This window comes from Lepus europaeus, chromosome 18 (assembly GCF_033115175.1).
Source record: "Lepus europaeus isolate LE1 chromosome 18, mLepTim1.pri, whole genome shotgun sequence".
NCBI lineage: Eukaryota > Metazoa > Chordata > Mammalia > Lagomorpha > Leporidae > Lepus > Lepus europaeus.
Genome location: NC_084844.1, coordinates 69,286,131 through 69,358,219, shown reverse-complemented (window position 1 = coordinate 69,358,219; position 72,089 = coordinate 69,286,131). Strand labels below are relative to the sequence as shown.

The 72,089-nt window shown below is 41.5% G+C and overlaps 1 long non-coding RNA gene and 1 pseudogene across 1 annotated transcript; one reads left to right on the top strand and one right to left on the bottom strand.

Moving 5' to 3' along the window:
- Positions 1–32,942: 32,942 nt before the first annotated feature.
- On the top strand, positions 32,943–61,782 carry LOC133747080 (uncharacterized). Its single transcript, XR_009864273.1, has 3 exons — positions 32,943–33,054; positions 33,350–33,484; positions 61,686–61,782. It is a non-coding gene; the product is annotated as an uncharacterized LOC133747080 (long non-coding RNA).
- An 8,509-nt stretch (positions 61,783–70,291) lies between these two features.
- On the bottom strand, positions 70,292–71,535 carry LOC133746962 (protein-L-isoaspartate O-methyltransferase domain-containing protein 1-like; annotated as a pseudogene).
- Positions 71,536–72,089: the final 554 nt, after the last annotated feature.

Below are 72,089 nucleotides of genomic sequence, written 5' to 3'. Positions count from 1 at the left end.
AAACTAAAAAATACCATTCTATCTTCACAATACAACATTTCCCTTTATATTGTGTCTGTTATTTATTATAATTAAACTACAAATGAAACTATAAGCTAGAATTCACCAGGGAAATTTACACATATATGAAGACATTTTTCTGCCTCTGAAATCCATACTCTCCCTCTATTTTGACTTGGTGATTGTTTATTATATTTACCCTTTCTAATAGTATTTCCAACATATATTTTACATATATTATCATATTAACATTCCTCAGTCACATGCGAAATCATTAATTGATTTATTTATTTAACTATCTTTTACATTCATGCTTTTGCTTGCTGTGATTGGCTGTGACAGGTTCAGAGAGGGGAATCTCTCTATTATTTAAGATGTCAAATTCTAGCTTTATATTATCCTTTAGGACTAAAAGTAGGATTTGGAGAACTACAGCATTTATAAAGTAGGACGGGCAGGGCACAGTGAAAATACCACAACTGTATAGGTGCTTCACCACTGTGATGCTGCCCTTCCAGAATTCCACAGGCACATAAAGCCTTTCATAGTGTTTGTGACACTTGAACGACTATTTACACTGATTCTGAGTGCTAGAAAATAAAGATGTCAAGTATTTCAGTTATCATCTCATTTCTGGAATTCATAAACAAATTGTAACAATGTTCCCATTTACCACCTTCTGAAGTGCTTCCTGTATACAAGGCACCATTCTACACATAAAGCCAGCCTGGGATCTGAGGAAACAAATGACACAGCCCGGGAAGGGAGGTGGAATATGGATACAAATAAGAACACAAACTACCCAAATTCTCCATGTTTACTATAGAAAAATGATAGAGTTTAATACTGAAATGAGTTTCAAGGTACACAGTGATTCTCACATATATCTTATAGAGCTGTTAGACAAGCAGCAGAACTAATGCACCCTAAGGACAATGAACTCAAAGTATTTCTTCCAAAATACACATGGTCCTCTACAATGGTAAAATGTACTAATATTGAATCCGCACTTTCTTTTCCTAAAAGAAAAAAGTCAAGATCTTACACAACTTGGTTCAGTATAGAAATTCTCAAAGAATACTGAAAATACTTTATACTTTGTTCTTCCTGGGTTTTCTGTTAATAAACATTTACTATTTATTATGTTATCATAAATACATCACATGACCAGCACTGCAGCTCACTAGGCTAATCTTCCACCTGTGGTGCTGGCACACCAGGTTCTAGTCCCAGTCAGGTTGCTGAATTCTGTCCAGGTTGCTCCTCTTCCAGTTCAGCTCTCTACTGTGGCCCAGAATGGCAGTGGAGGATGGCCCAAGTGCTTGGGCCCTGCAACCGCATGGGAGACCAGGAGGAAGCACCTGGCTCCTGGCTTCAGATCAGCGCAGCGTGCAGCTGCAACACACTGCTCATAGTGGCCACTTGTGGGGTGAACCAATGGAGAGAAAAGACCTTTCTCTCTGTCTCTATCTCTCACTGTGTAACTCTGCCTGTCCATAAATAAATAAATAAATGCATTATAAATGTTATAATAAACATAAAGAAAAATACAAGTTGTGAAGTGAATGGCAACAAAAAAAATAAATGAAATACATATTTCTTTACTACTGAATCCTTTCAAATAACTACTGTTTGAGCTGTAACTGCCCTGTTTGCTAAGAGCCCTAAAAGGGCATTAACAATCAGCACTTAATTCAATCACATTTACATTTTAACCTTTCGAAGGTACTCTGAGAGAAGTCTTTAGTACTGTAAAAGATACATGGAAAAACAAAGAACAGATTATAATGAAGGTTAATACTACATGTACATTTGTTGTAATCAGTGTACTATAGGATAGGCGAGCAACAGATATCTGATGTAAGCTCATTTACAAGCATTTGGGATATTACAGTTTCTGTTACTCATTATTTCTGCAGATAATCACATATCACAGTAATATTTATATATTACCACATTTTAAAAGCACAAGTCTTAATTCCTTGCTATTCTAAGATTAGAATCCTCTAAGTTATTGGATCTTATACATTATCCTGTAATATTCTATATCTCTGTATCTACTACTTACCTACAAGAATTCAAAGTCTCTTCAGAGTCCAAAGCAGATCTTGGTTCTTCTTCCATTTTTATTGGAATCTCCTGGAAAAAATTTAATAAACACACTAAAATAATGAAGAATGCAAAGCAAAATTTCAGTTAAGAAACAGATGTGTAGCAGTCTATGCAGTATATATATATACCCTTGCCCCTTCCCTAAATTATCTTCTGTACTTCTTTTAGGAAAAATACTCATCTTGAAGCCACACTATAAACCAACAGCACCCCTAATTTGCATGATAATGCTATCAATGTAATTACTAAGAATAAATGAAATATAATACAGGTTTTTTTCCTTACAAATTTATACATTTCAACTTCGTCTGTAGAATAAAAATACTTTTACTAAGGAAACTTAAAATGCTAATCAATGCCAATATAATATATATAATATATATTAAGTATAAATATAAGTTCTCAAAATATATATTTCAAAGTTTAGTTATGGAACAATAGTTTCCTATGATTAAACAGATCATTCGTTCTTCACAAAATTACAAAACTGACAGAAAATCCTAAAATGCATAAACCATTTAGTTACACGCTAGCATTTTCATAAAAGGGAGTTTTCTGTTGGTGACCAAGTCTCCATGCTAACAACCGGGACAGCCCAAGACAAACTCAGGAGAGAACAGGCCTGGAAGGTTTTCCAGCTCCCATGTCTCCACCTGCTAGACACTGAGGACGCAGAGATGAACAGAAAGCAGGTGTGGCAGGCAGTGGCCAGAAACAGATTGTAGGGCGGCAGGGGCGGGCCGGGGCCGCGTCCACAAGCCAAGGGCAGCTGAGGGGCCGGCGGACCGAGCGCGGAGCACCGCGTGGCCCCGGCCGCGCCCTCACCTCCTGTCTGTCACCGGGTAGCGCGTCCTGAGCCCCGAGGCCGGATCCTGCGCCGGCGTGGTGCCCTTCAGGTACAGGATCCCCTAGTCCTCGGGCACCAGGACTCCAGGCTGCTGACGACACAGCTGAGCGGGGCAGCGGGTCGGGGTCAGGGCGGCCGCGCCCGGCCCGGGCCTCCCCCGCGGGCCTCGGGGATCCTGGGGTCCCCGCTCGGGCGAGGCGCGGGGCTCGGAGGAGGGGGCGCGGGCGCTGGGGAGGGGCGGGGGGCTCTGAGGAGGGGGCCGCGGGGCTCTGAGGAGGAGGCGCGGGGCTCTGAGGAGGGGACGCGGGCTCTGAGGAGGGGCAGGGACTCTGGGGAGGGGTTGGGGGCTCTGAGGAGGGGCGGGGCGCTGGGGAGGGGTTGGGGGCCCTGAGGAGGGGCGCGGGCGCTGGGGAGGGGCGGGGGCTCTGGGGAGGGGCGGGGGGCTCTGAGGAGGAGGCGCGGGGCTCTGAGGAGGGGACGCGGGCTCTGAGGAGGGGACGCGGGCTCTGAGGAGGGGCAGGGACTCTGGGGAGGGGTTGGGGGCTCTGAGGAGGGGCGGGGCGCTGGGGAGGGGTTGGGGGCCCTGAGGAGGGGCGGGGGCGCTGGGGAGGGGCGGGGCTGTGGGGAGGGGCGGGGTCTCTTGGGGGGGATCTGGGGAGGGGCGGGGGGCTCTGGGGAGGGGTTGTGGAGCTCTGAGGAGGGGCGGGGGCGCTGGGGAGGGGGCGCGGGCGCTGGGGAGGGGTTGTGGAGCTCTGGGGAGGGGCGGGGGGCTTGTGGGGAGGGGCGGGGGCGCTGGGGAGGGGGCCGTGGGCTGTGGGGAGAGGCGGGGGCTCTGGGGAGGGGCCGGGGGATCTGGGGTGGGGGCTGTGTTGCAGCCCCTCGGGCCCCCGCAGGACGGGTCTGGCGATGGCTAAGGTGATGGTGTTCACGGCATTGGGCATTGGTGGTGATGATGATGATGGTGTTGGTGATGGACGTGTGTGGTGGTGGCGGCTGCGGAGCCCCGGGGCCCAAGGAAGGCCCAGAATGGGCCAGCAGGGGGCGAACCTGGGCGAGGGGTTCCCCCCCCCCCCGCCTGCCCTGCTCCGCCCTGCCTCCTGCCAGGCCCCGCCCCTCCTGCCCAGCCTGCCCGGCCTGGCCCCTCCCCGCCCGCTCACAGGAGGAAGTTCTCCATGACCTCCATGACTTAGTGGTAGTCTGGGCAGCTGCTGTCCAGGTGGAAGCTGGCGGCATAGACGATGATGGTGTTGAGGCCCTTGCTGTGGTAGCCTGTGAGGGCGGCCGTCACTGGGCTCTGAGCCACGCAGGGGCACGGAGGGTCTTCTGGGCCCAGCAGGGGGTCCAGCGTCCGGGGTGACCACGGGTACCTGGGGGGAGCCTCACCTCCATGTGTGACCACGGATACCCGGGGGGGGGTCTGACCTCCGTGGGTGACCACAAGTACCTGGGGGGGGGGGGTCTGACCTCGGTGGGTGACCACGGGTACCCAGGAGTCTCACCTCCGTGGATGAGTACTGCTTCCCCGGGGTGGCTTCACCTCCATGGGTGAGCATGTGGTAACTGGGGGGTCTCACCTCCACCATGGGTGACCACGGGTACCCCAGAGGGTGTGAACTCCGTGGGTGACCACAGGTACTGGGGGGGTGTGTCTGACCTCTGTGGGTGACCACAGGTACCCGGGGGGGTTCTGACTTCCGTGGGTGACCACGGGTACCTGGGGTGGTCTCATCTCCGTGGGTGACCATGGGTATGGGGGGAGGGTCTGACCTCCATGGGTGACCTGGGGGGGTACCTGGGGGGGTCCGACCTCTGTGGGTGACCACAGGTACGGGGGGGGTCTGACCTCCATGGGTGACCACGTGGTAACTGGGGGGCCTCCCCTCCGTAGGTGACCACCTTCATGTACGGCCGGATCATGTGCAGGTCAATGCGGTGTTCCTGCTCCCCATAATGACCATGGGCCACAGGCGCCCGTTGGCCACACCGCCGTCCTCTGCCGTGCCGTCCCCAAACAGATCCGCTCTGTCCCCAGGCATGTTCTTGGCGGTGGCCACCGGGGTGTCATCTGCAAGCAGCACCCCTGGGGCTGGACATGTCGGCCTCTCACGGCCGCCTTCATTCTCCCGACCTGGCTGCCTGTCCCCTTACAGGACCTGGCTCAAGTGTCACGTCCTCCAGAAAGCCTTCCGTGATTGCACCTCCCATACACTTGACTCCTAACACTGCCGGGTCTCTTCCCCTTTAAATGAAGCAAACAGCCTGAGGCCTAGGGGTCATTGTGGGCTGCTCTATGTCCCCCACCCCTTGGCAGAGCCACGTTGCTGACAGCAGCAGGGGAACTGGGGTCCACAGCTGTGCCATGGAAGACACAGTGCTGGGGGCAGAAGTCAGACCCAGCTCCCTTCCGGGTGGATCCCCAGGCCCTCAGTGCTGGGGCGGGAGCGCCATCGGGGTCTCTCGGTGCTGGGCCGGGAGTGCCCAAGTCACCCCTGCAGCCGGAGTCCGGAGCAGAGCTGGGGATGGAACCCAGGATCTGATGGGGGGAGTGGGCGTCCTCCCAGCCTGCCCTGGGGTCCTGAACACAGCGCTCCCCTCTCGGGCTCGGCCGCTGAGCTCTGACCTGAGACGCTGGGCGCCTCGTCCAGAGGGGACCTCATGGCCCGTGTTTGGTGCGGGGATTGAGACAAGGGCATCCCGGGTCAGACTGTGTTCCGGTCCCAGCTCCCTGTGCATGGGGACCTTGGGAGCAGCGGTGAGGGCTCAAGTGCAGGGGCCCCTGCAGTTCCAGCATCCCATATGGGCACCGATTTGAGTCCTGGCTGCTCCACGTTTGATCTAGCTCCCTGCTAACATGCCTAGGAAAGCAGCACAAGATGGCCCAAGTACCCGAGCTCCTGAAACCACGTGGGAGACTGGGAAGAAGATCCTGGCTCCTGGCTTTGGATCAGCCCAGCTCAGACCATGTAGCCCCTTGGGGAGTGAACCAGAAGGTGGAAACTCTCTCTGTCTCTCCCTCTCTCTCTGTCTCTTCCTCTTTCTGTAACTCTGCCTTACAAATAAATAAATACATCTTTAAAAAAATAAAAAGAAACAAGTCACTGTGTACTTAAATCCCCTGTGGGATCTGTCCTTAATGTGTTGTCAAATGTGCAGTGATGCTATAACTAGTACTGAAACAGTATTTTTACACTTTGTGTTTCTGCATGGGTACAAACTGATGAGATCTTTATTAATTATATACTGAATCGATCTTCTGTATATAAAGATAATTGGAAATGAAAAAAAAAAACCTGGTGTTAAATTGGAAATGACATAGAAAATTAATTAATTTTTAAAAAAAATATTATGTAGGATCTCTGTCTTTAATGTGCTGTACACTCTTATTTAATGCTATAACTAGTACTCCAACAGTATTTTTTTTTCACCTTGTGTTGCTATATGGGGGCAAACTGTTGAAATCATTACCTAATATATACTAAACTGATCTTCTGTATATAAAGAGAATTGAAAATGAATCATGATGTGATTGGAAAGGGAGAGGGAGCGGGAAAGGGGAGGGTTGTGGGTGGGAGGGAAGTTTTGGGAGGGGGAAGCCATTGTAACCCATAAGCTGTACTTTGGAAATTTATATTCATTAAATAAAAGTTTAATAAAAAAATAAAAAAATAAAAAGAAACAAACTGGATGTAGAGCTGGTTGGCTCTAAACACAAAGAAAAGGAAAGGGAAGGCCTAGTTCTATTGCTTGCTCAGTTTATGATGTGTTTGTATTCAAATATTCCACCATTCCCAATAATATACAAGTGGCATATAGAAGACCTTTCTCTTTCTCTCCCTCTCATGGCCTGTGACTCTACCTCTCAACCAAATAAATAAAAATCTTAAAAAAAAAAAAGATCAGGCACTCATGCCGAGGTTGTCACTGAAGGCACAAGCCTCCTGCACAGCTGGGTAGCAAATATCTTTTCAAAGAAGATGTTGTCCTGGATGACAGAAAACTGGATCTAGGGTTTGTGGGTGTCCAGGTCAAAGCCTTTGGAGAGCCCCTGCAGAGATCTAGGGTAGCAGCACGGGACCAGCTCCGCACTGGGTCATGGCATGCCAGCCCCCACCCCCAGAAGCCTCCTGGTCTTCTACAGGGTCCCACTTCATGTTTCATATGAGTTAGCAGATGTTGGCAGTGCGGGGTGCAAATGAGGCTCTTTGGCTAGAGCCCAGCAGTTCTCCTATCTGGGTTGCTCAGGTGCTCAGAAAGGCATGTGGTCACCACATGGATCTCATTCTCATCTGGGAATGAGAGGGCCCTCCCCCAGCCTGTGCTCCTCTCTGGACCCCTCCCTTGCACAGCCCCATTTTCTGAGGAATAGGAGACTCAGGATCTTTTCTACCTCTGTCCTTCACTCATGGTCACGGCCCTGATAGCACTCCGGTCTGATTAGTACAATGACTCACTTTCTTGCCATCCTTCCTCTTTCCACACTGAAAACCCTTCTAAGAAGAGAACCTATCTTGTTCTTTTGGGATCCCTGACCCCTAAAAAGAGGTTCAACATACAGCAGGGGCTTAGCAAGTATCTGCCAAGGAGCAGAGCTGAGGATGGGGTGCACTGATGTGGACACCTGTGGAGCTCCCCAGTGAGGGCAGCCAGCACGGAGCTCTTCCTGCAGCCCACCTGCTCAAAATGCTCACCAGGACACCCTGCAAGGAAGCCACACAGGGGTCTGCCTCTTGCAAAGCAAGGGAGAGAAGGGGCAGCAGCCCTCACTCTGGAGGCTCAAGACTGCCAGTTCTCCCACTGAGGCTTCTCTCCAGGCCCCAGTTACACTGGAGGGAAAGAATTCTCCACTTAGAGGATGATTGCTGCCCCCATGACTGATGCTTTGTTGAATCGAGAGGATCCTGGCTCATTGACTCCTGTCCTTCCTCCAGGAAGTCCACCAACACAGCAGCAGGGACCCTGAGAATACCTGTGGTATCTGGCAGATCTAGCAGTCCAAGTGCCAGGTCCCACCACCCATGGTCTTCATAAGGAGCCCTCCTCAGCTGTGCCCCATCCTGCCAGTGTACCTGGAAGGCATGGGCCAGGTAGGGTGGATGTAGCCTATGGAGAAGGTGGGAAGTATCCAGGAGCTGCTGGACTTTACTGCAGGTCCCATGGGTCACTGGGGTGCTAAGCAGTCACAGAAAAGTAGGATAGCAAACACTCTCTATCTTCAGCCTCCTCGGGTTCTTGACACTCAGACAGGAGGGACTCCTGAGCAAGAGTGCTCAAGGACCCTGGGGACAGTCAGCTGTCGGATGAGAAGGCACAGATGGGCCAGGGTCCGTGGGATAAGTGTGGTCAGAAGAGTGCTTGCTGACAATGCCATTGCAGGGTCAGCACTAGAGCTGGGACTGGGAGGAGGACAGCCAGAACCAAGGTGAAGGGCTTCTGGGAGTGGTCAGGAGGGGAACGAGCCAGTTGCCTGTTCCCTGCCAGCACTTTTAGCCCTACAGGCCCTGGGCTTGCTCCGAGGGACAAAGCAAATGAAGGAGGTCTAGCACGGGGGGATGGAGAGCAAGAAGGAAGCTGTGATTCAGAGGCAACAACCTGGCCTTCTGGGGACAAGAGCGAAGAAAAGAAAGGGAGGCACATGCTGACTGACTTAGATAACATACCCCTCACCTACAATAACCCACATACCAACTGGGAATCAACTCCTCTTCTTGCCTGTACATCTTATCTCCAGGGTGTTTTCTAACAGGGAGTCTTTCACATTGACCTAATCCATTTTCTAGACTACCTATACTGTTTCTTTGTCTTTAATTTTCATATATTTGAGAGGCAGAGAAACAAAGATAAAGAAAGAGCCTGTGGCACAATGGGTTAAAGCCCTGGCTTGAAGCACCGACATCACATATGGTGCCAGTTCTAGTCCCCACTGCTCCTCTTCTGATCCAGCTCTCTGTTATGGCCTGGAAAAGCAGCAGAAGATGGCCCAAGTCCTTGGGCCCCTGCACTCATGTGGGAGACCCAAAAGAAGCTCCCAACTCCTGGCTTCAGATTGGCTCAGCTCTGGCCATTGCGGCCATCTGGAGAGTGAACCAGCAGATGGAAGACCTCTCTCTCTGTCTCTACCTCTCTCTGTAAATCTCTCTTTCAAATAAATGAATTAAATATTAAAAAAATAAGAAAGTGGCAAAAAGGTCCTATGTACTTATTCACTCCCTAACAGACTACAACAGCCAAGGCTGGGCCAGGCTGAAGCCAGGAGCCCACAACCCAATAAGGGTTCCTATGTGGGTGGTATCAGTATTTGAGCCATGACCTGCTACCTCCCAGGAAGCTGGAATCTGAACTGGAGGTGGGACTTGAACTCAGGCTGTCTGATAAGGGATGCTTGCATCACAGGTAGCATTGTTAACTGTTGCATCACAACCCTTCTCCCAATTTTATACAAAAATCCACCTCGGATTCATTAAATTCACCTCCAGTACTATAGGATTAATCAATATTTGAATTATTTACAGGTCCTATATACTAGCCTACATCTTTTAAAGCTTCAACCTATTCTACTCTCTATCTCCACTGATTGTAGAAGGTGGTGGGGATCACTTCTGTGATTTCTTTAGGTAAAGAAAAACCTGTTTATCTTTTTGGCATATGGAAATTAATTTTAATAAACAGAAGGTTATCTGTCCACCTTAAGAATCAAATATAAGAAAGTGTACCTGCAACAGTGACGAGCACAATGCCTTGAAGGTTCATATAAAAAGGCGATTAGGAATAGGCTATTGGTGCAGCAGTTAAGAGACCCACATCCTAATTCAGTGTGCCTGCTCCAAGTCCCATTTCCATGGTTGTTGCTAATGCACACTCTGAGAAGGCAGCAGAAGACAGAGTTACAGGGAAATGGTGGCAGCAAAGATAATTACCTCAGTTCTTTGTCTCATATGGAAGAAGACTTTCCAAGCAGATAAACAGATTTAAAAAGCAAGATTTATTAGAGTCAAAGACCTCCAGCCAGATGCCATGGAGGGGGGCTTCCAAGACAGGAAAAAACCCTACGGGGATGTGGTAGTAGAGTTTTTAAGTAAAATTTTGGGGAAGAAACTGCCAATCAATAAGTTGGGGACAAACCAAAGACCTGATTTACAACTCTTTGTCCTATTTGGCCTGTTCATGATAAAACAAAAGAGCCATCACAAGGGTGGGAAACCTAATTTGCTTTACAGTAAACTGGGAGCTCAGAGGATGGAGTCACCACACCTTTGGTGTTCTCATGTTGAGACTGGAAGCTCCCAAGGAGTGGGCAGGCAGGCACTTCTGACCTTGCTAAGGATAACTTTTGGGGGGAACATTTCCTACCCTCAATTTCCAGACTGCATATTAACCCATGACTCCTCTCAAAATAGCTCAGAAATCTGGGTCCCTGCCACCCACATGTTAGACTCTGATTGAGTCCTAGCCCCCTGCCCAGCCCTGCTTGTTGTGATCATTTGCAGTGTGGGGGAGATAGTGAATGAGTGAATGGAATATCTTTCTGTCTCTGTCATTCAAATAAAATATAAATAATTAGGTAAAACCTTTTTTTGACAGGCAGAGTTAGAGAGAGAGAGAGAGAGAAAGGTCTCCCTTCCATTAGTTCACCCCCCAAATGGCTGCTACGGCCAGCGCATTGCACCAATCTGAAGCCAGGAGCCAGGTACTTCCTCCCAGTCTCCCATGCGGGTGCAGGGCCCAAGCACTTGGGCCATCCTCCACTGCCTTCCTGGGCCACAGCAGATAGCTGGACTGGAAGAGGAGCAACCGGGACAGAACCCGGCGCCCCAGCTGGGACTAGAACCTGGTGTGCCAGCCCCACAGGTGGAGGATTAGCCAAGTGAGCCATGGTGCCAGCCAATTAGATACAATTTTAAAACTAAATAAAAAGAAGACTGAATCTGTTATGCCTTTTTTTTTGGCAGTGTTCAGTTACTGAGAAAGTTTAGTTGTAAACAAAATGCTATGAGCATTCTTAAAATTCCACCTGATGGCAGTTATATGGACTGGTTTAAGTTGAAATCAAAAACAACCTTTAAGAATTTTATTTCGGGGGACCAGCATTGTGTCACAGAGGGTAAAGCTGCTGCCTGCAATGTCAGCATCCCATATGGGTGCCGGTTAGTGTCCTTTTGCTCCATTTTTGATCTAGCTCCCTGCTAATGGCCTGGGAAAGCAGCAGAAAATGGCCCAGGTACTTGGGCCTCTGCTACCCATGTGGGAGGCCAGTGAAGCTCCTGGCTCCTGACTTCATTAAGGCCATCTGGGGAGAGAGTCAGTGGATGAAAGATTCTCTCTTCTCTCTCTCTCTTTCTCTCCCTACATTATCCCCTCTTCTCTCTCTTTCTTTCCCTCCTTCACTCCCTTCTTCCCTCTTCTTTCTCACTATAACTCTGACATTCACTTAAATAGACTTTGTGGGTTGCCTAGTGAGTTGTTGTTTCAATTTTAGCCATTTTACACAAACACAACATCTTACACAGAAATAGCCAAAGTGTGTTTCATTGCATGTACACAAGCAGAATACAGTGAATGTATGTGTGGGAATCTGAGGGCCAGAGGAAAAGCGGATGCTTTAGAGAGGTCACTTCAGATAGAAGGATAAGAGGGCAATGATTTTGCCTAATATTCCTCTTCCTCCCTCGCTGTCTTCCACCACAATCCATGGCCCAACTCAGTGCTCAGGCACACCAGGAAGACCCTACTTTCCACCGATCATCTGATGTATGAGCAAGAGAATATGATAGCCTCATTTTCATAACACCCATGAGTCATTTTCTCTAATTGTTGTCTTTTCAAGAAGCAGAGACAGAGATAGAAAAGTAAATAGAGTTCCCAACTGCTGGTTTATTCGCCAAATGGTCAGAACTAACCCCTGCTGAAGCTGTAAGCCTGGAACTCAATCCAGGTATCCTATGTAGGTGTCAGGAACTGAACTATTAACGCCATCACCATTGCTTCTTAGGTTCTTCACTAGCAAGACGCAAGAGTCAGAAATCAGAGCTGGTAACTGAATTCAGGTACCGTGATATGGGACATGGGGGTCTCAGCTGGCATCTTAACCACTAGGTTAAATGCCCACTCCCCTGTGTTCTTATTTTTTAAGGATTTATTTGTTTATTTGAAGGCAGAGAGAGAGAGGTCTTCCATCCACTAGTTCACTCCCCAAGTAGCCACAACATCCGGAGCTATGTTGATCTGAAGCCAGGATCCAGGAGCTTCTTCCAGGTCTCACATGTGGGTGCAAGGGTCCAAGGACTTGGGCCATCCTCCACTGCTTTTCCAAGCCATAGCAGAGAGCTGGATCAGAAGTGGAGCAGCTGGGACTCAAACTGGAACCCATATGGTATGCCAGCACTGCAGGTGTTGGCTTCATCCACAATGCCAAAGCACTGGCCCCTGTGTTCTTATTTTTGATATGTTTGCAAAGGGAGTCACACTATTAATAGCAAATTTTCTGATGGTCACAGCTAACCAACTAGTATATATTTTCTTAGAATATGGAGAAGAAAAGATCATTTGAAATAATTCCTCTATCCAATAATATTTGATCTCTTAGTTTCACCCAGTTTCCTAGGTGAATGTTCACACCTTGATGAGCCCAAAGATACAAGTGTGATTCCTTCTTTCCACTTTGAGGAATCATTCTTAAGTGGAGGATCAGGTAGGAAGAAGAGTTGAATACGGAGAGGAGAACTCATTGATCACTGCACACTTCATAGTTCTCAACTGGAGGGATGGACAACTATTCCAAAATATTGTGACCAAAGGAAGACTGTAGAACTCTGAAAACTGGTTTCACACTCGTTGTACCCAGATGTGATATGAATTAAGCATGAATGCAGTATTGCTCACTTTTTTTCATTACCACAATGAGATAGATACCTATGACAAGTTACTTGTGGGGGAATGATGTTTATTTTCCCTTATGGTTTTGTAGGTATAGAAGATGAGCTGGGGCCGGGGCTGTGGTGCAGTGGGTTAATGCCCTGGCCTGAAGCACCAGCATCCCATATGGGCACCAGTTTGAGACCTGGCTGCTCCACTTCCAATGCAGCTCTCTGCTATGACCTGGGAAAGCAGTGGAGGATGGCCCAAGTCCTTGGGCCCCTGCACCCATACTGGAGACCCGGAAGAAGCTCCTTGTTCCTGGGATCTGCACAGCTCCAGCCATTGCAGCCACCTGGGGAGTGAACCAGTGGATGGAAGACTTCTCTCTCTCCCTTTCTCTCTCTCTTTCTCTCTGCCTCTCCTCTCTCTGTGTAACTCTTTCAAATAAGTAAATTAATCTTTAAAAAAAGAAAAAGATCAGTCAACCCCAGTGACTTGGCATTTGGTGGTGGCATTCTTCCTGGCAGAGTCCTGAGGTGGTGCAGAGCATCCCATGGCAAGAGGAGTACTGTTTCTGTGTCTCTCCTTAAGAGACCACCAGGATTCAATCATGGGGACTCCACACTGGTAATCTAATCCAAGATAATTGCTTCCACAAGGCCCCACCTCTAAACATCACAATCAGATTATGTTTCCACCCATTTACTACCATTAACATAAGACTTGGGGAACCAAACCTTTAAAGATATGCCTTTGGGCCCCCATCCTAACTAATATCCAAACCATAGTGAATGAGGTGGGCAGGTTCAGTTAAGTGCCTAGCAGCAAGTTTGAAGGAAAGGAAGCAAATGTGGTAATTTCTGAGGGTTAACAAAGAATTATCTCAGCAAAATAGCTTTCCAGGTCCTGACGTTCAGTTCCTCTTTGGCCAATCTTTCTGTGCACACTTTCCCCATGGTTATCAGCAAGGTGATCTGCTGAAGAGCAAGTGGGCAAGCACACCTAGAGCTGGGTTTGGACGAGGTCACTGCCACACAAAAGTGTCCATCCTGCCCCTCTCTTTTTCCTGCAACTTAATCAGTTGAAAAGCTACTTGGAGGAACAGCGCTGTGGCATAGCGGGGAAAGCCACCACCTGCAGTGCCAGCATCCCATACAGATGCCGGTTTGAGCCCTGACTGCTGCACTTCTGATCCAGCTCTCTGCTGTGGCCTGGGAAAGCAGTACAAGATGCCCAAGCACTTAGGCCCCTGCACCCACATGTGAGACCTGGAAGAAGCTCCTGGCTCCTGGCTTTGGATTGGCACAGCTCCAGCCATTGCAATCAATTGGAAAGTGAACCAGTGGATGGAAGACCGCTCTATCTGCCTTTCCTTCTCTCTCTCTGTAACTCTGACCTTCGTATAAATAAATAAATCTTAAAAAAAAGAAAGCTTACTTGGAGTGGTACGAGTCTGAAGGGTGGGAAGGGAACAAGCGGTATGCCCATCCATGCCACTTGCCATCTGTTTCTCTTTCCAAAAATCACACGTAATACAAGTGGAATTAAATAATAAGAAGTCTCTTTCATCTGGCTTCCCTTATTTGACATGTTTTTGAGGTTCATTCATGTAACCTATATTAGTAGTTAGTCAATATGTTTAAAAAAGATAATTTTGTTGAGATACAATTCACATAACAAAACATTCACCCACTTACAGCATATAATTCAATGATTTTGGCATATTCTCAGGTATATTCACAATGAATTTTAGAACATTTCATCATCTCACAAAGAAACCCTGTGCCCTTTATCAATCCCTTATTCTTGCAAAGTGTCCCCATTCAATTCTAATCTATGATATGTCTCTATAGATTTTTTTCTTTGTATGCTTTGAGCTCTTTAATTTTTTTAAAGTTATTTTTTAAGTAATACAAATTTCATAAGTACAACTTCAGGAATATAGTTATTCTTCCACCTCCTCCTCCTCCATCTATAGGTTTTCCTATTCTGGACTCTTATATGAATTGAATACTATAATATGGACTTTTGTGACCATTTTAATCACTTGTGTGTCTATAACTCTATGGCAGTGAGTACATTCACATTGTTGCAATTCCATCTTCACTACCATCTCCAGTATGTTTTCATCTTCCCAAGCCCAAACTCTGTACACATTAGGTGGCATTCTACTTTAGGGAAAGAGAAAACTGTATGAAAAGAATTCATGGAGATCGAATATCTGGGTATTGATTTTGATTTAATTATCCTTGCTGGGACTCCCTGGAAAAGTGTACTTACATCCCAGTGTGCTGTCATGGATGACTCTCCAACACCGTCTCTAATCTCCTATACCCTCTCTCCTTCTCACTCACTTTTGATGACATTGCTTCTCAATAAGCAGAATAAATAAGGGCGCCCACCACCACACCTACCCATTAATAGCAGCAATGGGTACTCTGCCTGCCCTTCCCCTATTAAATATGAACTGTCTGTCCTCTCATGGCCCATTCCTTGACACGGATCTAGATCTTTTTTACACTCAACTACTCAAGGACACTGGACTTACCAGCCATTTACGCATTTAACTGAAATTTATGCCTCTCTCTTAAATCATCAGCAGCATATACATCAGGCTATATTATTTGGTAAATCAAAAACAAAACCTGAACACCATTTCCCTTCAGCTACTGCCCCAATTCTGTTTCTTTGTACAGAAAAAATTACCAAAGAATTACCTGCAGTTTCTGTCTCCACTTTCTCTTCTCTCAGTCCCTCTGAACACACTCTACTAAGGCTTTTGATCACATACTCTGCTGAACTGCTCTTTTCAAGGTCACTAATAACCTTCAAGAAGTTAAACTAAACAAATGAAATCAAATGGTAATTCTTTAGACCTTAGTTCACCTACCATTCGTAGTTATTTATTACTGTACACCATTTTCCCCAAATTTAATAGCTTAAAAGCAAGAAACATGCCATCTTCTCTGGGCGAGAAGTCCAGAAATGTTACATACATAGTTCTGTACCTGGTTTCCACAGAAGCTGCATCGAGCTGTTGGCTGGGCTGCAGTCATCTGAAGGTATGGCTGAGGCTGGCAGGTTCACGTCCAGTACACTCACTCACGTGCCTAGAAATGCAGTGCTGATTGTTAGCAGTAGGCCTCAGTTGTGCACCATGTGGATTTCTCTATGAGGGCTGTCTGAGCGCTCCCAAAGTTGCGATGCTGGCTTATTCTCCAGAGCTTATTTAAAAGAGAGCAAGGGAGAAATTTAAATATCTTTTAGGATCTGGCCTCATAAGTCCCACTCTATCATTTCTGGAACATCTGCTGGATTACATAGGTGAGTCCTAGTCAGTATATATATATACGGACTATATATATATATATATATATATATATATAGAGAGAGAGAGAGAGAGAGAGAGAGAGAGAGAGAGAGAGAATATGCCATCCACTGATTCAGTCCTTAAATGGCCTCCACCTTGGGCTTGGCAAGGCCAGAGCCAAGAGCCTGGGACTCCATCCAGGTCTATCGTGTGAGTGGCAGGTGCCCAATTACTTGGGTCATCCTCTGATATTTTTCTAGATGTATTTGCAAGGAGCTGAATCAGAAATGGAGCAGCCAGGACTGGAACTGGGACTCATGGAATGCTGGCCTTGTGGGTGGTGGCTTAACATGCTGTGCCACAACATATTAATGATATAGTGATATAATTGTAGTTTTTGACATTCAGTGAAAGGAAAGGCCATCACAAAAAACATCTTAAAAATATTAAGAAAATTAATTAGCCAATAGGCACTTTCAAGAAATTAAAACAGAATCATCTTTATAGAGTCCATCGAACTTACAAAGATGCTAAGAGAGCTTTATGAAATTCTTAGGGGTGAAAATTTGACTACAGACACTAAAATCCACTATATTCTGAAAAAGTTTCCCAAAACACAAATATAACATAGAATTTAAAAACTACATAAACTAAACAAACTGAGAAATTTTTGAAGAACTTGAAAAGGACTTTACAAGAAAAATTTCAGGTGCAGACTTATGGAATATTCCAAACTTTTAAGGAAGGAAAAAATATTTGTTTCCCACACTTTCCCCAAGTGAAAATAAGTAGAATATTTTTAAATTTCTTTTGGAAAACCACTATTACACAGATGATGCAACTCAGAATACGATATAAATTAAAGTGAAATTAAAGAGCTTCTTGTTCATAAAGATATGCAATTTTTTAAAGATTTCTTTTATTTATTTGAAAGACAGAGTTACAGAGAGAGGTAGAGAGAGAGAGAGGTCTTCCATCCACTGGTTCACTCCCCAGATGACCTCAATGGCTGGAGCTGCGCTGTTCTGAATCCAGGAGCCAGACTCTTCTTCCAGATCTCCCATGTGAGTGCAGGGGCCCAAGGACTTGGGCCATCTTCTACTGCTTTCCCAGGCCATAGCAGAGAGCTGGATTGGAAGCAGAGCAGCTGGGACTAGAACCACTGGGACTAGAAGCGGTGCCATATGGGATGCCAACACTTCAGGCCAGGGCTTTAACCTGATGCACCACAATGCTGGCCCTGATATGCAAATATTCTAAGCAAATATTATATAAATTTGGGCCCCTTGCTGTGGCATAGTGGGTAAAGTCATTGCCTGCAGTGCCAGCATCTCATATGGGTACAGGTTCACATCCCGGCTGCTTCAATTCCAATCCATCTCTCTGCTATGGTCTGGAAAAGCAGTGGGGGATGACCCTAATCCTTGGGCCCCTGCACCCATGTGGGAGACCTGGAAGACGATCCAGGCTCCTGGCTTTGGATCAGCCCAGCTCCAGCCATTGCAGCCATTTGGGGAGTAAACCAGCAGATGAAGGCCTGTCTCTCTCTCTCTGCCTCTGCCTCTCTGTAACTCTGCCTATCAAATAAATAAATATTTTAAAATATTATATAAACCACATATGAAAAACTAATAGATCAATGACAAGCAAGATACACTAAAAAGTGCAAGAGTATTTAACATTCTCAAAAAACCATGTAAATCATCCAGGTAGGTGAAGAATACAAGGGATTACATGATCATTTAGATTAAATGTTTAAAAAGAATTTAATAAAATTCTGCATCCAGCCATAAAAATCAACTGTTAGCAAAATAGTTAAAAATAATGATTTGCTTAATCAGATCAAGATTATCTAAAATTAGCATACAATAAATTACTTAAGGAGCACTGATTTTTCCTTGGACGCCCACCCAGACAAGGCTGCCTCCTCTCATAACATTGTACTGGATCTATAGTCAGGGAAACAAAGACATGTAAGATAAAATAATCACATTTTTTGCAATACAATTGTTAATATATGTGGATGACATTACATACAAAGATAATCCAATCTAATCCCCAAACAAATGCAACTGACAATTAGCTATAGCAACACTTCTGGGCAGTAGATCCACATATAAAGCCAATTGGATTACTAAGTACCAGCAAGAAACAAAGTGGACAAAAGACAGACGAGGAAACACATATTTACAAGAGAAATGAATCAAAAAAGGATTCAATTATCTAATACCTTTACGCACTCTTCAAATCAATTTATCAAACGTAAATGACCATACAGAACAATGACCCAGGAACGTGAAGAAAGACAAGGGCCCAGGAGTCAACAGTAGGCAAACCGTGACTCACCTGCAGCAGGTCATTGCAGGCTCCAGCTCACGGATCCCTGTGGGAACAGAGGTACAGCGGGCTTGGCTGCAGCGGAAGACAGAAAGGGGGAGGAGGCGGCTTCAGACCAGAGCCCAGGCTTCTCCCCTCACAGCCCCCACACTGCCACCCCAAGTCACCACCCTCCTCTGATTGGCTACACCTTTGTGACCTCGAACGCTCCCCTCCAGCTTTGCAAACAATCCAATCAGGTGTGCCCGCGCAGTATTACGTAAACACGCAGGCTCTTCACGTCACAGTGGTAGTCAGGCTCTGCCGCCCGGAGGCCCAGGGTGGTCCAGCCTCTGCCCGCCTGTGAAAAGGAAGCCGGATGGCTCAGAAGCTTGGTGTCCCCAGAAGGGGAGGTGGAGTTGGTGGACCTGCTGGAACTGGCTGCAGGGGGCCCTGCATTCCCCGCGGTTGGCTCTGGAATCTGTGGCCATGGCCTTGGGCAAAGCACAGTGAGTGGCAAGCTTGATCAGCTTCCCCTTTACCTCCAGGCCAGGGAGGCCAGCAGCACAGCCTGCAGGGGGACAATGCTGAGGTGATGTTTCCAGGTCTCTTGCTGACGTTCTCTATGCTAAGAATGCAATTTTTCTTCTCAATCAGCATGGTGTGTTAAAATGAATCTTTTGGGGCCAGTGTTGTGGTGCAGTAGGGTAAGCCACAGCTAGGGAGCCTGCATCCCGTACTGGACGGCCAGTTTGAGGCCAGCTCCTCTGCTTGTGACCCAGTTACCTGCTATTGTTGACTTTTAGGATATCAATACAATTCATTTGAACTCATTGTTTTTTAAGTATTAAGACAATGAGTTGGCCGATGCCGTGGCTCACTAGGCTAATCCTCCACCTGCGGCGCTGGCTCTCCAGGTTCTAGTCCCGGTTGGGGAGCCGGGTACTAGTCCTGGTTGTTCCTCTGCCTGTCAAAAAAAAAAAAAAGACAATGAGTTGACAAGTGTTTTGGTAGAGTTTGAAAAATATTGTTATTGTATCTTTAAATGCTAGATAGAATTCACAAAGGAAACCATCTGGGTCAGGACTTTGTGGTAATGTTTTAAATTGCTGATTAAATTCATTATTATTATTATTGTTTGATTTTTGACTGCTTTAGGCTACTAATATTTTTAGTTTCTTCTTGAGAGTGTGACAATTTGTATTTTTCTTTTTTTTTAAACTTTTATTTAATGAATATAAATTTCCAGTGTACAGCTTATGGATTACAGTGGCTTCCCCCTCCCATAACTTCCCTCCCACGTGAAACCCTCCCCTCTCCTGCTCTCTCTCCCCTTCCATTTGCATCAAGACTCATTTTCAATTCTCTTTATATACAGAAGATCAATTTAGTATAAAGGTTTCAACAGTTTGCACTCACATAGAAACACAAAGTGAAACATACTGTTTGAATACTAGTTATAGCATCAAATCACAATGTACAGCACATTAAGGACAGAGATCCCACATCAGGAGCAAGTGCACAGTGGCTCCTGTTGTTGACCCAACAAATTGACACTCTAGTTTATGGTGCCAGTAACCACCCTAGGCTGTCGTCATGAGTTGCCAAGGCTATGGAAGCCTTCCAAGTTTGCCGACTCTGATCATATTTAGACAAGGTCATAAAAGACAGGGTGAGGATAGTAACCAATGATCCTAAGAGTGGTATTTACCAGGTTTGAACAATTATGCAGCATTAAGTGGGGAAGAGGACCATCAGTACACACAGGTTGGGAGTAGAGCCATTGGTGGTAGAGTAGAGGTTATGATTACGAAGGAATGAGGCCCAAGTACACTAGACAGGGTCTAGAACAAAGGACAGAGTCATTATTAGAGGAGCTAAGAAAGGTGCTGTCTAAGCTACAATTAAATTTTCTGATTGAGAGGCAAATAGAACCTGATAGAAGGGGCTTGATAATAATCTGTTGGGCTTTAGGCCTTGTAAGTTAAGATGCCCAGACCTATCTATCTCTTCACATGGGGGTACATCCTAAAGGAGGTGTGAACATCCTAGGGGAAGGCACTCTGTTGACTTTCATTACTTGGCTGGCCTGGGAGGAGAGCTGGCCATGTCAAGGCAGGGGGCATCTCTAACAAGAAATTTACAGTCCTGCCTGCAATGTTCCTGACCCTACTTGGCCATACCCTCAGCTGCAGTGGTCACTTTGGAAGTTGGGCTGAGTGAAGGGCTTTTCAGCTTAGAGCCAATAAGATCTGTGGCTCTGACCTGGGCATCCTTCGACTCCAGGGCAGGTCCATATCCAGTGATCCAACTCTTTGGCAGAGCTGCCAGGGCTCTTCACAAGCTGACTTCTGCTGAAGCCCAGGCTTCCCACATTGAAAGCCACTGCAGTGGACTGGCCTGTTGGGTCTCCTTGAGGGCAGATCACTGTACAGATCAGCCATTAATAGGCCTGCCACCCATTGCTTCTGATGCCTAGCTTTCTTTTCCTCCTGGTTTGTGTTAAAGCAGACCAGAGGATGCAAGTCAAAGGAGTGCCCGTGTCCCATCTCTAATCTTCGGTGGTCTGAACTACAAGTCTATAGTCACAGGCATGTTCTGTAGTAGTTTTTCTAAGGTAGACAATGCCCATGAGGAAAATTATATTCTCACTTTAAAACTTTCTTTCCCTTTGGTCTGAAAGGGAGGTTTTTTCTACTTACTGTATACTTCGCTGATGGCAAAGTAAATCTAGCTATGAGATTATTATTTAAGTTACAATTTGTATTATTCTAGCAATGTATGTGCTTCATATAAATTGTTGGATCTTTTGACATATTGATTCACAGTATTCCTTTATAATCTTTTAAATTTCTGTAAAGTTATTGGCAATATACCCTTCTTCATTTCTTAGTTTATGAACCGTGTCTCTTCTGTTTTGGTCTTGGTCTAAGAAAAATCATCCCATCTTGTTGACCTCTGCAACAAACCAATTTTTGTTTCACTGCTTTTCTCTTTTGCTTGATGCCCCATACTTAAAGAGGTCTGGCAATTTAACTATTTCTGTGTGGACATCTATACTTATACCTGACTGGAAAAAGCAAGGAAGGTACAGAAGAATAAAATTCAAGTCCCTGAAGGGCTGTAGTAGAGAAGAAATGATCAGATTCTTCTACTCACCTAAAAGTGGAACTCCTATCGTGGAGTAGACAAGGCACAGAGAAGCAAGCATGGGCATAGTTTGCCCCTATTCTGTAACACACACTGCATACTCAGATTTGGGCCCAGATGCCAAACTAGATGCTCTGCTACCTGTATGTATATAGTTATATTTTACACATAGTTCTTTTGATTTCCCTAAAAGCAATGGTGACCTTTTTACATAAATAAGATAACAAACCATCATCATGTAGACATCCATGAAAGGATTGAAGTTGTGAGACGTAGGTGTTTGGTGCAGGGGTGATGGTACATTTGGGATGCCTGTAGCCCATATTCAGATGTGTGGGTTCATGGTTTAACTTTGCTTCCAATTCCATCTTCCTGCTAATGGGCACCGTGGGAAGCAGCAGGTAGTGACTCAAGTAATCTGGTCCCTGCCACTCCATGGGAGACCTGGATTAGGTTCCCAGCTTCTAGCTCTGGACTGGTGCACCCACAGGTCTTTAGGCATTTGGGTAATGAACCTGTGGATGTGAAACCTATTAGGTTATCTGTCTTGATGTCTCTCTGCTAGTGAAATAAATGGATGAAATAAAGTTAATAGTGGTGGGTGCTGTGGCGCAGCTGGTTAATTCCCTTGCTTGAAGTGCTGGCATCCCATATGGGCGCCGGTTCATGCCCCAGCTGCTCCACTTCTGATCCAGCTCTCTGATATTGCCTGGGAAAGCAGTAGAAGATGGCCCAAGTCCTTGGGTCCCTGCACTCATGTGGGAGACCTGGAAGAAGTTCCTGGCTCCTGGCTTCAGATTAGCTCAGCTCCAGCCGTTGTGGCCAATTGGGGAGTGATCCCTCGGATGGAAGGCTTTTCTCTCTTTCTGCCTCTCCTCTCTCTGTGTAACTCTGACTGTCAAATAAATGAATAAATCTTTTTTTAAAAAGTTAATTACTTATCACTGCAAGGAATGCAGAGTTTGGAATTTGAATTTAGTCTATTGACTACATTGTAAAACAACAATCACTTGAGAAATATAACAGTACTCAATTTCTATAACATAATTTATAATATCCAGGAAGAAATTCAGAATCAACACCCATGTAAAGAAAGAAAAATGTGATTCATAATCAAAAGAAAAAGAATTACTAGAAAGAAACTTAAGTTAACCCAGATTTTGAAAGTAAAATATAAGATGTTTATGCTATATTTATGCTATATGTTTATAATACAAAGAATGATATATCAAAATTATCAGTAGAAAAAACAACTTGAAAAACAAGGGAAAATCTAGAGCTGTATGATACAGTAATAAAATAAAAAAATGCACGTGGACTAAACTACAGGTTACAAAAGACAAATAACCCATATTTTAGCTTTAAAAATGCCATGGGTTTTTTTAAAGATTTATTTTATTTATTTGAAAGACAGTTACAGAGCGAGGTAGAGCCAGAGAGAGAGAGGTCTTCCATCTGCTGGTTCACTCCCCAAATGACCGCAATGGCCAGAGCTGAGCTGATCTGAAGCCAGGAGCCAGGAGCTTCTTCCAAGTCTGCCATGTGGGTGGAGGGGCCAAGGACTTGGGCCATCTTCTATTGCCTTCCCAGGCCATAGCAGAGAGCTGGATTGGAAGTGGAGCAGCCGGGACTCAAACCGGCACCTGTATGGGATGCTGGTGCTGCAGGCTGCAGCTTTAACCCACTGCACCACAGTGCTGGCCCCCAAAATGCTATGGTTTTAACATACCCCCTGTAATCATGTGTTTTAAAAATAGTCCTTAGTGGAACAGTTTCTGTCCTTAGGAATGGATTAATACCAGTGTTGAAAGGTCCTGAGTCAATGAGTTTAATTTCTTGCCCTCTCTCTCATCATACAACTTTTTAAAAGATTTTATTTATTAGAGAGGTAGAGTTATAGACAGTGAGAGGCAGAGAGAGAGAGAGAGAAGTCTCCCATCTGTTGGTTCACTCCCCAAATAACCTCAGGGGCTGGAGCCGGGATGATCAGAAGCCAGAGCTTCTTCCAGGTCTCCCATGTGGGTGCAGGGAAAGAAGCACTTTTGCCATCTTCCACTGCTTTACCAAGCCATAGAACAGAGCTGGATCAGAAGAAGAGCAGCTGGGGCTTGCTCTAGTGCCCATAAGGGATGCCAACAGTGCAGGTAGAGGATTAGCTTACTGTGCCACTGTGCCAGCCCCTCATCTTGCAATTTTGTCTGCAACGCTATGATGTGGTGAGATGACCTACTCTAGATGCAGCTTCTTGACTTCATATTTCCTGGACCCCAGATTTTAAGAAACAAATTTCTTTTCTTTTTAAACTACTAATCTGTGGTATTTTTAAGCAACCCAAAACATACTAAGAAAACAAATCAATAGTTGTTATCCAGTCTTTATAAAAGAAAAATGGGCTGAGGTCCAAACACATGGAGTGATTTACAAATCAATCTCATATTCAAAGACACTTTGAAAGTTTGTGGAGAGTGGAATTAATACCTAATTACATTTCAGGGTGAAAAATGCTGACAGCTGTGAGTATAATATCCATCCATTTTCATTAATATTTTAAAGCCTTCTATATTCATAGATTTGAAAAAAATGCATGAAAATAAGCTTGTTTTACTTCTAATTCACAAATTTTTGAAGTACTCTCAATACATGAAATTAGAGTTTTAGAAGGAAGAGAAACAAAAAAATGTATGTTTCAATAAATCATAAAAGCTTCCCAAATTTTGTGAAAGACCCCAGTATATAGATTTTAAATGTTCAAAGTCCCCCTAATCAGGATTGATACAAAGAAAACTAGATGAGGCATCAAAAATTCAAAAATATCAAAAACAAATGCATCCTTTTGTAAATTAAAAATAGATTTATATGAAGTGGCTCTTTCACATTTTTATTTTTTACTCAATGATTAGAGAGAGAAAGAAAGAGAGAGAGAGAGAGAGAGATTATCTTTCATCTATTGGCTTAACCTCCAAATGCCTACAACAGCCAGAGCTGAGCAGGTGGAAGCAAGGAGCCTCTTGATTTACCACTCTGTGGCAAGAACCCAACTACCAAAGCTATGGCATGCTGCCTCCAAGGCTGTGCACAACAGCAGAAAGCTGGAGTCAAAATCAGGGCCAGGACCCAAACTCAAAGACTCCAGCATGGGATGTGGGTCTCCCAAGTGGTATCCCAAGGGCCATGCCAAATGCCCACCATGAGGCAGAGATATTGAAAACAGCAAGAAAAACAACCCTACATGGCTTACTCAGGTACAACCATATGTGAATGATTGCTGACTTCTCAGATACAATGTTAGGGCATCTTCAAAGGGTAGAAAGAAGCTACCCTGCAGTATATGACTCCATATTCAATGGAACTATCCTCAAATATGAGGCAAACACAAAACATTTTTTAAAAAGATTTCTAAAGCAACTATTAGAATACTTGCACTATAACATGAAGTTCTCCTATTTGAAATAAATACTACAAGATATTTGGATGTACAGGCAAGAATCGAGATCATGAAAGTGGTAAATATGTGTTTGGGTAGATAAAAGGGAATATACATTTGCTTATTAATTCCTTTTTAAGTATTAGTTATTGAAAGTCACAGTTAAAGAGAGGGATATGCAAAGAGAAGAGACCTTATATCCACTGGTTTACTTTGGTCCAGACCAAAATCAGGAGCCAGAACCTTCATCTGGGTCTTCCTTCTGAGGGGCAGGGGCCCAGGCATTTGGGCCATCTTCTACTGCTCTCCCAGATGCATGAGCAGGGAGCTGGAAGCAAGTGGAGTAGGCTGAACTTGAACCTGTACCCATGAGGGAGACAGAGGAAGCTCCTGGCTTATGGCAGCTCAGGCCATTGCAGCCACATGGGGAGTGAACCAGCATATGGAAGACCTCTCTCTCTCTCTCTACCTCTCTCTCTCTACCTCTGCCTCTTTGTAACTCTGTTCAAATACATAATCTTAAAAAAAATAGGGATACCTTGCCACACCCAGCAAATTAGTTCCCCAAATTATATTTGAAATATCAACATAGTGTGCAGCAGGTTAAAGCCATGGCCTGAAGTGCCTGCATCCCATATGGGTGCCGGTTCTACTCCCAGCTGCTCCTTTCCCGATCCAGCTCTCTGCTATGGCTGGCCTGGGAAAGCAGTAGAAGATGGAAAGTTTAAAAAACAAAAACCCAAAACCAAAAAAAAAAAAAACACAAATAGCAACATAGTAAGGATGCATTAGTGACTACATCCAATTAAATTAATCAGTTGTAATTATCAGTCACATTTGATCTTAGCCAAAAGGCCAAGAAGCAATCCACGAATCATCCACTTTCTCACTAATGTGCTTTGGAGACTTTGCAGATGCAAGTTTATGTGTCTATAATCATACTTTTAAACTTTAATTAATTAAATTATTGGATTAGAATGTTTAATAAATTACTAAAAATTAAATAAAATTTTATTTTAAATTAACTAAATTTAAATAGTGGTCATCACCTGTTACTTTAATAGCTAAAACTAGTGCAAGTGTTGAAAAAATATAAGGTGTCATGAAAGGCTGCCAAGGAACTGAAAAATCCACAATGATCACTGTGAAATTAATTTAGCAGATAATGGTAAAAAGATCAAAAAAGCCTTCATCATTTTTTTTTTCCTGCAGGAATACATTTGTGGTTTATGGGATAGTATTTTCCTGTGTGTCACATCTTAAGAATTAATTTTGACTAACAGTTTATTTTTTTGTTCTTTAAAGATTTCTTTTATTTATTTGAGAGTTACAATTACAGACAGTGTGAGGGAGAGACAGAGAGAGAGGTGTTCCTTCTGTTGGTCCACTCCCCAGATGGCCGCAACATCTGGAGCTGCACCGATCCGAAGCCAGGATCCAGCACTTCTTCCTGGTCTCCCATGTGGGTGCAGGGGCCCAAGGACTTGGGCCATCTTCTACTGCTTTCGCAGGCCATAGCAGAGAGCTGGATTGGAAGAGGGCAGGTAGGATTAGAACCTGGTGCCCATATGGGATGCCAGTGCCACAGGTGGAGGATTAACCTACTGGTCCCAGTGAACATTAGTTTAAAAATTGCAAGACCTTTAGGAAAACATGCCTCATGCTGACTGGTCTGTATTACTAGAGGTATAAATTTTTATTTAACTTTTAGTTCTCATTCATTTCTTATCTTTAGTAAATGTGAACACCAAATATCATAATACTCTTAGGTGATTAATCATTTTTCTACTTTTCATCAGTGTTTTTTTTTATTAGAGAAAGCATGTAGGTTTTTTTTTTAAAGGTTTTATTTATTTATTTGAGAGGTAGAGTTTCAGGCAGAGAGAGGGAGAACAGAGAGAAAGGTCTGCCATCTGCTGGTTCACTCCCCAGATAGCCACAAAGACAGGAGCCAGGCTGATCCAAAGCCGGGATTTCTTCTGGGTCTCCCATGTGTGTGCAGGGCTCCAAGCACTTGGGCCATCTTCCACTGCTTTCTCAGGCCATAAACTGAGAGCTGAATCAGAAGAGGAGCAGCTGGGACATGAACCAGCATCTATATGGGATACTGATGCCACAGGCAGAGACTTAGCCCACTAAACCACAGCGCCAGCCCCCTTATCAGTTTTAATGTATATTCCATGATATGGATTGTATTAATTTTATCTGTACACAATCACCAGATATTTCCATTCTAGTTTGTATAAATGTAAACAAATGTTTGTGTGACTGTGTGTTCCCAGATTATGCAGTCATAATGAAATCATTACTATGAAGAACCCTTGCTCTCATTTTATTTTATTTTATTTTATTTTTAACTTTTATTTTATGAATATAAATTTCCAATGTACAGCTTATGGATTACAATGGCTTCCCCCTCCCATAACTTCCCTCTTACCCGCAACCCTCCCCTCTCCCACTCCTTCTCCCCTTCCATTCGCATCAAGATTCATTTTTAATTCTCTTTATATACAGAAGATCAATTTAGTATATACTAAGTAAAGATTTCAACAGTTTGCACCCACATAGAAACACAAAGTGAAACATACTGTTTGAGTACTAGTTATCCTTGCTCTCATTTTAAACACTAAGTCCCTATGGAGCTGGTTGCCTGTGCAGCAGAGCCCTGGGCCCCTTACTAATGTGCTGGACTAAACTTTTTCTCCCCAAGGTTCATACCTTAAATCCCTGAGCCCCTGTGTGACTCTATTTTGAGACAGGGACTTTAACGAGGTTATTAAAGTCAAACGTTATCAAAAGGGAGAGGCCATAATCCAAGCTGGCAGGTATCCTTCCAAGGAGAGGCACCAGTGTGGATAGAAGAAATGCCATGTGAGGACACAGCAAGATGGTGGCCACCTGGAAGCCTGGGGGAGAATTCCCAGGAGAAAGAAACCCTGCTATCATTCCATGTGGAACTTCCAACCTCCCGAGCTAGGAGTCATAAGTTACTATCATTGAACCATGACAAATAAGTACACTCTCATCTCTGCCTACTTTTCCTGCAGATAGCTAGAAGGTCCATGCTGTGATGTAACAGAAATACAGATATTAAAATTGTGACTTCAGATGTCATTGTGCCTAGACCAGGAAAAGAGAGAAAAAAGAAAAGAAGCCAAGAATAAATAAAAAAATTATAAAAATCTAGACATAGAAGAAAAATAAAAAGTGAATGACTATACATGTATTAATTTTTGAAAACTCCATAATCTGATAAAATTGGAAGTCTAAAATTTACTTAAAAGTGGTATCAAAAGCTCTTCCAGGCCAGCTCTCTGCTATGGCCTGGGAAGGCAGTGGAGGATGGCCCAAGTGCTTGGGCCCTGCACCCGCATGGGAGACCAGGAGAAGCACCTGGCTCCTGGCTTCGGATCAGCGAGATGCGCCGGCCGCAGCGGCCATTGGAGGGTGAACCAACAGCAAAAATAAGACCTTTCTCTCTGTCTCTCTCTCTCTCACTATCTACTCTGCCTGTCAGAAAAAAAGCTATTTAAGGTATACAAGTTTCATGTATTTCATACAGATCAATTTAGGAACATAGTGATGTTTCCCACTCTAGCCTCCATCCTGCCCACACATTCCCATCCTTCTTCCTCTTCCCTCTGCCATTCCCACTCATTTTTTAAAAAGATCTATTTTCAGTTTATTTTATATTCATAAGATTCATTCTACACTAGGTAAAGAGTTCAACAAATAGTATGAAGAAAAAAACACTATTCCTCAATAGTAGAGACAAGGGCTGTAAATGTTCCTCAAATCTTAAAGTGTCAATTTCACTCCTTATGCATTACACTTTAGGTACTCTATTGGTAACCACAGGTCAGGGGAAACGTATGGTATCTGTCTTTTAGGGACATTATGCTTATTTCACTAAGCATAATGGTTTCTAGTTGCATCCATTTTGTTAAAAAAGACAGGAGTTTATTTTTTTAACCATTGAATAGTATTCCATAGTGTATATATATCATCATATTTTTTATCCAGTCTTCAGTTAATGGGCATCAGAGTTGAACAAAGCTGGAGGCAACACAATACCACTTTCAAGACATATTACAGGGCAGTTAAAAATCAAAGCATCCTAGTACTGGCAAAAAAAAAATGTGTAGACCAATGGAACAGAATAGAAACTCCAGAAATCAATCCATGCACGCATCTATAGCCAACTTATCTTTGACAGAGGAGCTAAAACCAACCCTTGGAGCAAGGACGGTCTCGTCAACTGCCCCTACTCCCACCCCCACCCCTAGGCCTCCTAAGATAAAAAAAGGCTGGGCAGCTTGTGTCTGGGGCCTCCTGCCTTGTGTTCCACCAATGTGCACGCCTACAGTTGGTCACCCACCTCTGTGGATTTATTTTCTCTGATAAATTCAGTCTGGCTGTAAATTCATATTCTGCCTCCTCTCTGTTCTGTGCCTCTTTTCCTAACACAGGGTGTGGAAGCACAGCAGGAAAACATGAGATTTCACATAAACCAGTGCTTGGAGAAAACTTACACACTTTAATGAATATGTTAGAATTGAACACAGAAAACCAATCATTTTGGTTCATTCTTAAGAATATATGCAATATTAAAAATATAGAAAAAAGATAACAGTAGGCATAGGTGAAATAGATACAACAAAAACAACAAAAAACAGTTCTTAAAAACTACTAAAAGTGAACAAAGAAAGAGAAAAGTAACAAAATCAACCTCAGTAATCAAAAGGAAATCATTATTTACAGAGTTTGTAGATCTTAGCAAGATATGAATTTTCTGAAATATTTAAGAGTAACTTTTTAAAACAGACACAAAAAATCCACTGAATTTTGGAAGTCATTTTATCAAAACACAAATGTAATATAAAAATAGAAAACTCTTATATAAATGAAATATATTTAGTTAATATTTGAAAGAGCATAGCAACCAACAAAAAGTATTTTATTATAAAGATTTTACTTTTTTTAGAATTTACTTATTTCAAAGAGTTACACAGAGAGAGAAGGAGAGGCAGAGGCAGAGAGAGAGAGAAGTCTTCCAACTGCTGGTTCATTTGCCAATTGGCTGCAATGTCTGGAGCTGTGCCAATCCAAAGCCAGGAGCCAGGAACTTCTTCCAGTCTGCCACATGGAGGGTGGGGGCAAGGACTTCTGCTTTCCCAGGCCATAGCAGAGAGCTGGATAGAAGTGGAGCAGCCGGGTCTTGAACCAGTGCCCATATGGGATGCTGGCACTGCAGGCAGTGGCTTTAGCCACTATGCCACAGCACCAGCCCCCAAAAAGTTTATAAGCAAAAATTTAGGCCTAGATTTAATGAACATTCTAAACTTTTAAAGATGGAAAAAATTTCAAAATTCTGGAGATTCACACAAAGTGCAATTAAACACAGTAGTCTGAATTCCTTTTTGAAAACAAAATTAATAATCCAGACCATGACATAAAATAATAGGTATTTAAGGAGCATCTGTTCCATAAACAGATGTACAGGGGCTGGCACTGTGGTGTAGTAGGCTTACCCCTCCATCGGTAGCACTGGTCCATGTCCAGGCTGCTCCTCTTCCAACCCAGCTCTCTGCTATGGCCTGGAAAAGCAGTCGAAGATAGCCCAAGTGCTTGGGACGCTGCACCCACCTGGAAGACCTGGAGAGAACTCCTGGCTCCTGGATTTGGATCTGTTCAGCTCTAGCCTTTGTAGCCATTTGGGGAGTGAACCAGTGGATGGAAGAACTCTCTTTCTGTCTCTCCCTCTCTCTGTAACTCTCTCAAATAAATAAAATTTTAAAAAAATATAAATATTTAAGTAAAATATTACATCAATTAAACCACATATGAAATTATAATACATAATTACAAAGTGAATATACTATATGATACTATTAAAAAGTAAAGATAAAAAGTCAGTAACACTAAAATAAATTATATAAATCATCCATGTGGGTGAAAAATACAAGAAACTCTAAATGATTACTTAATTAAATGTTAAACAGTATTCAATAAAATTCAGCATGTAGAAATCATCAAGCAAGTGACAGCATAATAGTAAAAATAATACATTGCTTATTCCAGTTAAGGCTGTGTACAGTTATCCTGTAACAGTATAATTAACACAGAGCCTTCAAACCTTTTTCATGGGAGGAGGCCATCGCTCATTCTCAACAATTATACTGGAGATGCAGTGAGGAAATCAAAACACAAAGGAAACATTAGATATGAGGAACGTTTTTTAAGAAACTAAATTGTCCATATATGTGAAAGACACTACTATACACAGAGATAATCAACATATTCCAAAAACAAATCCTACTGATAAGCGAGTGGAAGACGCTCCAGGTTCCTGCTTCAGATGGGCGCAACTCTGGCCATTGCGGCCCTCTGGGGAGTGAACCATCGGATGGAAGACCTCTCTCTCTCTCTCTGTGTGTGTGTGTGTGTGTGTAACTCTGCCTTTCAGAAAATAAATCTTAAAAAAAAAACAGATAGAAAACAATTTTAAATGACCAGACTAGGAAAGGATTTTTTTTAACTTTTATTTAATGAATATAAATTTCCAGTATACAGCTTATGGATTACAATGGCTTCCCCTTCCCATAATTTCCCTCCCACCCGCAACCCTCCCCTCTCCCGCTACCTCTCCCCTTCCATTCACATTAAGATTCATTTTCAATTCTCTTTATATACAGAAGATCAATTTAGTATACATTAAGTAAAGATTTCAACAGTTTGTACCCACATAGAAACACAAAGTGAAACATACTGTTTGAGTACTAGTTATAGCATTAAATCAAAATGTACAGTACATTAAGGACAGAGATCCCACATCAGGAGCAAGCGCACAGTGGCTCCTGTTGTTGACCCAACAAATTGACACTCTAGTTTATGGTACCAGTAACCACCCTAGGCTGTCGTCATGAGTTGCCAAGGCTATGGAAGCCTTCCAAGTTCCCCGACTCTGATCATATTTAGACAAGGTCATAAAAGACAGGGTGAGGATAGTAACCAATGATCCTAAGAGTGGCATTTACCAGGTCTGAACAATTATACAGCATTAAGTGGGGAAGAGGACCATCAGTACACACAGGTTGGGAGTAGAGCCATTGGAGGTAGAGTAGAGGTTATGATTACAAAGGAATGAGGCCCAAGTACACTAGACAGGGTCTAGAACAAAGGACAGAGTCATTATTAGAGGAGCTAAGAAAGGTGCTGTCTAAGCTACAATTAAATTTTCTGATTGAGAGGCAAATAGAACCTGATAGAAGGGGCTTGATAATAATCTGGTGGGCTTTAGGCCTTGTAAGTTAAGAGGCCCAGACCTATCTATCTCTTCACATGGGGTATATCCTAAGGGAGGTGTGAACCTCCTAGGGGAGGGCACTCTGTTGACTTTCATTACTTGGCTGGCCTGGGAGGAGAGCTGGCCAGGTAAAGGCAGGTGGCACCTCTAACAAGAAATTTACAGTTCTGCCTGCAATGTTGCTGACCCTACTTGACCATACCCTCAGCTGCAGTGGTCACTTTGGAAGTTGGGCTGAGTGAAGGGCTTTTAATCAGCATGACTTTATAAGAGAACTGAAACAAAGGATTAATCTATGTAGTATTCTGAAATATTCTTCAAATCAGTGATTGCTGCAGGTCCCTGCTCCCAGGAGGCAGGGGCATCAGGGAGGAGACAGCGCCCCCTGCTGTCCGGACAGTCGGGCCCGAGGACGCAGAGGCAGCGTCAGAGGAGCCCAGGCCTCTCCCTTCTCAACCCGCAGGGGTCACAACCCCAAGTGACCGCCCCCGTGCTAGAGGCGATTCTGATTGGCTGCATATTCTATGACGTCTTGCGTGCTCACTGGCTGTGCGAACTGTCTATTCAGGCGCACCAGGCAACGCTGCGTAACCAGGCGGGGTCGTCTCTGGCCGCCACACTGGGCTTCGCTGCTGTGCGCTGAGGGCGCCCGCGGGTGGCTTAGGCTTCGGCAGTCTGAACGTCCGCGCTCCTGAAGCCCTGTGGAGCGCCCGGGACTCCGTGGAAGCCGGGAAATGGTGAGCGTGCGGGGCCTTTCCCGGTGGTCAGCGGATGTGAATGCGGCCTGCAGCATACATATATATTATTCTCAGGGGGGAAATGTCATATTTTTCTGTCTCTATAAGAGATGGACACAGTGGATACTTTTTCTCTTGGTAATGATTGAGCTCACCTCTTTCAGAAGACATTTTCTTTCTCTTCTGAGTAATTCGAATAAAATCTGGCCCTTGTGAAACCCTGGAAATCTTGTCTGTGGAGATACCAGGTTAAAGACATTCGAAGAGATTTGAAGTTCTTCTGTTTGCTTCCAAGGTGCCTGAAAAAAGGACATGGTTACTGATGAGAAGATGAACTTATCTCGGAAATTGTGTTCCAACAGTAGCTTAATATTTTGTGGCATGAATGGTTGTGAAGCTGACATGGGACCATCTCAGAAGAACCAGGCAGGTTCCTTGACTTTTTGCTTGCTTTTCTGAACATTGTGAATATTACACATTCTTTCTAAATTGTTCTAGAATATGCAAATGTCAATGATGTGGAACACCACTGTACTGGAAGAATTAATATACTGCTTTAGAAATGTACCTGAGCTAATTGAGGCATTGGGTGCATAGAAACCACCGTAATTCCTGTGACATTTTGAAGTGAATTTAATATTTTTGAAAATGCTTCTTCAAAAACCAGTGTTATATTTTTCAAATCAACACAAAGCACAATGATTACTCTAAACTTAGTATTTTCAAATTCACATATTTAAAGTCATGTGAGCTGCAACTTCCCTGTCAAAATTACTGCTTGCCAAATTTATACCTGTTTCCTCAGCTGTAATTTTTGATATTAGAATTTTTAAATTTCTGTAAAGTAGATTTTGTAGAATGTAATGTGTTCACTGCCTTTGTGAAGCGGTATATAATTGTATAATTTCTGTGTGTAAACTTGGCTTAGGCTTTCAATAAAGTATTCATATAAAGTAATAAATATTAATGCTATAAAGTATTGGAGTACATTTTTTATCAAAACATGAGAACACCTTTTTTTTAGTTTCAGATACCTGAAGCACACAGATAAACTTATAGAACTGATGCAAATAATTCCTGACACTATACCATATGCTTTTGGGCTGTTTGGAGGGAAACCACAAAATTTTGCATGTTATCAAGTAAAATTGCTATGACTAAAAATACCAGAATGATTTGGATCCATAAAAGTTTGTAGGATAATATACTACTGACTAACTTGACTGTCAAATTCACAGCAGCTAGATAATATATTTATTAATATGTCTTATATATCTTATAGTTGAAATAAAAACTGAATAATGAGTTGCTGTACTCAAGAGGGAAGAAAAAACAAACTAAATTTTTCAAAAATTTTTTTGCAAAATGTTAAGATGAGGCTAATTTTAAATGTGTCATCCATTTTGTAGTGACCTATTAATTTTATCAAGGGATATTTTGCCAATAGGAACAAATTTTAAACATTCTAAGTTTAGAAATTCTTGAAATTTTCTTTAGAATATTTATGAAATTATTGTCAATAAACCTAGTCTTTAAGATCCTGTGACCTTTTGATTTTTTTTTTATTCTGCCATGGACCATTTGCAAACAAGTCAATTTAGTTTTGTTGGTTATTAGTTGAAGATTTAACATCACGACTTTTGAGGTCTGTGGTTTTATTTGTAAACTTGCAATGAATTGTTTTTGCAAGGGCAAATGTATTTATTTATTAAATAAAGTACAATAATGGTGAATGTACCAAAATGACATCACTTAAGTCTATGAGAAATCCTGCATTTTACTCTATAGTTAATAGTTTTACTATTTATTAGATATTCATGTTGATCATAGATCAAAGTTGTTTCTGTTTATACAGATAATTGTAGAATGCTAATGGAGTATCTTTAGGATAGGTGGAATACTTCTGTAGTTAAATTGGGAAACCTTGTTCAGCTGGTTTTAGGTACTGATGACAATTTGAAGTAAAGTTCCACAGGTATGTATAGGTGCACTTAACGTGGACTTTGCTTAATGAAATTGTCAGTTCCAATTTATTTGTGAATTTTAAAAAGGCAAATTTTAAGCAGGAGGGTGGCCATGGAAGTCGGAATCCGCTAAGGAGTGTGTAACAACTCACCTGCCAAATCAACTAGCCCTGAAAATGGATGGCGCTGGAGCGTCGGACCCATACCCGGCCATCGCTGGCAGTCCGCAGAGCTAGAAAGAGAGTGGAGGGAGCCGCGGGGCACCCCCGCAGGTCCCCGGCCACCCCCTATTGTGGATGCTACTCTGCGTCGAGTAGGAGGGCCCGAGTAGGAGGGCCGCTGCGGTGAGCCTTGAAGACTAGGGCATGGGCCTAGGTGGAGCCCCGCAGGTGCAGATCTTGGTGGTAGTAGCAAATTGGATTTTGAGACTTCTTGGCATTCTTGAAGCATTCAAAAAATCAAAGTTTCAAACGATCTGTACTCTAAAATTTCCAGTAAATCCTGGACTTTGGTTTTTCCAGTTTGGGCCCAGCTAAAAAATCAAAGGACCTATGTCTCTCATCTTATAGAGACACTGACTAATCAGGCTATTTGGATTATATTTAAAGTACTGTCAAGATGTGACGTGGTACTAAATTTTAAGTTTCTAGAATGAAAATGCTATTAATACAAATGTTTGAGAAATAAAAAGTCTAATGATCTTGTGTTACTAGACATGATAGTTATCTTAATGAGAAAGCCACAGAGGCCTAAAGGGTTAAATACTTGTAAAATCCTGCAGGTGCTTTCAAAAATACTGTGAAGTAAGCAAGTGCCTCTTGTTTGTTGATGAGTTTATAATTTTAAACATGGCAACTTAAAGTCTTTTGTCATCCACAGTTATATATGATTTGCTGCTCATAAAACTAAAGCATTGTTGGTTCTGTGTTTAGCTGTCCTCCTATAGGTTCCTATGGACTTTTTCCAGCCACTTCTATTGTATTCAGTACTTTGGGATGGCTCTGTAAAACAGATGAAGCCAATAATGTATTAACAGTACCAACTGAGAGAAAGTATGGTTAACTGAGGTTACTAAAAACAAAAAGCAATTCAAATCAATTGGCAATCTACAAAAAGAGTTAAAGATTTTAAAAGCTAGTATTAAAATTGCTATATTGGTCTATTATGTTATGTTATATGTGTGTACATATTGTATGTCCACATGGGGAAATTTTATTAAGAGTTTTATTTTAAATGGCTTATAGATAAGATTGTCCATAAATTTAAGCTGCTAAAATCAATCAAGGATACATTTTAATTCGTGTGACCTGAATCTGTGTATCATATGTTTTAAACTTGTTGGTAGAAAGAAACTAAAAACATTTTAGATGGTTGTGCTTAAGTTTACTGGTTAAACAAACTACACCATGTTAGATATTTAAGAGGTGTTTTCAAATACATGATTCTTAAAATTTATAGAAGGCATCGGATCTTCTGGTAAATGTTTTCTTAAGTTGTTATCTAATGGTTGAAACTGTTTGCTAACTATTCATGTGATATTGCTATTGTCAGCAAGCGATCTAGGACTTGCTCCCTCATTTCTCTATTCTAAGCTCAACTTGTTCTTTCATTTCTCTATTCTCCTCAAGGTAGGAAACTAATTCTATTATGAAGGAATCTGTAGGATGCACAATTTAATCTTTAGACCTTATAAAAGAGATGGCTAACATTTTTCTGTAATAGCATAGCCAAAATAAGAGCTTAAATAATAATCTCATAGCTAGATTTACTTCGCCATCAGCGAAGTATACAGTAAGTAGAAAAAACCTCCCTTTCAGACCAAAGGGAAAGAAAGTTTTAAAGTGAGAACATAATTTTCCTCATGGGCATTGTCTACCTTAGAAAAACTACTACAGAACATGCCTGTGACTATAGACTTGTAGTTGAGGCCACAGAAGATTAGAGATGGGACTTAGGCACTTCCTTGACTTGCATCCTCTGGTCTGCTTTAACACAAACCAGGAGGAAAAGAAAGCTCGGCATCAGAAGCAATGGGTGGCAGGCCTATTAATGGCTGATCTGTACAGTGATCTGCCCTCAAGGAGACCCAACAGGCCAGTCCACTGCAGTGGCTTTCAATGTGGGAAGCCTGGGCTTCAGCAGAAGTCAGCTTGTGAAGAGCCCTGGCAGCTCTGCCAAGAGTTGGATCACTGGATATGGACCTACCCTGGAGTCGAAGGATGCCCAGGTCAGAGCCACAGATCTTATTGGCTCTAAGCTGAAAAGCCCTTCACTCAGCCCAACTTCCAAAGTGACCACTGCAGCTGAGGGTATGGTCAAGTAGGGTCAGCAACATTGCAGGCAGGACTGTAAATTTCTTGTTAGAGATGCCACCTGCCTTGACATGGCCAGCTCTCCTCCCAGGCCAGCCAAGTAATGAAAGTCAACAGAGTGCCTTCCCCTAGGATGTTCACACCTCCTTTAGGATGTACCCCCATGTGAAGAGATAGATAGGTCTGGGCCTCTTAACTTACAAGGCCTAAAGCCCACCAGATTAGTATCAAGCCCCTTCTGTCAGGTTCTATTTGCCTCTCAATCAGAAAACTCAATTGTAGCTTAGACAGCACCTTTCTTAGCTCCTCTAATAATGACTCTGTCCTTTGTTCTAGACCCTGTCTAGTGCACTTGCGCCTCATTCCTTTGTAATCATAACCTCTACTCTACCACCAATGGCTCTACTCCCAACCTGTGTGTACTGATGGTCCTCTTCCCTACTTAATGCTGTATAATTGTTCAGACCTGGTAAATGCCACTCTTAGGATCATTGGTTACTATCCTCACTCTGTCTTTTATGACCTTGTCTAAATATGATCAGAGTCGGCAAACTTGGAAGGCTTCCATAGCCTTGGCAACTCATGACGACAGCCTAGGGTGGTTACTGGCGCCATAAACTAGAGTGTCAATTTGTTGGGTCAACAACAGGAGCCACTGTGCACTTGCTCCTCATGTGGGATCTCTGTCCTTAATGTGTTATACATTTTGATTTAATGCCAGAACTAGTACTCAAACAGTATGTTTCACTTTGTGTTTCTATGTGGGTGCAAACCTTTGAAATCTTTACTTAATGTATACTAAATTGATCTTCTGTATATAAAGAGAATTGAAAATGAATCTTGATGTGAATGGAAGGGGAGAGGAAGCAGGAGAGGGGAGGGTTGCGGGTGGGAGGGAAGTTATGGGAGGGGGAAGCCATTGTAATCTATAAGCTGTACGTTGGAAATTTATATTCATTAAATAAAAGTTTAAAAAAAAATCATAGGTTCCAAACAGGCAGTGTTAGGTGAAGTAAATGATTTCAACAAGGATATTTTTATAAGGGTCTTGCAGAATTACATGTATGTCAGTTTAATTGATGTCATTAAAACATTTTCTAGTTTGAGCATGAAAAGCAATACTTCAGAGAAAGTATTTTAACTGCAACAGTTGTCTTATAAAAATGTTAAATATAGAAATTATTTCATATTTAAATCATAATGCTTTTTGCATTTGTGACTGGTGTTCTATTTTGTAATTGTGAGAAATTTTCTTGGGGAGGGAAAATTGGAATGTGATTCCCTTTTTAGAAATTGAAGATTTTTGTGAAATTATTTTGCATTACCATTTACAATCAGACCTTGATCCTTGGTTTTGAAATCACTTATATTTGATTCAAAAAATTACAGTGTAAGATATTTTACACACATTCATTTTACAATTTTAAAATAGCACTTTATCTAATGCCTGTTTGAGACAATGCTCATTGTTCACATTGTTGATAGTGAAATGTCATGTTGATTTATAAGGATACTGACCATTTGTTTTCATGTGGATAATTTTAGTGCATTGCTCACCCAGTACATTTCTTAAACTTGAACATTTTACTGTTCTTTTCCCTTCTGATTAGGTAATCACTTGGAAAATTCAACTGTTCATATCTTTTCATTAGGATTGTTAAACCATGGGTAGAACAAGTTAGAAGTTTTTAAGATGCGTCTTTTAGGGGTGGGGGAAATGTTGTGCTTTTTTTTTTTTTTTGCAAGGATATGTTTGTAATGTATTTCATAATTAGAATATCCAATACAGATAAACTGACTTGAATTGTTTTGAGAAATTTTGCCCTGTGTTGTGTGTTTTACGTACATATTTGCAGTTGGATTTTTTCCAACAGAAAGTGGTTTCACTACTGGCACATTAATAAGCAGCAATAGGTTTTTATTCCAACTCCAAGCACTGTGGTTGAGTAACATCACCTCAATTTTTTATTATCCTTAAAGATATTGCATTTTCATATTCTTTTTTTATAAAGGATTAATGCTGCTGTAAATACAGGTTTTTTAATTTTTTAATTTCATTCCACCACCATCAGATGCAGTTCCCTATTTGGTTTAATGAAGGGATATATAAGCTTTCTAATGGTGTCTTCAGAAATTTACAAAATGTAAATACTGGTTTGATTGGTCTTTAAGATGTGTTTAACTGTGAAACTATTTAACAAATAGTGTGGATGTTATTTGTCATCCAGTATTAAGTTCTTTGATTTTTGTGTTTAAAAAAATAGGAAAGAGGGAAACTGCAGCTTTCATTACAGACTCCTTGATTGGTAAGCTCTCCAAGTGACAAGTTCCAGCAAACTGAGTTTTGCCTTTGGATAGCGGATCTGGAGCATTTCTCTCAGGCTTTAATTTTCTAAAGCTGTGCACATATGTAAAAAAAAAAAAAAGGTTATTTTGGCCGGCACCGTGGCTCACTAGGCTAATCCTCCACCTTGCGGCGCCGGCACACCGGGTTCTAGTCCCAGTCGAGGCACTGGATTCTGTCCCGGTTGCCCCTCTTCCAGGCCAGCTCTGTGCTGTGGCCAGGGAGTGCAATGTAGGATGGCCCAAGTGCTTGGGCCCTGCACCCTATGGGAGACCAGAATAGGCACCTGGCTCCTGCCTTTGGATCAGCGTGGTGCGCCGGCCGTGGTGGCCATTGGAGGGTGAACCAACGGCAAAGGAAGACCTTTCTCTCTGTCTCTCTCTCTCTCTGTCCACTCTGCCTGTCAAAAAATTAAAAAAAAAGAAAAAAAAAGGTTATTTTAGGGGAGATGTAGGTGTAGAATTATGCTCTTAATGTTTAAAAGAAGGCTAGCATTGTTTGCACAAAAAGTTTGTCTTTCCCTCCCCCAAATAGTAATGAAATTACTTCTGTTGAGTAAACTTTTTATGTCATCTTATAATAAAAGCTGAAAAAAATCCCTTTGTTCCTATTAAAAAAAATGCTTTTCTATATGTACCCTTGATAACAGATTTTGAAGAAATCATGTAAGATGATAAAAGCATTTGAATGATACAGTAGATGTAATAAAAAATTCAGTTTAAAAGAACGTTTGTTTTTACATTAAATGTTTATTTGAAATCAAATGATTTTGTACATAAAATTCAACAATATAAAATTTGTAAAAAAAAAAAAAAAGACAACAATGGAAGGCTGGCGCCATGGCTCACTAGGCTAATCCTTCACCTGCGGCACCAGTACTCCGAGTTCTAGTCCTGGTTCCAGTGCGGGTCTGTCCTGGTTGCTCCTCTTCCAGTCCAGCTCTATGCTGTGGCCTGGGAAGGCAGTGAAGGATGGCCCAAGTGCTTGGGCCCTGCACCTGCATGGGAGACCAGGAGAAGCACCTGGCTCCTGGCTTTGGATTGGTGCAGCGCACCGGCCATAGTGGCCATTTGGGGGGTGAACCAACGGAAGGAAGACCTTTCTCTCTGTGTCTCTCTCTCTCATTGTCTAACTCTGCCTGCCAAAAAATAAATAAATAAATAAATAAATGACAATGATGGTAACAATGAGAATACAAGAATCATACCCAGAATCAAGAGACACTTTTCCTCAATAGTTAATTGTCCCCTTCCTCCTCTCCTAATCTCATTTAAATTAACTGAAATTCTTAAAAAACATTTTTCAATTAATCAAGAAACAAGTAGCATAAGTGCAATATTTCTTATTACTGCTACAATCATGGAGTGATATTTATAATATGCACTAGATATAGAAAGAATCTTGGATTGTTTGTTGAAATTATACTCAGTACTATGATTTCTTTATGGTTTTCTTTTTTTAAATTTATTTGAAAGACAGTTACAGAGAGAAGTAAAGACAGAGAGAGTCTTCCATCCACTCCCCAATTGGCTGCAATGGCTGGAGCTGTGCCGATCAGGAGCCAGGAACTTCTTCCAGGTCTCCCATGGGTGCAGGGGCCCAAGGACTTCGGCCATCTTCTACTGCTTTCCCAGGCCACAGAAGAGAGCTGGATCAGAAGAGGAGCATCCAGCACTAGAACTGACACCCATATGGGATGCTGGCGCTTCAGTCCAGGGCTTTAACCCACTGTGCCACAGTGCCAGCCCCTATCACTTTCTATTTCTATACATTGGACCCAACAGACAAGAGGTCATGCAATGTGCCTGCAAAAGATCAACTGCAGTGTTCTCGTTGCAATAAGAAAGAATCCAGGTATTCTCATTTATTTAGCATTTATGTTACCACTTATAACAACTTGATGTGAAAAAGAATGAATCACAGAAATTGTATAATTTTTTATCTACAATAACCAGTCACCTAAAAATGAATATAAACAATAGAAGACTTTGATAAATTACTGGGTTAAATGTTAGTGTACACATACAGCCACACACAGAGATAGCATTTTCATAAAAAACATAGCACACAGCTATATATATATATATATATATATATATATATATATATATGTGTGTGTGTGTGTGTGTGTGTGTGTGTGTATGTAATGTGAAATACATTTGGTGGGTTTATAAAAATAAAATGCCTAAAAAAATCTAGTAAGAAGAACATAGCAGAAACGTGGGTATATAAATAAGTATACTATAAGTATATTCATTCATTTCAACTGGTCAAGCTCATTCTAAAGATCATGCAGCAAGCTTCCACATATTAGTGGGATCATGCAGTATTTTTATGTGCCTGGGTTGTTTCACTTAACACAATGACCTCCAGTTCAATCGTTGTTGCTGATGACAAGATTGCACCACTTTTTTTTTTTTTTTTTGGACAGGCAGAGTGGACAGTGAGAGAGAGAGACAGAGAGAAAGGTCTTCCTTTGCCGTTGGTTCACCCTCCAATGGCTGCCGCGGCCAGCGCACTGTGGCTGGCACATTGTGGCCAGCGCACCACACTGATCCAAAGGCAGGAGCCAGGTGCTTCTCCTGGTCTCCCATTGGGTGCAGGGCTGAAGCACTTGGGCCATCCTCCACTGCTCTCCCGGGCCACGGCAGAGAGCTAGCCTGGAAGAGGGGCAACCGGGACAGAATCTGGCGCCCCGACCAGGACTAGAATTTCCTAATGCTCCTGGGAAAGCAGCAGAAGGTGGCTCAAGGGCTTGGGTTGATCTCTTGCACCCACCCGGGAGATCTGTAAGAAGCTCCAGGCTCCTGGCTTCAGCCTCACCCAAGCCCAGCCATTGCAGGAATTTGGGCAATGAACCAGTGTCCCTCTCTCTCTCCCTCTCTCTCTCTCCTCTCTACTGCTCTCTCCATAATTCTGCCTTTAATATGTGTATACATATATATATATATATATATATAAACATTTTTATAGTCTGTCAATGAGTAGAACAACATAACTGGTTAGGAGAGGGATGGAAATGATATGAATTCTGCCTTTGATAATGTGACTCAACATCAGTGGAGAAACAGCTTGTGTTTTATTTTTCTTAAAAAAAAGCATGTATTCGAGATACTTACAAAGACAGAGGGAGAGGAGAAATCATCCATCTGATGGTTCACTTCTCAGATGGCCACAGTGCCCAGTGCTAGTTCGGGTCAAAGGCAGAAGCCAGGAGCTTCATCTGGGTCTCACACATTGGTGGCTGGGGCCCAAACACTTGGACCAACATCCACTGCTTTTCACAGGCCATCAGCAGAGTGCTGGGGCAGAAGTCGAACAGCCAGGACATGAATTGGCACTCATATGGAATGCCAGCATCACAGGTGGAAACTTTACCTGCTAATGCCCCAACACCAACCCCAGGCTTGTGGTTCCCTAACATCTTATTTCCCCTGCTAAATAATGTGCCACTGGGGCTGGTGCTGTGGCATAGTGCCTCTGCCTGCAATGCTGGCATCCAATATGGGTGCCAGTTCATGTCCTGGGTGTTCCTCTTCTGACCCAGCTCTCTGATTTTGCTTGGAAAAGCAGTGGAATATGGCCTAAATGCTCGGGCTCCTCCACCCGTGCGGGAGTCCTGGGAGAAGCTGCTGGTTCCTGGCTTTGGATCAGCCCAGCTCTGCCTGTTATGGCCATTTGGGGAGTGAACCAGTGGATTGAAGACCTTTCTCTTTGTCTCTCCCACTCTGTGTCTGTAACTCTACCTCTTGAATAAATAAATAAATCTTAAAAATGTTTACATGCCACTCCCAGTTATATGCTGAGGCAGTGGCTGAGGTCTATTCAATACTTTGCCTTGAACAATTGTTGCAAATACCAGTACATTTCCCCTTGGAAGAACCCTAGGTTACAGAAAAGTACAGACTTCTTTTAGCCAGTTAACTTCAAATAAGTTGATAGGCCCTTTGCCTTTTCTATTTTTAAACCTCAGCAAAAGGCATTAGCATTTCATCCAATTTATATTCCACTGTAGTTATATTTTTATTTTTATATTTCTTTTACATTTTAATTATTATTTCAATTTTTAAAAGATTTTATTATATTATTTATTTGAGAGGCAGAGTTAGAGGGAGGGTGAGACAGAGGAATGTCTTCCATCTGCTGCTTCACTCCTCAAATGGCCCCAACAGCCAGAGCTAAGCTGATCCAAAGGCAGGAGCCAGGAGTTTCTTCCTGGTCTCCCACATGGGATCAGGGGCCCAAAAACATGGGTCATCTGTTACTGCTTTCCCAGGCCACAGCAGAGAGATGGATTGGAAGAGGAGCAACTGGGACAAAAACCGGTGCCCAAATGGGATTATGGTGCCACAGGTGGAAGCTTGGCCTATGATGCCACCATGCTGGCCCCAATTTTTATTATTTAAAATGCATAATAATCTTGGGAATTCTCTAATAGGCCATCAAATCATAAGGAACAGAGCCTTTTTGAGTCTGTTCCTAGGGTCAGTTTAACAGTTTTTTGGACAAGGATCTAATGAAGGAACTAGAATTTCTAGATTGATTTTATTGCTCCTGTAATCAAAGGTGAAAAAAAAAAAGGAAACTTGGAAAATGCATCAATGACTTCAAGTAAGACAGAGAGGTGCCCCTCTCTAGGATAAAGGATATTTGCATGGATAACTGGGCATCTGAGTAACCAGAGTTCAGAGAACACCCTTGGAATGAGAAATGATTGAATTTTGGAGACGGATTGAGTGGTTATAAGAAGGGCCATAAGGGAAGATTTAGAAGTCAAGAAACAAGGGGCCGGTGCTGTGGTGTAGCAAGTAAAGCCGCCTGCAGTGCCGGCTTCCCATATGGATGTTGGTTCAAGTCCCAGCCACTTCACTTCTGATTCAGCTCTCTGCTATGGCCTGGGAAAGCAGTAGAGGATGGCCCAAGTCCTTGGGTCCCTGCACCTGTGTGGGAGACCTGGAAGAGGCTCTTGGCTCCTGTCTTCAGATCGGCCTAGCTCTAGCCATTGCAGTCACCTGGGGAGTGAACCACTGGATGGAAGGTCGGTCTCTCTTTCTGTCTCTCTCTCTCTCTCTCTCTCTGCCTTTCAAATCAATAAATCTTTTATAAAGAAAGTTAGGAAGCCAAACATCTGGATAACATATTGCAAGAAGCAGAGGCTTCAGTCTCCTTGACACTGCTGCAATCATGAAGCTAAGAAATTAGAAATGGCACTGTCTGCTTCTCAGTGGCATTCTGAAAGTTTAAGATATTTGTCATTCTGTACTAGATAATACCTCACATTGTATTTACATTTAAAAGGTAAGAAGTGTGTATTGTCTCAATCTGTTTCACTAAACATCAGCAACAATATGTCAAGTGAAGCTTGGATTGAGTTTCCACCTACTGCTGTAGCCTCACCTGGGCAGTTTGCAACATTTAAGGAGTGAACCAGTGCTGGAAATTCTGTTTCCACTTCTTCTATTTCTGTCTGTCTTCATCTCAGATAAAACAGAATTGATTAAATACTATTTAATAGGAAACCAAATTAAACAAAACAATGTCAGTCTTCTTATTTTAAATTTTTTATGTATTTGTTTACTTACTTGAAATTCAGTAACAGAGAGGGAGGAAAATAGAGACATTCTGGTTGCTTATATGATGGGCAGAGATTCAAATATTTGAGCTATTTCCTTTTGTTTTCCCAGGCACATTAGCAGAACCCTGAAACAGAAGCAGAGCAGCAAGGACTTAACTGGAACTCTGATACGGGATGCTGATGTTGTAAATGGCAGCTTAATCCATTGCACCACACGAGCCCTGAGTGTCAATATTTTGATCTCCTTTGTGATATATAAAACATGTTTAACATGAAAATAATTAAGTTAGTAACTAATTTCTTTCTCGATAAAATTAAAAATTATATGTAGAAATCATAGAATTAAAAGGTAAAATCAAATCAAGAAGAACACGCCCAGTGACAAATGACTCAAATATCACCATTGTGAATATTAATTGCCTCCACCTTTCTAAGAAGAAATTTGGCAATATGTAAGATGAAACTTACAAATGGTATTAGCTTTCAGGGTAGGCATTTGGCATAGCAATTAAGACATGGGTTTGGATTCCTGCATCCCATACACAGTGGCTGGATTGAGGTCTCAGCTCCAGTTTGAATTGCAGTTTCCTGCTAATATGCACCTTGGGAGCATGAAGTGATGCTTTCAGGAACTGGATTCATGCGACACATGTAGGAGAACTGAGCTACCAATTCCCAGCTTTGTCTTTATCCACACTGGGCATTGTGGGAAAGAGAACCAGATGAAGCTCTCTCTGCCTTCCAAATAAAAATTTAAAAATAGTATATGCTTTGAACCATTAATACAACTTACATTTGAGTATGTATATTTGAGTGTATATATTTGAGTAAATATATGAATAAATGTATATATTTGAGTATACATATATTTATTTGTATATATATAGATATTTTCAGTTCCAGAAGTTATTACTGTAGAATATCACAAGTATATATATATATATATATATATATATAAAATCTAAAATATCAAATATTAGAATATTAAATATCCAGGATTAACTTGTAAATAATCTTTTTTAAAGATTTATTTATTTTAATTGAAAGAGTTACATAGAGAGAAAAGGAGGCAGAGAGAGAGAGATAGAGAGGGAGAGGGAGAGAAGGAGAGAGAGGGAGAGAGAGAGAGAGAGGTCTTCCATCTGTTGGTTCACTCCCCAGATGGCCGCAACTACCAGAGCTGGGCTGATCCAAAGCCAGGAGTCGGGAGCCTATTTCAGGTCTCCCACGTGGGTGCAGGGGCCCAAGGACTTGGGACATCTTCCACTGCCTTCCCAGGCCATAGCAGAAAGCTGGATCAGAAGTAGAGCAGCTGGGTCTTGTACTGGCGCCCATACGGGATGCTGGCACTGCAGGCAGAGGCTTTACCCACTACGCCACAGCGCCGGTCCCTGTAAATAATCTTAGCCTGTTCAATGAGAAGTTTAAGCTCTTCATAGCATGTGGGTTTTAATTAATTTTTTTTACCTTAGATTTATTTAATACTAAGAAAAAAATTGGGGGGCTGGTGCCATGGCATAGTGCTGCAGTGCTGAGATCCCATATGGGTGTCAGTTCAAGTTCTAGCCACTCCATTTCTGATTCAGCTTTCTGCTATAGCTTGGGAAAGCTTTGAAGGATGGCTCAAGTCCTTGGAACCCTGGACCCATGTGGGAGGCCTGGACAAATCCCCAGGCTTCTGGCTTCAGATTGGTCCAGTTCTGGCCATTGTGGCTATTTGGGGAATGAACCAGTAGATGGAAGATCTCTCTCTCTCTCTCTCTCTCTCTCTCTCTCTCTCTCTCTCTCTCTCTCTCTGCCTCTGTGTACCTCTGCCTTTCAAATAAATAAATAAATAAATCTTAAAAAGGAAAAAGTTGGGGCCAGCACCATGGCTCACTTGGCTAATCCTCTACCTGCAGCTCCAGCATCCCATATGGGCACTGGGTTCTAGTCCCAAGTTGCTCCTCTTCCAGTCCAGCTCTCTGCTGTGCCCCGGGAAGGCAGGGGAGGATAGCCCTGGTGATTGGGCACCTGCACCCGTGTGGGAGACCAGGAGGAAGCACCTGGTTCTTGGCTTTGGATCGGCACAGTGTGCCAGCCGTAGCAACCATTTGGGGGGTGAACAAACAGAAGGAAGACATTTCTCTCCATCTCTCTCTCTCACTGTCTAATTCTACCTGTCAAATAAGTAAAAAAAAAAAGAAAAAAGAAAAAGAAAAAAAGGAAAAAATCTCATAGTCCACCACAGTTTTCTTTTTTTTTATTTAGTAAATATACATTTCCAAGGTACAGTTTATGGATTACATTGGCTCCCCCCCATAATTTCCCTCCCACTAGCACCCCTTCCATCTCCTGCTCCCTCTCCCATTCTATTCACATCAAGATTCATTTTCAATTATCTTTATATACAGAAGATCAATTCAGTATATATTAAGTAAAGATTTCATCAGTTTGCACCCACACAGAAACACAAAGTGTAAAAATACTGTTTCTTTTTTTATCTTGTATTTAATGAATATAAATTTCCAAAGTACAGCTGATGGATTGCAATGGCTTCCCCCCCATAACTTCCCTCCCACCCACAACCCTCCCCTTTCCCACTTGCTCTCCCCTTCCATTCACATCGATTCATTTTCAATTCTCTCCACATACAGAAAATCAGTTTAGTATAAATAAAGATTTCAACAGTTTGCCCCACATAGCAACACAAAGTGAAAAAAATACTGTTGGAGTACTAGTTATAGCATTAAATAACAGTGTACAGCACATTAATGACAGTGATCCTGCATGATATTTTTAAAAAAAAATTTGATTAATTTTCTATGTAATTTCCAATTTAACACCAAGTTTTTTTTTTTTCATGTTCTATTATCTTTATATACAGGAGATCGATTCAGTATATACTAAGTAAAGATTTCATCAGTTTGCACCCACACATAAATACAAAGTGTAAAAATACTGTTTCAGTACTAGATATATCATTACTTCACATTGGACAACCCATTAAGGACAGATCCCACATGGGATGTAAGTACACAGTGACTCTTGATGTTGATTTAACAATTTAACACTCTTGTTTATGTCATCAGTAATCTCCCTAGGCTCTAGTCATGAGTTGCCGAGGCTATGGAAGCCTTTAGGGTTCCCTGATTTCGATCTTATTCCGACAGGGTCATAGTCAAAGTGGAAGTTCGCTCCTCCCTTCAGAGAAAGCTACCTCCTACCTTGATGGCCCCGTTCTTTCCACTGGGATCACACTCGCTGAGATCCTTCATTTAGGTCTTCTTCTTCTTCTTTTTTTTTCCAGAGTGTCTTGGCTTTCCATGTCTAAAATACTCTCATAGGCTCTTCAGCCAGATCTGAATGCCTTAAGGGCTGATTCTGAGGCCAGAGTGCTATTTAGGACATCTGCCATTCTATGAGTCTGCTATGTCTCCCCCTTCCCATGTTGGATACTTCTCTCCCTTTTTGGTTTTATCAGTTAGTATTATCAGACATTAGTCTTGTTTGTGTGATCCCTTTGACTCTTAGATCTATCAATGTGATAAATTGTGAACTGAAATTGATCACTTGGACTAGTGAGATGGCATTGGTACATGCCACCTTGATGGGATTGTATTGGAATCCCCTGGCATGTTTCTAACTCCACCATTTGGGGTAAGTCCGATTGAGCATGTTCCAAATTGTACATCTCCTCCATCTTTTATTCACAGATCCACCTCTTTTATATTAAAGCACTAGCACAGCTGTTGATTGTGCCTACTCTTAAAATCTTTCAGTAAAATGTAAGTACGTGATGAACACTTTATAAAGTTGTAACTGACAGGGATGCAGTAGTGACGAAATGCTACTACCACTGTTGTTTTAATGTAAAGTAGAAAGCAGGCAAATACCATTGCTTTTTGAGTGCTTTTTTAACTTTGTAACAATGAGTTAATACAGCTTTAAAAGAAATTACCCTCCATTACAGTCTGTAGTATCACCTACATGATATATGAAAAATGATTCAGATTTCAGTTTCAGAATTACCTGATTGCTTCCAAATAGGTGCTAAGCAAACCAATCCCCAATCTATCATTGGACTTTGGACTTGCACCTCATGTTTAATATGAATATTTATTTCCACATGTCCCTCTTTTTTCTTATCCTTCCTCTAGTTCTATTATTTCAGATATGTGATGTCACCTTTCCATATTATTGCCTTTCCATCATGAATGAATGCTTAATTATGAACAGTGGTTACTTTGTAGAGCTCACAGGCAGCATGAGTGTGGAGGTGAGTCTGTCAGAGGGCCGTATGTCTTAGTGTCATTTAAATACAGCTGTGTATAGTGTAATTTTGTTTTGCACATAGTTTGTTGCCCTGAATGGTTTTTTTTTTACCAAGTCATCTTTCTTGTATTTGTGGTCCAGAGCACAAGTTTCTCTTTTAAATACAGTGTAATTCACTTTATTTTACAACACTAAATCCGCTTTAAACTTCCAGTGCATTGGTGGGAGTGGAGACTGCTCCAGCCATCTTCGCAGTTTGGTTAAAGCAGCTCCTTCTGCTTCTGTTTTAAGCTTCAGCTTAAAGTTAGCGGGTGGGTGCCACTTGTGGTATTTAACATTCTGATGTTAGGGTGATGATTGTACCAAATGCTGAGTTGTTTTATTGCTAGATGTAGTTAGTTGACTTTATGTAATATTCTTCCTTTTCTCAAACTGACTTTAAACACAAAGTTTTATCATTTTCATTGTATTTGTATTTATTACAGACTGTTTTAGCTTTGATATTCTTTGTATTTTCACTCAGTTGTTACATGAGCTTTATCAATAACATCTGTATAAATGGTTTTTAAAAATTAACTATTGTATGTGCCCATGCCGAAATTGAGCAATAAAATGAATGCTGTTTGCACTGTCACAGCATCAATTTGGATAGGCCCAGCTCTGGCTGTTGTGGCCATTTAAGGAGTGAACCAGTGGATGGAAGACCTCTCTCTCTGTCTCTCCCTCTCACTGTCTGGAGCTCTACCTGTCAAATAAATAAATAAAAATCTTTAAAGAAAAAGATTTCCTCTTGATCAATATGAGTTTACAATACAACTGGGGTTATATATCGCTCAAATCTTAACCATCACCACAAAGGTGGGTATATCTTATTAGAATCAAGGAAAAAGAAAAACTGAAAGATACCTTACAAATACATCAACAGGAAAAGGAATTTTTGATAGTCTAGGGATACATACATTTCTGTGATCAGATTCTGAAAAAAAAAAAAACACACCAGAACAGCTACCAGCGCCAGGCATACCCTTTCCATATAGATCAAATAGATGCACTTGATGGTATGGAGACAGGTGTGGGTACCAATGTGAATGCATTGATTTGATAGGGCTTAGATGGAAACTATTGAGTAAAAGCTTCCTGGAAATAGATTTTACATGCAACACGAAGATTTCACTGTCCATATTTGTCCAAAGCTGCCAAATAAATGCTGAATTCTTTATCACAAAGGTGTTTGTGACAAGCTTTATGGATTTAAACATACTCCAATACTTCCCTAAAATCATTCCAAGGGTAACATCACAAAATATGGTATAAAATGATTATTTGATGAGAAGTTGAAACTCTCGGTTTTAATCAAACTAATCTCATTTATTATTAAATCTGATCTATTATTAAAAATAACCTCTAACATTAAAATATAATGCTCTTCGTGGCAAGATGGCGGAATAGGAAGGTAGCACACTATTAGTCCGGGGGAGAGACACTTTAATAAAAGTGGAGATACTGCAGGGTCAAGGAAGAGTAGGGGAAGAAACAGCAGAGGAAACTCTTCTGGAACTAGTGATTCACAGTGGACCTGCGTGGAGAGCGTGGGAGCCCAAGTTCGGGACACCAGTGGCAGAATCAACACACCAGCGCTGGAATGCGAGGTGAGCTGAACATCAATAGCCCGAGATACCAGCAGGAAAGTGGAAAGAGGAGACTAGAGGGAACGAGGCTTGAAACTCCGTGGGGAAAAGTTCACCAGGCTAACTAGAAGAGAGAGAGAGGAAAAAAAAATGTGACCGATACAGACACAAGTTTCTCTCTCTCCGCTCACCTCTCAAAGGTGAGCAAGACAAAGAGCAGGCACCATTTTGGACATACGTCATAAGCAGGGTGACCTCAGGTCTGCACCGGCACTGAGCCTAGCAGAAAAACCTGACTCTGGGGGGAGGGGTGAATAACAGGAGATTAGCATCTAACTTGGCAACCCAGTGGGAGACTGCAGGAGAATTGGAGCCCACACTGAGGGCAGCAGAGATTCCCTGTGTGGTCCTTGGGAAAGAGCTTCCAATCTCTGGCTCCTGTGGGTATATCATTTGCCTACTAACTACCTCCAATTACATTCAGCTGTGTGGAATTACTTCCCTTTTGAATCAAAAAAAGAAAGAAAGAAAGAAAGATTTACCATGCCTAACCTGGGAGTGTCATCTTTGGCACACCCTCAACCCTGAGGGACCAAACAGCTCTCAGTCCACACTCATCTCAAGCCTCTAAGGATCCACCAAAAGCAGACAGTCCACTTAATATAGAGCCATAGTGTAACAATAAAAACACCACAGTGAAGAAACCAAATATCTCCAACATGCCAAACAACAAACACAAAAACCGAAGTAACAAGAACAAGGAAGATACTATGACGCCCCCAAATGAAAAAGACACCTCAGTTCAAGATTATAAAGATGATGAGATAGAAGAAATGAAAGAAGCAGATCTCAAAAAATTGATAAGAACATTAAGAAGTTCTCAAAAACAAATTCTTGAACTACAGAAATCCTTAATGGACAAGATAGAAAATCTCTCTCGTGAAAATGAAATATTAAGGAGGAATCAAAATGAAATGAAACAACTAGTGGAACAAGAAACTCTGATAGTGACGAGAAATCATAATGAAATGAAGAATTCAATAGATCAAATGACAAACACATTAGAGAGCCTTAAAAACAGAATGGGCGAAGCAGAAGAGAGAATATCAGACTTAGAAGACAGAGAACAGGAAAGGAAACAGGCAAACCAAAGAAAAGAAGAAGAAATTAGAAATCTAAAAAAGATTGTCGGGAATCTACAGGATACTATTAAAAAACCCAACATTCGAGTTCTAGGAGTTCCTGAAGGCATGGAGAGGGAGATAGGATTAGAAGGCATTTTCAGTGAGATACTAGCAGAAAATTTCCCAGGTTTGGAGAAGGATAGAGGCATCTTAGTACAGGAAGTTTATAGAACCCCTAATAAACATGATCAAAAGAGATCCTCACCACGACACATCGTAATCAAACTCACCACAGTGAAACATAAAGAAAAGATCCTAAAATGTGCAAGAGAGAAACGTCAGATTACTCTTAGAGGATCTCCAATTAGACTCACAGCAGACTTCTCATCAGAAACCCTACAAGCTAGAAGGGAATGGCGAGACATAGCCCAGGTACTAAGAGAGAAAAACTGCCAGCCCAGAATATTATATCCTGCAAAGCTCCCATTTGTGAATGAAGGTAAAATTAAGACTTTTCATAGCAAACAGAAACTGAAAGAATTTGTCGCCACTCATCCTGCCCTGCAAAAGATGCTTAAAGATGTGTTACACACAGAAACACAGAAACATGGTCACCAATATGAAAGAAGGTAAAGGAAGGAAACCTCACAGCAAAAGATCACAGGAAGCTCAATTTCTCTTTGACATAGAATTAAACTCTGATGCTCTGTTAAAGCAATGTGTTAAAGTAATCTATTATGTTCTCTTGATGTCTGTTAAATTCTAATTGTTCAAAAACAGCTGAATTTTTATTAAGAGCTATGGGTTATTTAAATATGTGCTTATTTTCAAAGATTTGAATAATCACCTTGTAACAATGATCAAATTTGGTCTATGTTATGTCATGATTTTAAGGAATCTTATTTCAACCAGATGTTTTGGATTTTGAGCCTTCTTGGCATTCTTGACAGGCATTCAAAAACTCAAAGTTTCAAACAATCTGGTCTCTAAAATTTCCAGTAAATCCTGGACTTTGGTTTTTCCAGTTTGGGCCCAACTGAAAAAATCAAAGGACCTATGTCTCTCATCTTATAGAGACACTGACTAATCAGGCTATTTGGATTATATTAGAAGTACTGTCAAGATGTGATGAGGTACCAAACTTTAAGTTTCTATAATGGAAAATGCTATTAATACAAATGTTTGAGAAATAAAAAGTCTAATGATCTTGTGTTACTAGACATGATAGTTATCTTAATGAGAAAGCCACAGAGGCCCAAAGGGTTAAATACTTGTAAAATCCTACAGGTGCTTTCAAAAATACAGTGAAGTAAGCAAGTGCCTCTTGTTTGTTGATGAGTTTATAATTTTAAACATGGCAACTTAAAGTCTTTTGTCATCCACAGTTATATATGATTTGCTGCTCATAAAACCAAAGCATTGTTGGTTCTGTGTTTAGCTATCCTCCTATAGGTTCCTATGGACTTTTTCCAGCCACTTCTATTGTATTCAGTACTTTGGGATGGCTCTGTAAACAGATGAAGCCAATAATGTATTAACAGTACCAACTGAGAGAAAGTATGGTTAACTGAGGTTACTAAAAACAAAAAGCAATTCAAATCAATTGGCAATCTACAAAAAGAGTTAAAGATTTTAAAAGCTAGTATTAAAATTGCTATATTGGTCTATTATGCTATGTTATATGTGTGTACATATTGTATGTCCACATGGGGAAATTTTATTAAGAGTTTTATTTTAAATGGCTTATAGATAAGATTGTCCATAAATTTAAGCTGCTAAAATGAAACAAGGTACATTTTAATTTGTGTGACCTGAATCTGTGTATCATATGTTTTAAACGTGTTGGTAGAAAGAAACTAAAAACATTTTAGATGGTTGTGCTTAAGTTTACTGGTTAAACAAACTACACCATGTTGGATATTTAAGAGGTGTTTTCAAATACATGATTCTTTTTTTTTATTTATTTTTTTATTTTTGACAGGCAGAGTGGACAGTGAGAGAGAGAGAGAGACAGAGAGAAAGGTCTTCCTTTTGCCGTTGGTTCACCCTCCAATGGCCGCCGCGGTAGGAGCCAGGTGCTTCTCCTGGTCTCCCATGGGGTGCAGGGCCCAAGCACTTGGGCCATCCTCCACTGCACTCCCTGGCCATAGCAGAGAGCTGGCCTGGAAGAGGGGCAACCGGGACAGGATTGGTGCCCCGACTGGGACTAGAACCCGGTGTGCCAGCGCCACAAGGCGGAGGATTAGCCTAGTGAGCCGCGGCGCCGGCCTCAAATACATGATTCTTAAAATTTATAGAAGGCATCGGATCTTCTGGTAAATGTTTTCTTAAGTTGTTATCTAATGGTTGAAACTGTTTGCTAACTATTCATGTGATATTGCTATTGTCAGCAAGCGATCTAGGACTTGCTCCCTCATTTCTCTATTCTAAGCCCAACTTGTTCTTTCATTTCTCTATTGTCTTCCAGGTAGGAAAGCATCCTCTGGTCTGCTTTAACAAAAACCAAGAAAAGAAAAGAAAGCTAGGCATCAGAAGCAATGGGTGGCAGGCCTATTAATGGCTGATCTGTACAGTGATCTGCCCTCAAGGAGACCCAACAGGCCAGTCCACTGCAGTGGCTTTCAATGTGGTAAGCCTGGGCTTCAGCAGAAGTCAGCTTGTGAAGAGCCCTGGCAGCTCTGCCAAGAGTTGGATCACTGGATATGGACCTGCACTGGTGTCGAAGGATGCCCAGGTCAGAGCCATAGATCTTATTGGCTCTAAGCTGAAAAGCCCTTCACTCAGCCCAACTTCCAAAGTGACCACTGCAGCTGAGGGTATGGCCAAGTAGGGTCAGGAACATTGCAGGCAGAACTGTAAATTTCTTGTTAGAGATGCCCCCTGCCTTTATCTGGCCAGGTCTACTCCCAGGCCAGCCAAGTAATGAAAGTCAACAAAGTGCCTTCCCCTAGGATGTTCACACCTCCCTTAGGATGTACCCCATGTGAAAAGATAGATAGGTCTGGGCCTCTTAACTTACTAGGCCTAAAGCTCACCAGATTATTATCAAGCCCCTTCTATCAGGTTCTATTTGCCTCTCAATCAGAAAACTTAATTGTAGCTTAGACAGCACCTTTCTTAGCTCCTCTAATAATGATTCTGTCCTTTGTTCTAGACCCTGTCTAGCGCACTTGGGCCTCATTCCTTTGTAATCATAACCTCTACTCTACCTCCAATGGCTCTACTCACAACCTGTGTGTACTGATGGTCCTCTTCCCCACTTAATACTGTATAATTGTTCAAACCTGGTAAATACCACTCTTAGGATCATTGGTTACTATCCTCACTCTGTCTTTTATGACCTTGTCTAAATATGATCAGAGTCGGCAAACTTGGAAGACTTCCATAGCCTTGGCAACTCATGACGACAGCCTAGGGTGGTTACTGGCGCCATAAACTAGAGTGTCAATTTGTTGGGTCAACAACAGGAGCCACTGTGCACTTGCTCCTCATGTGGGATCTCTGTCCTTAATGTGCTGTACATTTTGATTTAATGCTATAACTAGTACTCAAACAGTATGTTTCACTTTGTGTTTCTATGTGGGTGCAAACTGTTGAAATCTTTATACTAAATTGATCTTCTGTATATAAAGAGAATTGAAAATGAATCTTGATGCAAATGGAAGGGGAGAGGGAGCAGGAGAGGGGAGGGTTGCGGGTGGGAGGGAAGTTATGGGAGGGGGAAGCCATTGTAATCCATAAGGTGTATACTGGAAATTTATATTCATTAAATAAAAGTTAAAAAAAATACAATGCTTTTCAAGGGCTTTAAGTTCTGTTTGAATTCATAGGCTGACAACCTTTGTTTTAACTTGTTGACAAGTCTGAGAGTTTGGATGCATAGGACATGCAAACACATACACACAGAAAACATGCAAATGCTGTTTGAGAAAAAATCATAGTATTTTAATTTGATAAAGGACAATCAAACTCAGTAAGAGGAAATAAATAAAATTAACTGATTAGAAGTGGTACTGTTGATTTCTGCTGTGTTTGGGGTACCCATGCATTTTGTGCTGATATATAATTTCAAACAATATATGAGTACAAAATAAAAAACTAAAATCAGCTTCCCTGACAACTTACCCCAATTTTTCACCCATGATTGAATAAATATGCATCTCTTTTTCTTAAATCATTAGCAACTTTATTTTTTAAACTGAGTCTTAAAAAACATTTAATTATTTAAAAGAGTCCAGAGAGAACGTGGGAGACAGATCTTCTATCTGCTGGTTCACTCCCCAGATTTCTCCAATGGCCAGGAGCTTCATCTCGGTCTCCTATAACGGTGGTACGGGACCAAACAACTTGGATAATCTTTTGCTGCTTTACCTATGTTATTAGCATGGGGCTGGAAAAGAAGTGGAGCAGCCAGGACTCGAACTGGCAACCATATTGGATGCTAGGATCACAGGCAGCAGCTTAGCTATCCATACCATGCATCTTATTGCATTGTATATATATGTAAAAATATATTTTTGTCAGTAAATCTTGATTGATAATATGAACATCAAGCAGGAAGGATCAGTGGGAGAGAACAAAAAAAAATACTGTTATTAATGAGAAAAAGAGTCCTTAGTTCAAATATAAGTAGCAATTCATTGTAGGCTATCTGTTGGTACTCATTCTCAGGTTAAGACTATTTCCTTAGATATATATTTCCTTATATAACTGCATTTGGTTTCTCTTACTGTGACTGTATGTGTAATTTAATTTTCATACTTTTGATTCACATATTTTTAGATTATATGGCTTGTCACTATGTTCTTAGAATCAAGTAAACAAATATTAAATATCTATTATTAAACCAAATTATTCATATTATCTTTTTCCTTGATGTATTATTTTTATGTGGAACTATTTTGGTAGATATTTTTACATTGTTAAGTATGAGTAGTTTTGTCTATCTACAGCCTTATTTGATTTTGACTTCAGGCAATGCAAATGCACACAAAATGAGTTGAGAATTATTAGTTTTTCTTCCAATTTCTTTTTAGTAGGTATTTATAATTACTATTTTAATTAGTAGGCAATCTAGACAAATATCCACATTTCTTTCCTCATATTTATATAAGCATTGAGTTAAATATACTTATTCAATACATTGAAACTACTGACACTCTCTTCCATTCTTTTATTTGTTTTGCATAGAATTAGTGTTGTGGGGCCTCCACCTGTGACACTAACATCCCTTAAGGAAAACTGTTTGAGTCCTGGCTGCTCCACTTTCTTTTCTGAGAGAGGGGAGGCAGAGAGAGAGAGAGGTCTTCCATCCAATGGTTCACTCCCCAGATGGTCGCAACGGACAGAGCTGCACCAATCCGAAGCCAGGAGCCAGGAGCTTCTTCCAGGTCTCCCACACAGGTGCAGGGGCCCAAGGACTTGGGCCATCTTCTACTGCTTTCCCAGGCAATAGCAGAAAGCTGTATTGGAAGAGGAGCAGCCAGGACTAGAACCGGTGCCCATATGGGATGCCAGCACTTCAGGTCAAGGTGTTAACCCACTGTGCCACAGTGCCAGCCCCATGGCTGCTCCAATTTCAATCCAGTTCCCTGCTAATGTGCCTAGGAAAGAACTGCTTGGGCCCCTGAACTCACATGGGAGAACTGGAAGAAGCTCTTGGTTTCAGTCTGGCACTGCTCTGGCTGTTGCAGCCATTTGGGGATTGAACCAGTAGATGGCTGGTCTCTCTGTCTCCCCTCACTCTGTAAATCTGTCCTTCAAATAAGTTAAAATAAATATTTTAAAAAATTAGTGACATGGAGGCCAATGCTGTGGTGTAGCAAATAAAGCCACTGCCTGCAGTGCCGGCATCCCATAGGGGTACTGGTTTGAGTCCCGCCTGCTCCACTTCCAATCCAATTCTCTGCTTATGGCCTGGGAAAGCAGTAGAGGATGGCCTAAGTCCTTGGGTCCCTGCACCCATGTGGGAGAACCCGAAGAAGCTCCTGGCTCCTGGCTGTGGATCAGCTCAGCTTCGGCCATTGAGGCCACCTGGGGAGTGAACCAGCAGATGAAAGACCTCTCTCTCTCTCTCTCTCTCTCTCTCTCTCTCTCTCTCTCTCTGCCTCTGTGTCTCTGTGATTCAGTCTTTCAAATAAATAAATAAATCTTTAAAAAAAGAGAAATATTTGAGAATGAGTCTTCCCTCTGCTTCTGATCTAGCCTCCTGCTAATGTGTACCCTAGGAGACATCAAATGATGGCTCAAGTGCCTGGCTCCCCTGCCACCCATTAAGAAACCTGGACAGAGTACCTACCTTCTGGCTTTAACCTACCCCAACCCTCATTATTACAAGCATTTGGGGAGTGAACTAAATGATTGAAGATATTTCTATCTGTGATTATACACTTCAAATAAAAATAAGTAAATACACCTTAAAAAGAAATCAGTGTCTCTCTGAAAAGTGTATTACTCCATCCTATCAGATGGTGCTATGAAATGCAACTATATAGACCAAACCATGGATATATACATTCTCATATTTATGTCATATTTATATATATGAGATATATACATATCTCATATTTATCTTATATATGTATAAGGTATATGTATATATCTTATACATATCTCATATTTATTTGCTTGTATATGTGTTTGGGTATGAGGTTATAATTATATCTCAAACTCCAATCCAATATGAGGTTCACACCAGAAGTATTAAATGATGAATAAAATTTATTAAGCATATCCTTAGTAAGATTTTGTTCTCTCAATTGAGTCTTAGTAATTTCTCTGAAGGAATTCCTTCAGTTATTATAAGATTATTACACTTGATTTTAAAACTTAATTTTTGTCTGACACTTAAAATTGTACAGTAATTATGCATATTTCTGGGGAACAGTATGCTATTTTAATGTAGGAATATATGCAATCAACTCAGGTTAATTAGCATATACATCACCTTAGATAATATTCAAAAACCTCATTAGCTATTTCAAAATAAACTATTAGTTAACTCTAGTTGTTTTTTGTTATAATGTAAAACCAAAACTTATTTTTCTATCTCCCTTTAACTTTTTTAAAAAAAGATTTATTTATTTATTTATTTGAAAGTCAGAGTTACACAGAGAGAGAAAGGGAGGCAGAGAGAGTCTTCCATCTAGGTCACTCCCCTAATAGCCACAATGGCTGGGGCTGGACCAGACAGAAGCCAGGAGATAAGAGCCTCCTCTGGGTCTCCCACATGGGTGCAAGGGCGCAAGGACTTGGGCCATCTTCTACTGTTTTCCCAGGCCATAAGCAGAAAGCTGGATTGGAAGTGGAGCAATAGGACTTGAACCAGTGCACATATGGGATGCCAGCACTGCAGGTGGCAGATTTACCTGCTATGCCACTGCACTGGCCCCCCTCTCTGTAACTTTTAATGTTAATCAATGTCTCAAACTCTTCCCCTTTTCCACTACCCTTACCTGCTCTTCTACTCTCTACTCTCTACTTCTACTCTCTACTTCTCTATGAGAGCAACTTTTTTAGATTCTATGTAAGAGTGAGATACCATAGTATCTGTCTTTCTGTGCCTGGATTAACATAATATTCTCTAATAACATTGCTGTGAGTGACAGAATTTCATTAGTTTCATGGCTTCAAAGTAGTCCATATGTTTTATTTTATATGGATTTTTCTTTATCCATTCATCCAATGATGGATACTTAGGTTAATTATGTCTTGGCTATTTTGAATAAGGGTGCAGTGAATCCTGAAGTGCAGAAATCTGTTTGACATAATGACTTCTCTTCTTTTGGATATATACACAGTATTCCTAAATCCCTAAAAACAGTATTTTTATTTGTATTTTTTCAGTAGCCTTTGTTCTGTTTTCCATGATGGATATACTAATTAATATTCCAACCAACAGGGTGCAATGGTTCCCTTTTCTCCACATCCTAATCAACATCTTTTAATTTCTCATGGTAGATTTCATTTGTATTTCCATGATAGTGATGTCAGGTATTTTTTTCATGTATCTCTTGGTCATCTGTGTCTTAAGAACTGTATATATATTTTTAAATCATTTTTACATCTTGTACTTTGTATGTTGTAATTCACTTGTTTCAATTACTTATATGCTTTGGATAACAACCCCTTATCAGATGCATGGTTTGCAAATACATCTTCCCATTCTGAAGGTGGTCTCTTGGCTCTGTTTTATTTGCTGTGTAAAGGCTTTTTTAGTTTCATGTAGGCTTATTTATCTGTATTGGCTTTTGTTGTCTGTCCTTTTGGGGTGCTATAAAATTGCGTACTTAGACTAAAGCCTAAGGTTTACCTTTATAACATTTATGTATTTGAAAGGAGAACTGAAAGCAGGGGGCAGGCTGAAATCAGGAGCCTGGAACTCCATCCAGACCTCCAACATGGGTGGCAGACTCAAGTACTTGTGTGATCATCCAGTACTTACCAGCAATATTAGAAGGAAGTTGGATCACAAGCCTAGCTAAGATTTGAACTGATACTCTTACGTAGGCTGTGGACAACTCAAATAGTTGCTTAATCCATTGCCCTTCATTTTGTTTTCTTCTAGTATGTTTGTAATTTCACATCTTATACTTATCTGGAACACTTTAATTTTTGTATATGTTGAGAAGAGGCTGATTTCATTCTCCTGCATGTCAATATCATTTTCTCAGCACCATTTATTAAGAGTTTGCATTTTCCACATTATGTGTACTTTGCACATAATGTAAAAGTTAACTTGTGGTAGATGCATAGACTTACTTTCTATTGTTTTCTCTATTCTGTTCCACTTTTTCATGCATCTGCTTTTATCTAATTCCATGTAGTTTGTGTTACTAAACTTTGCAGTATATTTTTGTTAGGTAGTGTGATGCTTTCAGAGCTATTCTTTTTTCAAATTGATGTGTCTGTCTGAAGTCTTTTGTGCTTTCATAATATCTAAGAATTTTTTAAAGATTTATTTTATTTATTTTAAAGAGTTACAGAGAGTGGGAGGGAGGGAGGGAGGGAGAGAGAGAGAGAGAGAGGTCATCCATCTGCTGGTTCATTCCCCAGATGGCCACAATTGACAGAGCTGCACTGATCCAGAGCCAGGAGCCAGGAGCTTCTTCCAGTTCTCCCGCATTAGTGCAGGGGCCCAAGGACTTGGGCCATGCTCCACTGCTTTCCCAGATGCATTAGCAAGGAGCTGGGTTGGAAATAGAGCAGCCAGGACTAGAACCGGCACCCACATGGGATGCTGGTGCTGCCAGTCAAGGCTTTAATGCACTGCACCACAGTGCCAGCCCCCATATTTTAGAATTTTTTAAAAAAATCTCTAAGAAGGATGTCATTGGCATTTTAATGGAGATTACATTGGATCCATAGATTGTTTTGCACAGCATGGTCATTTTAACTATGTTAATTCTTTTTTTTAATTTTTCACAGGCAGAGCGGACAGTGTGAGAGAGAAACAGAGAGAAAGGTCTTCCTTTGCTGTCAGTTCACCCTCCTATGGCCGCCACAGCCGGTGCACCATGCTGATCGAGGGCAGGAGCCAGGTGCTTCTTCTGGTCTCCCATGAAGTGCAGGGCCCAAGCACTTGGGCCATCCTCCACTGCCTTCCTGGGCTATAGCAGAGAGCTGGCCTGGAAGAGGGGCAACTGGGACAGAATCCAGCACCCCGACCGGGACTAGAACCCAGTGTGCTGGCGCTGCTAGGCAGAAGATTAGCCTGTTGAGCCATGGCGCCAGCTTAACTGTGTTAATTCTAATCCATGAATACAAAGTCTTTTGGTGCCCTCTTCTATTTCAATTATTTATAGTTTTCATTGTAAATACATGTCATATCCTTTGTTGATTCCTAGGTATTTTACATTTGTGTAACTTCTATAAATGCAATGCAATTTTGTTTGTTTTTCTAACAATTCACTATTGGAATATAAGAGTTCCTGACTTTGTCCTAAAAATTCACTGAATTTGGTAATTCTAATAGCTCTATTGTGGATTCTTCTGATGTAATATCATATTGTCTACAAAGGGTAGCAATTTGAACACTCTCTTTTTTAATAGATGTATTTACTTACCTATTTATTTATTTATTTCAAAGAGTTAGAAGGAGAAACACAGAGAGATCTTCATCCTCTGGTTCCCTCTCCCAGTTGCTGCAATGGGCCAGGGCTGAGCCAGGCTGAAGCCAGGGGTTTAATCTTTATTTCCCACATGGGTACAGGGGCCCAAGCACTTGGTCCATGTTCCACTGCATTCTTAGTCCCAATAGTAGGCAGCTGCATCAGAGGTGGAACTGTCAGGATTCAAGCCAATGCCTATATTGGATTCCAGGTCTACAGATGGCAGCTCAACCTATTGCTCCACAGTGTAAGTCCCAACTTTCTTCTTTCCAGCTTGGATGTCCCTCAGTCCCATCTCTTGTCTGACAGCTCTACCCAGCACTTCCAGTACCACGCAGACTGACAATGCACATCCTTGTCTAGCTCTAGATTTTAGGAAGCTTTCACCTTTTCCCCATTCAATATGTTAGTCACAGGTTTGCTATATATGGCCTTTATTATCTTCAACCCTATTCCTGATATAATGGATTCTAATTCCTCAAGCTTTGAAGGCTCTTTGAGGATGTAAGGTAAACATGTTAATTAGAGGAGTCTATTTTGGGTTGTTTGGTGGTTCCAGTGTAATCACAGAGCTTTATAATGGAGAAGAGGGGAGAGGAGCCAGAGAAGGAGCTAAGATGAAGGCAGCGGAAGTCGGAATGATGCCTCTCCTGGCTTTGAAGCTCAATGATGATCATGAGCCAAGATTAGTATCCACCTTCTCGAATCTGTAAAAGGCAGGGATAATCCTTCAGTGAAAGTTACAGGTGGAAAACAACTCTAATGACAGTAATTTTAGAAATACAAATTTGTATTGTGAAAGCTAAGTTTGTGAAAGTGAATATAATTGGAATGAGAAATAGTATATAAATAAATAAGGATAAGGAGGGACACAGGACCAAAGATACATGTTTTAAATTTTAATTGTGGTTTATTGATTTTAGATATGTTTAATTACGTATTTTTGTTTCTTTTATGTTTGTGAACTTATTCATAATTTCTCACATTTAAAAAATTTACTGTTTTGATATCTTTTATGACAATTTACATTATTTGTAATTTCTTGCAATAATGCATTTTTTTGACAGGCAGAGTGGACAGTGAGAGAGAGACAGAAAGGTCTTCCTTTTTGCCGTTGGTTCACCCTCCAATGGCCACCGTGGTAGACGCGCTGCAGCCGGCGTACCACGCTGATCCGATGGCAGGAGCCAGGTGCTTATCCTGGTCTCCCATGGGGTGCAGGGCCCAAGCACTTGGGCCATCCTCCACTGCACTCCCTGGCCACAGCAGAGAGCTGGACTGGAAGAGGGGCAACCGGGACAGGATCGGTGCCCCGACCAGGACTAGAACCTGGTGTGCCGGCACCGCAAGGTGGAGGATTAGCCTAGTGAGCCATGGCGCCGGCCACAATAATGCATTTGATATTATAAATTTCCCCGAGGAGCACTTTGGCAAATGTATAAAATATAAAATATATTTTAAAAGTTAACTATAAAGGTATATTGTATAAGCATACTTCAAATAATTTAACAGCAAATGGAATTTTGAAATCCATGTATACAACAGATGTTTGAAAATTTTCATGATATATTCATGCTGTGAAAAATTTTATTTATGTATTTCAAAACACATCTTTAATTCCATTCGTCCATGAACTATCTGAAGTACAATCATATATGTGCTTTACATTTTTTCTATAATTTCAATATTGCATGCTGATCAGTGATACACAAAATTTGTTTCAGGGAACTATATATTGTTTTCTTAGTACTTGAAGATGAACTAGTTGAATCTTATTTTATAAACCTTTTTACCAGTTTGGATCTGTTCATTTGTGGTCAGCACATGCTAAATTTATCTGTCATAGTACTGTTTTTATATAATATCAATTTGTATTCATCAAATTAGTTCTTGTGAATCATGAGAATGCTGAGAAGTATATAAAAACAACAATTTTATCTTATTGGTGGACTCTAACTTTATGAATAAGGTATCACTCTTTGTGCCTTTTGTATCAGTTCTATTGAATTACATTTTGAGATTTATATCAGTACAGTGGCTTGTTGTAATCATCTTGGTCATTTATTTAGAAAACACCCACGTCGGGGCAGCATGTGGCACACTGGGCTAATACATCATATTATTCTAATTCTTATTTCTAAATAGATAAAAGCCAACAAAAATCTATTTATACTTAACACATTACCAAGCAAAACAGTATACCAACATCCTCCTTTAAGTATGAATTATCCTTGGTATTTTGTTATCTTGAATCTTATTACCTGTGATAACCTAATCTTTCTATATGACCCAGACACTGAAAGTGGAATGGAAGACATTGTGTGTTTATGATAAGCCATGTGTGGAGTGAACTCTGTATTTTTGGGGTTGGGTACACCTGCTGTACTCAAATGATCCAGGCCACAATACAAAGAAATGATGACAGCATAGAATGACTACTTTATTCTGCAACACCTAGAGTGTTGGGCAATTATTAGCTCAAACTCAGGAAGAGCTATATTCTACCTTATCCTTCTTGGGCAGTGTTTACTCCAGCAAACTGCACTTAAATGATGAAATCCAATGCGTATAGTTGGACTACTTTTTTTATGCAGTCCACTATCCTATCACAGCAGCACTGCCTTAAAGAAAGCTTTGCCCAGCCTACCTCGAAGGATCTCATCAAATAATAAAACTTTTATACATTTTTTTTCTTAGAAGTGGACTCACTTCTGGCACCATTATCCCCATAAAAATGTTCCTGGTTTTAGCTTTAAAGTTTCTTTCATATTTCTACTGCTTCTTATCATTCAAGGTGCCAGAAATTATTTATACTTAACCATCCCCTCTAACAGAGGTCAAACAAATGCTTTTAAACAACTACTCTTCATTCAAAATGCACACTAGTAGAAAGCAATCAATTATGTAATTTTATTGATTTGCTAACAACCTAAAAGTGACTCCCATTGACAAGGAAAAGAACTAGTCATTGGTTTGACTTAGATTTATTTTTTTAATGACTTCTAACTAGAAGTTACAAATACTTGTCTCCAAGCTCCCGTTCAGACAGACTGTGGTTCTGCCGGGGAGTGACAGAGAGGCTTTGGCGAGGCCTGGGAGGACAAAGTGGAGAAGCCAACAGCCTCGGTGGAGAGAAAAATGGCGGCACTGACCAGGCTGGGTGGGGGAATGGCGGCAGGTGTGAGGGAGTGCGGGCCACTGCCGGTCAGGGCGCCCCCTCGCTTCACCGGGCTCCCGGTGGTGACGCGAGTGGCCTGGCCCTCTAAGCAGAGTGCCAGGTGCTGCTGCCTGCTGGGTCTTAGTCCACTCGTACAAGGATGGACTGGGTCCGAGGAAAGGTAAGTGCGCTGCTCGCCCGTTCCCCAGCCTCCCGATCCCGGAGACAATCAGACGCAGCGGGGAGCCAAGTCTAGCAAGGACTCATTTACTTCGTGCAAAACAGAACCTTTTATAGCACAAAACTGCAGAGTCATTGGGGGCAGGGCTAAGGACCAACCAATCACTTAAACGGTCATTTTCCGGGGGGATTTCTATAGGGCTAGCCATATGTCTATACACTTGTTACTAGTTTTGTTACCTCCCCGATGTTGCGCAGCCAATTAGTTTTAGTGGTAAACAACTTTGGATTCCGCCCACCTTACTTCCTTTGGGCACCTTCATGTAACTAATTTCCCCACAGCTGCCGACCCCGTAACAAAAATAAAAGGGTGGGGTCCAGCCTCTGCCTCAGCCCGCATCACCCGCTTCCAGATTTACGTCAGGATTCCGCGCCAACGTGGCCTTCAGACAGCGCCCATGACTGCGGCCGGCGGCGAGCGGCCAGGCCGGGCTCCCGCAGTAGGCGGCTGAGGGAGGATCCTGACGTGGACAGGAGGGCGGGCTGGGAGTGCTTCCGGGGTCACGGGGAGGGAAGCTTGTTGATTGGTCAGAGCAAGGTCAGAGGTTATGACCCCGGTGCCCTCACCACCCCGGCACCACACCCTTTTGGATGGCTTCTCTGCACCTACTCCAGAGCATTGCTAGCTATGACCGGAAGTTGAATTGCTGGGGTTAATGTAAAGCCTACGTTCATTCACTGACCTCAGCTGATTCTTTGAGTTACTGATGCAACAATGTTCTCTACATTTAGCGCCCCCCCCCTTTTTTTTCTCACCTGTATCTGTGTTATGGGCATAACGTAAAAGAGAATAATTTCTCAAATAACAAAATTTTGGGTAAACTCTTTTCTTTGAGCATAACAGCATCAACATGCAAAATTTTTGATCATATACTGTCTATTCCGCTCATAAACCCCAACCAACTCTCAGCAGCTAAGGCACCATCAACATTTCCTCTACTCCATGATGGTAAGGATCACCTGGGTTATGCCTGACTTCCTGTGTTGTTTTAATTATATTGATAGAGCACTCAGGCTTATAAAATAATTCAGAAATGCACTGGGAAAGTTACAGCAATTTTATTCCAGACAAAAGTAAACAAATCATTTTTCAAACTGCTTTCAGCCTTAATTCCTGCACAAAATTATAAAACAATAGTTTTTCCTTCTGGAATATTGGATGTTCTTTTTAAAATTATTTGTTCATTTGGGGCTGGCACCATGGCTTACTTGGTTATTCCTCAGCCTGCGGCGCCGGCATCCCATTTAGGGGCTGGTTCTGGTCCCGGTTGCACCTCCTCCAGTCCAGCTCTCTGCTGTGGCCTGGGAGGGCAGTGGAGGATGGCCCAGGTGCTTGGGCCCCTGCACACGCATGGGAGACCAGGAGAAAAGCACCTGGCTCCTGGCTTCGGATCGGTGCAGTGCCAGGCATAGCGGCCATTTGGGGAGTGAACCAATGGAAGGAACACCTTTCTCTCCGTCTCTCTCTCTCTCTCTCTCTCTCTCTCTCACTGTCTATAACTCTACCTGGCAAATAAATTTTATTTAAAAAATTTGTTCATTTTTTTATTTCTACCACTATCTTAAAGTCAATGATAACATCACAACTGTAAAATGAATGCACTTAAAAACATGAAAGATACATTTCCATGACAAAAAGTATTCAATGATCATGAAAAATCTGTACACTCTAACAAGGATGAGAGAATGAAAGACATTATAAAAAAGTTATTCTTCAAATCTATGCCTAGCAAAAACGCTCTCCTAAATAGTAAAGCCATTATTTAAGAACATGTACTTTTACATATCTGGACACCAGCTCCAATAAAATTAGGGAGAGAAGGGTGAGAAAAGATGGCTAAGTCTCCCCAGGATTTCTTTTTATTTTAGGAAAAGTTTATTTACAGAGGCCCTCCCTCTGTCATTCCAAAAGTTCCCTTTCAAACTGGACTTTTTTTTAATAAAGCTTTTATTTAATAAATTTAATTTCATAGGTACAGCTTTTGGAATATAGCAGTTCTTTCCCTCAAATTGGCCCTTCCACCTCCACTCTCATCCCACCTTCTACTCCCTCTCCCATCCCATTCTTCAGTAAGACACATTTTTAATTATTTTATGCAGAAGATCAACTCTATACTAAGTAAATATTTCAACAGCTTGCACCCACCCAGCCACCCACACACAACATATAAAGCACCATCTGAAGACAAGTTTTACTGTTAATTCTCATAGTACAACTCATTAAAGACAGAGGTCCTACATGGGGAGCAAATGCACAGTGACTCCTGTTTGGTTTAACAACTGACATTCTTATTTATGATGTCAGTGATCACCTGAGGCTCTTGTCATGGGCTGCCAAGGCTGACATTATTTAGACAGGGCCATAACCAAAGTGGAAGTTCTCTCCTCCTTTCAAAGAAAGGTACCTTCTTTTTTGAGGGTCCCTTCTTTCCACTCTTCCCAGGATTTCCAGATAAAAACATGTTCACAGCTACACTTTTATTTTATTGTATTTATTTATTTTTAACTTTTACTTAATGAATATAAATTTCCAAAGTACAGCTTATGCATTACAATGGCTTCCCCCTATAACTTCCCTCCCAGCCGCAACCCTCCCCTTTCCCACTCCCTCTCCCCTTCCATTCACATCAAGATTCATTTTCAATTCTCTTTATATACAGAAGATCAATTTAGTATATATTAAGTAAATATTTCAACAGTTTGCCCCCACATAGCAACACAAAGTGAAAAATACTGTTGGAGTACTAGTTATAGCATTAAATAACAGTGTACAGCACATTAAAGACAGAGATCCTACATGATATTTTTTAAAAATTGATTTTCTATGCAATTTCCAATTTAACACCAATTTTTTTTCATTTTCAATTATCTTTATATACAGAAGATCGATTCAGTATATACTAAGTAAAGATTTCATCAGTTTTAAAACAAGCACTTGATTCCAAATCAAATGACCATTTCCAACAGATGACAACGATATGAAGCTGTTTTCTAGACAGAAACCTGATGAAGCATTTCTTAGTAGCAGCTTAACAATCAAATCAGTAAAATGTAGTGGTACCCTCCAGCCTACTCCCAGCCACTGGAAGCAGTACTTTCCCTGAAACTGCCCTTCATGTCGCTAAAGCATCCTCAGTTATCTGGAGCGATGTCATACTTGCATTATTTAAACTGCTTGTTTTCAGATGTGTAGAATTGTTAGAGCTGAGATTTTTGAATCAATACTTGTAACTTAGTAGAGAAATAAAAATCCGTTTACTATACAATGCTTGGATTTCCTTAAGCATATCTGAATAATGATTATAATAATTTTCCCTTTGAAAATATGTAATCCATATTAACATTAAGTGGCAGGTTACAGTGTATACTTTTTTATCAAGGCATGACTGTTTACATGCCTTCCTAGGGAAACAAAGTCATAATGACATTTCCTGCCAGTTTTATCACTGATAAGCTATAACAAAATTCACATAATGAGTACATTAAGTACATGATATTAAGCAAAAAAGTAAAACCATTATAATTTTGCTAAAAAACACATTAAAAATGAGTGGTTAGATGAGCATGTTGTAGGTCCCAAAGTTTATACTGTGATTCTGAACTGGCTTTTCAAAACAGAAGTTGTCTACATACAAGTTCTGTGATTATTTCTTATACTAGAAAGATCCAAATCAAATGCTGTAAGCTCCGCACCCCCCTTTTGTAAAAGATAAATATTCAGATAAACTGGAAGTCCCTTTTACTGAAGTGCATCTGCTGCCCACGCCTGCTGTAGCCCTGAAACTCAGAGCTTTCCAGGAAAGTGGCAGTCACACGTGTTTATTTCACTCGCTCACTCACTGTCTATGCTAAGAGTCACACACAACACTGGAGCTCTTAAACCAAATACTTTATAGAGTGAACTATAGAAAAACAATCCTTAATAGACCTTGAAATCTTGAGAGAGTCAAGATGATCTCATTAACTTTAAATACTAAAAATGTAAAGGGTTCATACAAACTAAGAGTTGTAGTAAATGTATACTTTCTAATATTCACTTGCTGTGCTATTAAAAATCTCTCAGAGAAGCAGATATTCCCTCCCACTCCTGCCCAGGTCTTTGGTCAACTGATTCAAAAGCAAAAGTTGCAGGACTGTAAAATTTCATGAAATTTGTGTTTTATTTAAAAGCTAAATTACTTATTATTTTGCATTATTATTGCACTCATATATTGCCTGGAATATGTCTCCAGCAACTCAGAAATAGTGATTGCAACACAGGAAGGTAAATAGTTTGGGGCCAGTGATGTAGTGCAGTGGGTTAATGCCATGGGCTGAAGTGCCGGCATCCCACATAGGCACCAGTTCAAAACATGGCTGCTCCACTTCTGATCCAGCTCTCTACTATGGCCTGGGAAAGCAATAGAAGATGGCTCAAGGCCTTGGGCCCCTGCAGCCATGTGGGAAACTCAGAAGAAGCTTCTGGCTCCTGGCTTTGGATCGGTGCAGCTCTGGCCAATGTGACCAGTTGGGGAGTGAACCTCTCTCTCTCTCTCCCTCTCTGCCTCTCCTCTCTCTGTGTAACTCTGACTTTCAAATAAATAAATAAATACATCTTTTAAAAAAGGTAAATAGGTCTACAAAGCATTTTATTTCTTTATGAGGGACTTTCATAGAGGAAATAAAATAACTGCAATTCAAATCAAATTTATATGCTTAACAATGGTCTTAATCTTATCTAAAATTATGTCTAACATTTACCACTACAAATCTGTAAGGAGTCAGAAAACAATTTATAGGACACAATGTCTTGACTGTGGTTGCATTCCACTTTCAAATCACTCTGAGACAAAACAGCATTTTCCCAAGATTAAAGAAAAATAGATTTTATAAAAAGGATCCTTTTAAATGACTGAATACATCATTTCCGTTACTGACAGAAACAGGTTATACTTTTCCCCTACCATTCTGATTAAAGGAATAATTCTTTCAACTAAAAAATGCTATGTATTCAAGACTACAGGAATTATAAGTTGGCATTCTTTCTTCTTAATCTGTTATTTGTCTCTAAAATATGTCAAGTAAACTTTTAAAGACTCAGGGAGGGGCAGCTTCATGATTTTCTCAGTAAATTCTGAGACCCTTCTGGCTTCATGGCTTTGCTGTGGTCTTTCCCCTCCTCTTATTTGTGATCCTCACTGTTTAGAGGCTAAGGAATAAGCTGATTACTCACAAAGACCTACGTGTTAATTCTGTTTCATTCTCTTTTCATTTTGGGTGGAGCCTTTTGGGGAATCCCTTTGGCCTGCGTCTCATTATTTATGAAATTTCTAAGTGCAGTGAATGTAAATACAGGACAAGTCCTGCAGGTTCCTCAGAGCACAGGGTGGGGAGGAGTCCCACAGAATCAGGTTTGCTGTAGTCACTCTTTCTTGCCTGCACAAGTAGAGCAAATAAAACAGCAAGGATATTTTTACTTTTCCAAGTGTTTTGTTCAGTTTGCATAATCTGTGTTAACTGATCTTCTACAGGAATGACTAGTAGGCCTCCCATGTTCAGGAAAATTTTCACATAGCTTTCATTGTCTTTCTGGACTCCAGCAACACAATAATTTGATCATACTGATAACTGTCAGATGCTCTCTGGAGGCAATTACCAACCACAAATGCAGGATCACACAACTCATATTTATCAAAGCTATCACTATGTTTGATGAAGCTCTCCCGTTTTCCCCTGGCATATTCCACCACATCTGAATGAAGCTCAATGCCATGATTTCTTGGAAAGGCAGAATGGTAGAGAAGGGGAGAGGGAGAGGGGAGAGGGGAGAGGGGAGAGGGGAGAGAGAGAGAGAGAGAGAGAGAGAGAGAGAGGAGAGGAGAGGAGAGGAGAGGAGGAAGGGGGAGGGGAGGAGGAGGGGGAGGGGAGGAGGAGGGGAAACAGACAAACTGAAATAAATCAGATCAAAATAGACATTGAAAATAAAAAATATTATCTTAGAGTGTGCATACATTTAGGTAATAATCATTTTCCTATATACAGATATGGTGAATATGGGAGGTTGACAAAGAGTGTGGTGTAATGGGGTTGATAAGATGTTCTAATTTTAATCTGATGATTTACAAACACTTTTATTTATTTTTGTAAGACATCAATGTAGTGGAAAACAATCTTCCTTGCTGTTCAGTTATGCATGCATTGATGCTTAAATGTAGCTCATGTCACTTCAATCTCCACTTTTTCAGAGACATTTCACCCGTCAAATAAATGAATCTACACCTCACGTCTGTTTCAGAACCAACAATACAATAATAAAATTACTGGTCTCCATTTTGTTATTGTATCCAAC